Source organism: Bos indicus x Bos taurus, chromosome 23, assembly GCF_003369695.1.
Source record: "Bos indicus x Bos taurus breed Angus x Brahman F1 hybrid chromosome 23, Bos_hybrid_MaternalHap_v2.0, whole genome shotgun sequence".
Taxonomy (NCBI): Eukaryota; Metazoa; Chordata; class Mammalia; order Artiodactyla; family Bovidae; genus Bos; species Bos indicus x Bos taurus.
Window position 1 is genome coordinate 2,777,588 of NC_040098.1, and position 72,089 is coordinate 2,849,676.

General features: G+C 38.3%; 1 pseudogene; it reads right to left on the minus strand.

Annotated features, from left to right (window-relative positions):
• Positions 1–35,551: 35,551 nt before the first annotated feature.
• Positions 35,552–37,019, minus strand: LOC113882275 (annotated as a pseudogene).
• Between the last annotated feature and the right edge of the window lie 35,070 nt (positions 37,020–72,089).

A 72,089-nucleotide genomic window follows, 5' to 3' on the forward strand; every position in this document is an offset into this window, starting at 1 on the left:
TCCTCCTGCCTTCAATTAAAAGTAAATGAATTAGGAATAGTAGAAAATAACAACAACTGGACTATATGATGGTCTTTTACTTTTATCTAGTTTGTTTCACTTTTGCTTAGTAGAAAGACTTTTGTGTACATATATACATAGTATGCATAATTTAGCATATATTTTAGAAAATTTATGAATTTTTGCCTAGAAAAAAAATTTTTTTAATTATGAGTTAGTATGAAAAGAATGCTAGATTTCTAATTTACAGTCATTCAATAGTCTCATAAATTTCCATGTATTTTGACATCTAGTATTACTGCTAAACGTCTAGAAAATTTATCTCAGTGATTTAAAAAAATTGAATAAGGCCTGAAACTTCTAATCCAATTCTGAGAATATAAAGAAATATTGTGTTGTAAAGAAATATTGTGTTGTAAAAAAACAGGAAATTAATATGGCAGAAATTGAAGAGGAACTAAAAAGCCTCTTGATGAAAGTGAAAGAGGAGAGTGAGAAAGTTGGCTTAAAACTCAACATTCAGAAAACGAAGATCATGGCATCTGGTCCCATCACTTCATGGGAAATAGATGGGGAAACAGTGGAAACAGTGTCAGATTTTATTTTGGGGGGGCTCCAAAATCACTGCAGATGGTGACTGCAGCCATGAAATTAAAAGACACTCCTTTGAAGGAAAGTTATGACCAACCTAGACAGCATATTAAAAAGCAGAGACATTACTTTGCCAACAAAGGTCCATCTAGTCAAGGCTATGGTTTTTCCAGTGGTCATGTATGGATGTGAGAGTTGGACTGTGAAGAAAGCTGAGCGCCAAAGAATTGATGGTTTTGAACTGTGGTGTTGGAGAAGACTCTTGAGAGTCCCTTGGATTGCAAGGAGATCCAACCAGTCCATCCTGAAGGAGACCAGTCCTGGGTGTTCATTGGAAGGACTGATGCTGAGGCTGAAACTCCAATACTTTGGCCACCTCATACAAAGAGTTGACTCATTGGAAAAGACCCTGATGATGGGGGGCATTGGGGGCAGGAGGAAAAGGGGATGACAGAGGTTGAGATGGATGGATGGCATCGCCGACTCAATGCACATGAGTTTGGGTGAACTCTGGGAGTTGGTGATGGACAGAGAGGCTTGGCGTGCTGTGAATCATGGGGTCGCAGAGTCAGACACGACTGAGCAACTGAACTGAACTGAACTACATATTCTATAATGATGACTCATCATTTCAGAGAGGTTTACTCATGTTTGGATATATATCTAGTTCATGAATCTTTCAAAGCTGCATAGCATCATATTAGTGTTCTACAATTTATTTACTCTCTTCTTTGAATGTTAGGTTGTATATCAGGGGCTTCCCTTTTGGTGTTTGATCCCTGGATAGGGAAGATCCCCTAGAGGAGGGCATGGCAACCCACTCCATTATTCTTGCCTGAAAAATTCCATGGACAAAGGAACCTGGTATGCTATATACAGTCCTTTGGACTCTACTAAGTGACTAAGCACACACACACAAATTGTATATCAGTTAGGAGATGTTAAGTTTATGCAATGATAGAAAACAATCTGAAAATATTAGGGAAAAATGTATTTCTTGCTCAGTCTACTGTAGTGGAAGAAAATATTTAATTTCACAGAATACTCGGGTCTCCAGGTGTAAAGACTTCCCAACTATATAACCACAGTCCTAATGGTATGTGTGTGCAGGTATTGGGAAATAGGGACAGAATGACTGCACAGTTCACTCTTCCAAGTTTGCTGGCCAGAACAAGCCCCCATGGTTCAGCCCAGAGCAGTAGTTTCCAAAGCTGGATGTTGGTGACCTGGGATAATGCTGACCACCACCTGCTTCTAGTTTTCATTAGTGCAAAACTTACTGATATCTCCTTGTATTCCTGTTAGAGAAAACCTAGGAGTGAAATTACTGGACTTGAAGAACACTACCTCTTCATCATTCTTAAGCAATAACCAAGTTGCATGTTCAGAGAATTCTACTGTACTCTCATCACAAGGGAACAAGTGTTCCTATTTCTTACGGTACTTGCCAGTAATAGATGCCCCCTTATATAAAAGTCTACCCCTTCCCCCATGATCTGACTGATAGTTATATCATTTTATTGTGATTTTAACTCATATGTGACTTGGTACTGTAAGGTCAAATATCTTCTTTTTTTTTTTTTTTTTAGCAACTTCATTTAACTTAATGAATTTCCTATTCACATCCTTTGCTCATTTTCAATTGAGCTGTTTGTCTTATTAATTGGTTGCAGCTCTTTATACATAATGGCAAATATAGGCTCCAAATCTATGGATTATATTTCTAATTTTTAACATGTTTCAAAGATGCATAAAAATTTATTCTTATAGGTGCAAATAATTTTTTATAGATGAAAATATCTAATGGTTATCAGGCTTTTATTTTTTACAATTGATACATTTTATAAATAATCCTTACACCAGAACAACAAAAAATTCTCTTCAAAAATTACAATATTTTGCTTTTCAAGTTTATTTCATTTTTGTTCTTCCCTAAAGAGTAAATAAATATTTAAATATGGATAATAAATTTTTCCAAATTACTGAAAAATACACCTTTATCTTCTAATCTAAATATCACTCGATTTATATTATATATATATATATCAATATGTATATCACTCTCTATATATATATATACATATATGTGTGTGTGTCTGTGTGTGTGTGCATGATCAGTCAATTCAGTCATGTCTTACTCTTTACAACCCTATGAACTAGAGCATGCCAGGGTCCTCTGTCCATGGGATTCTCTGGGCAAGTATACTGGAATGGGTTACCATGCCTTCCTCAAGGGGATCTTCGTAACCCAGAAATCAAACCTCAGTGCAGTACAGTTCAGTCACTCAGTTGTGTCCGACTCTTTGTGATCCCATGACTGCAGCACGCCAGGCCTCCCTGTCCATCACTAACTCCTGGAGTTCACCGGAACTCATGCCCACTGAGTCGGTGATGCCATCCAACCATCTCATCCTCTGTTGTCCCCTTCTCCTCCTGCCCTCAATCCTTCCCAGCATCAGAAGCTTTTCCAGTGAGTCAGCTCTTTGCATCAGGTGGCCAAAGTTTTGGAGTTTCAGTTTCAGCATCAGTCCTTCCAATGAACAGTCAGGAATGATTTTCTTTAGAATGGACGGGTTGGACCTCCTTGCAGTCCAAGGGACTCTCAAGAGTCCTCTCCAACACCGCAGTTCAAAAGCATCAATTCTTCAGTGCTCAGCTTTCTTAAAAGTTCAACTCTCACATCCATACATGTGAAAAACAGTAGCCTTGACTAGACCTACCTTTGTTGAAAAGTAATGTCTCTGCTTTTGAATATGCTGCTAGGTTGGTCATAACTTTCCTTCCAAGGAGTAAGCATCTTTTAATTTCATGGCTGCAGTCACCATCTGCACTGATTTTGGAGCCCAGAAAAATAAAGTCAGCCACTGTTTCCACTGTTTCCCCATCTATACGCCATGAAGTGATGGGACCGGATGCCATGATCTTCGTTTCCTGAATGTTGAGTTTTAAGCCAACTTTTTCACTCTCCTCTTTCACTTTCATCAAGAGGCTTTTTAGTTCTTCTTCACTTTATGCCATTAGGGTAGTGTTTTCTGCATATCTGAGGTTATTGATATTTCTCTTGGCAATCTTTATTCCAGCTTGTGCTTCCTCCAACCCAGCGTTTCTCATGATGTATTCTGCATATAAGTTAAATAAGTAGGGTGACAATATACAGTCTTGGTGTACTCCTTTTCCTATTTGGAACCAGTCTGTTGTTCCATGTCCAGTTCTAACTGTTGCTTCCTGACCTGCATACAGGTTTCCCAAGAGGCAGGTCAGGTGGTCTGGTATTCCCATCTCTTTCAGAATTTTCCACAGTTTATTGTGATGCACACAGTCAAAGGCTTTGGGATAGTTGATAAAGCTGAAATATATGTTTTTCTGGAACTCTCTTGCTTTTTCGATGATCCAGCAGTTGCTGGCAATTTGATCTCTGATTCCTCTGCCTTTTCTAAAACCAGCTTGAACATCTGGAAGTTCACGGTTCATGTATTGCTGAAACCTGGCTTGGAGAATTTTGAGCATTACTTTACTAGCATGTGAGATGAGTGAAATTGTGTGAAAAGTTGAGCATTCTTTGGCATTGTCTTTCTTTGTGATTGGAATGAATAACTGACCTTTTCCAGTCCTGTGGCCACTGCTGAGTGTTCCAAATTTGCTGGGATATTGAGTGCAGCACTTTCACAGCATCATCTTTTAGGATTTGAAATTACTCAACTGGAATTGCATCACCTCTACTAGCTTTGATCGTAGTGGTGCTTCCTAAGCCCACTTGACTTCACATTCCAGGATGTCTGGCTCTAGGTCAGTGATCACACCATCGTGATTATCTGGGTTGTGAAGATCTTTTTTGTATAGTTCTTCTGTGTATTCTTGCCACCTCTTCTTAATATCTTCTGCTTCTGTTAGGTCCATACTATTTCTGACCTTTATTGAGCCCATCTTTGCATGAAATGTTCCCTTGGTATCTCTAATTTTCTTGAAGAGATCTCTATTCTTTCTCATTCTATTGTTTTCCTCTATTTTTTTCTATTGATCGCTGAGGAAGGCTTTCTTATCTCTGCTTGCTATTCTTTGGAACACTGCATTCAGATGCTTATATCTTTCCTTTTCTCCTTTACCTTTCACTTCTCTTCTTTTCATAGCTATTTGTAAGGCCTCCTCAGACAGCCTTTTGCCTTTCTGCATTTCTTTTTCTTGGGGGTGGTCTGGATTCATGTTTCCTGTACAGTGTCAAGAACCTCCGTCCATAGTTCATCAGGCACTCTGTCTATCAGATCTAGGCCCTTAAATCTATTTCTCACGTCCACTATATAATCATAAGGGATTTGATTTAGGTCATACCTGAATGGTCTAGTGGTTTCCCCTACTTTCTTCAATTTAAGTCTGAATTTGGCAATAAGGAGTTCCTGATCTGAGCCACAGTGAGCTCCCAGTCTTGTTTTTGCTGACTGTATAGAGCTTCTCCATCTTTGGCTGCAAAGAATATAATCAATATGATTTCAGGGTTAGCCATCTGGTGATGTCCATGTGTAGAGTCTCCTCTTGTGTTGTTGGAAGAGGGTATTTGCTATGACCAGTGCGTTCTCTTGGCAAAACTCTATTAGCCTTTGCCCTGCTTCATTTTGTACTCCAAGGCCAAATTTACCTGTTACTCCAGGTGTTTCTTGACTTCCTACTTTTGCTTCCAGACCCTATAATTAAAAGGACATCTTTTTTGGGTGTTATTTCTAAAATAATGCTTCTTCGGTGTTACTGGTCAGGGCATAGAGTTGGATTACTGTGATATTGAATGGTTTGCCTTGGAAATTAATACAGATCATTCTGTCATTTTTGAGATTGCATTCAAATACTGCATTTCAGACTCTTTTCTTGACTATGATGACTGCTCCATTTCTTCTAAGGGATTCCTGCCCACAATAGTAGATAGAATGGTCATCTGAGTTAAATTCACCCATTCCAGTCCATTTTAGTTCACTGATTCCTAGAATATCAACGTTCACTCTTGCCATCTCCTCTTTGACCACTTCCAATTTGCCTTGATTCATGGACCTAACATTCCAGGTTCCTATGCAGTATTCCTCTTTATAGCATTCGATTTTGCTCCTATTACCAGTCACATTTACAACTGGGTGTTGGTTTTGCTTTGGCTCCACCCTTTCCTTCTTTCTGGAGTTATTTGTCCACTGATCTCCAGTAGCATATTGGGCACCTACTGACATGGGGAGTTCATTTTTCACTGTCCTATCTTTTTGCCTTTTCATACTGCTCATGGGGTTCTCAAGGCAAGAAATACTGAAGTGGTTTGCCATTCCCTTCTCCAGTGGACCACATTCTGTCAGACCTCTCTACCATGACCCGTCCATCTTGGGTGGCCACTCATGGCATGGCTAAGTTGGTATTTGGTAAACACAAGTCATGAATGAGAAATAAACATTTCTTCTTAAGTTCCTGAGCTTTTAGAGTGGGTTGTTAATACACTACGAACAAGTAGATCTTGACTACAGACTATCTGTTTTGCAGTGCTAACCTTCAAGACTGCATCTTGGTTTTAGACACATAGATGGACGTATAAGTCATCTAGGCCAGTACCAGTCCATGGCCTCTTAATAACAGGGCCACGCACAAGAGGTGAGTGGTGGAAAGGTAAGCAAAACTTCATCTGTATTTACAGCCACTCTCTATCACTTGAATCACTGCCTGAGCTCCACCTCCTGTTAGATCATTCATAGCACTGGATTCTCGTAGGATCCAGAACTGAGTAGTATGAGCTGAGTATGGGAGGGGTCTAGGTTGCATGCTCCTTATATTAATTTTCTACCTGATGATCTGAAGAGGAGCTGAGGCAGTGATGGCAGTACTGGGGAGTTACTGCAAGTACAGATTATCTTTAGCAGAAAGGTTTGCCTGCACAGAGATCATAATAAATTACTTGCTTGCAGACTAATATCAAAATCCCATCAGTGAGTGGCAAATGACAATTCTACAATAATTTCATAATATATTACACAATAATAATAATAGGAATAAGGTGCAAAATAAATGTAATGTGCTTCAATCACCCAAAACTATCCCTCTGTCCAAGTCTATGCAAAAATTGTCTCCCACAAAACTGTTCCCTGGTACCAAACAGGTTGGAGACTTCTGGTCTAGACATACTTCACAAAATAAATACCCTAGAAAAACAAAAGATATATCATGAAGCATCTGTTTGATTTATTTTAACAACCATTTGGTCTCTGATTCAGCCTTGCCACTTCAGTCTGCCATATAGAGCTTATTCAAACCAATCTTCCTTGAAGATCTCTGAAATCTGAGATTTCTCTAGAAATCATCCCTATTCCTGACCACACAGTCTAGCTCAGTATTGTAGATACATACTCTTCCATATTTCAAGCTAGGCAATAATAACTGATGTCAGTAAGTTTTCTTGAAGAGGTAAGATACACTCTTAAAATCATTTATTTTAAATTTTTTAAATTGAAGATTAATTGCTTTACAGAATTGTATGGTTTTCTGTCATACATCAACAAGAATCAGCCATAGATATGTTCACCCATGTCCCTTCCCTCTAGAACCGCCCTCCCATCTCCCTCCCCATCCCACCCTTCAGCCTGTCACAGAGCCTCTGTTCGAGTTCCCTGAGCCATACAGCAAATTTCCACTGCCTATCTAGTTTGCATATGGTATTGTAAATTTCCATGTTACTCAAATTTTGAAAACCTCAATAATCCATCAGAGTAAACAAAGAAGATGTAATAAATTTGCTATCATTGGTCTAAATTCTTCACCCTGATGTCCTAAACACTCCCTAAAATCTGGTCCCATTATTTTAATTTTAATTTTCACTTCCTACAACTCCTGAAAAAAGTAAGCTTTTTTCAAAACAGAACAGCCTCCACATTTTTTTTTTCCAAAAAGTAAAATACAGTCATGTGAGGTCTGATTGAGAACTTTAATTTCCCTAGCATTTATGCAATGGCACCCCACTCCAGTACTCTTGCCGGTAGAATCCCATGGATGGAGGAGCCTGGTGGGCTGCAGTCCATGGGGTCGCTAAGAGTCGGACACGACTGAGCGACTTCACTTTCAGTTTTCACTTTCATGCATTGGAGAAGGAAATGGCAACCCACTCCAGTGTTCTTGCCTGGAGAATCCCAGGGACGGGGGAGCCTGGTGGGCTGCCGTCTCTGGGGTCGCACAGAGTCGGGCACGACTGAAGTGACTTAGCAGTAGCAGCATTTATTAGGTAGATTACAATGCAGGTAATAACCTGTTGAAAACAAATTTGAAAAACTGTCCAGCTCTTTCCATGAGACCGGAGAAGGCAATGATAACCCACTCTAGTACTCCTGCCTGGAAAATCCCATGGATGGAGGAGCCTGGTAGGCTGCGGTCCATGGGATCGCGAAGAGTCGGACACGACTGAGCAACTTCACTTTCAATTTCATGCATTGGAGAAGCAAATGGCAACCCACTCCAGTGTTCTTGCCTGGAGAAGCCCAGGGACGGCAGAGCCTGGTGGGCTGCCGTCTATGGGGTTGCACAGAGTCGGACACGACTGAAGTGACTTAACAGCAGCAGCAGTTTGTCATGAGACACTTGTGTTTCAGGTATAAAAAGACTAGCTGGTCTATCCATCCTGATTAGTGAGAACTTTAAGAAAGGTTGTGAAACTGAAAGTCACTCAGTCATGTCCGACTCTTTGTGACCCCATGGACTCCATGGAATTCTCTAGGCCAGAATACTGGAGTGGGTAGCCTTTCCCTTCTCCAGGGGATCTTCCTAACCCAGGAATTGAACCCAGGTCTTCCGTATTGCAGGCTGATTCTTTACCAGCTGAACCACAAGGGAAGCCCAAGAATACTGGAGTGGGTATCCTATCCTTTCCCCAGCGAATCGAACCATGGTCTCTTGCATTGCAGGCGGATTCTTTACCAACTGAGGTATCAGGGAAGCCCTTCAGAAAGGTTAAGGATGTACAAATCAGCTCAGTTTCTCATAGATAAATACACTCATCAGAGAACACAAAATTCAAGGTCAACATGACTCTGAGGATATGAGACTGTGGCTGTACACTTGTTACATTAAAGGGCTAAAAGAAACAGAAATAACATCAACAACAATAGTAGTAATAGTAACTGTTACATACTGAGTACTTACTATGTGACAAATGCTGTAAGAAAGTCTTTTCTTGTATTTAGTTTTCCCACATCCCTTTAAGATAGGTTTTATTATTATTTCAACTTGATGGATGGGGAAACTGAAACTCAGACTTTTTAATAAATTCACCCAAGGTCACATAGATTAAAGGTTTTGAAAATAGGACTTTCTACCTCCAGAACATGCATGCCTAACACTTTTCTGCAGAATGCTCTAGGCAGTGAGACAGTTGTGGTCACCCTTCTTAGAATAATGGGGATTAAAATCAATAACTGAGGAAGAGTTACATCTCAGCTCTGGTTCCAATTCAGTTTCAAGTGTCCATTGACCTTGGGTAAGATCACTAATGCACTTTTGCAACAAAGGTCTGATGACTGTTACATAGTTCAACATCTTTTACGCAGATACTCCACTCTAGAGCAACTTATGAACTAATTTTCTGTTTCTATAATTATTGTATATGTTTAATGTATATGTCATTGACTGATTCTCTGCATAAATATACATATATATAAATTAATGAATGATCCTATTTTTCACGCAAGCAATACGTTGTGATTAACCTGGCTTTTTATTTGTGATTTTATTCATTGATATTTCTCACCAGCCAATTGTTAGAAAAACTGGATTTCTCATTTGTCTCAACTGATTATATGTTTTGAATCTCGTAAAAACTTTCAAGTAGTTCATCAATTATTCAACATTATGTTCCAATTAATTAAAAAGTTTCCCAAGGTCCAATTTTCAGTATCTAGCGTCTGTGAAGTTGAGAACCTGAGAAGTCACTGAAGATGTATTGTTTTTGTTCAGTCACCAGTCGTGTCTAACTCTGCAATCCCATGAACTGCAGCACTCCAGGCTTGTTCAAATTCATCCCTTTAGTCCGTGATGCCTTCCTTGTCACATACTCTGCCACCCCCTCCTCCTCCTGCTCTCAGTCTTTCCCAGAATCAGGGTCTGTTCCAATGAGTTGGCTCTTTGCATCAGGTAGCCAAAGCATTGTGTTTCAGCTTCAGCATCGTCCTTCCAATGAATTGGTTTGATCTCCTTGCTGTCCAAGGGACTCTCAAGAGTCTTCTCCAACACCACTGTGGTGGATTCATTTTGATATTTGGCAAAACTAATACAATTATGTAAATTTTAAAAATAAAATAAAATTAAATTTAAAAAAAAAAAAAGAAAGTACCAATTCTTCAGCACTCAGCCTTCTTTATGATCCAACTCTCACATCCATACATGACTACTGGGAAAACCATAGCTTTGACTATATGGAAGTTTGTCATCAAAGTAATGCCTCTGCTTTTTAACATGCTGTCTAGGTTTGTCATAGCTTTTTTTTTTTTTTAATATAAATTTATTTATTTTACTTGAAGGCTAATTACCTTGCATTATTGTATTGGTTTTGCTATACATCAACATGAATCCACAATGGGTGTACACATGTTCCCCATCCTGAACCCTCCTCCCTCCTCCCTCCCCGTACCATACCTCTGGGTCATCCCAGTGCACCAACCCCAAGCATCCTGTATCATGCATGCAACCTGGACTGGCGATTTGTTTCACATATGATATTATACAAGTTTCAATGCCATTCTCTGAAATCATCCCAGCCTAGCCCTCTCCCACAGAGTCCAGAAGACTGTTCTATACATGTGTGTCTCTTTTGCTGTCTCACATACAAGGTTATCATTACCATCTTTCTAAATTTCATATATATGTGTTAGTATACTGTATTGGTGTTTTTCTTTCTGGCTTACTTCACTCTGTATAATAGGCTCCAGTTTCATCCACCTCATTAGAACTTACTCAAATGTATTTTTTTTAATGGCTGAGTAATACTTCATTGTGTATATGTACCACAGCTTTTTTATCCATTCATCTGCTGATGGACATCTGGGTTACTTCCATGTCCTGGCTATTATAAACAGTGCTGCGATGAACATTTGGGGTACACGTGTCTCTTTCAATTCTGGTTTCCTCTGTGTGTATGACCAGCAGTGGGATTACTGGGTCATAAGGCAGTTCTATTTCCAGTTTTTTTAAGGAATCTCCACACTGTTCTCCATAGTGGCTGTACTAGTTTTCATTCCCACCAACAGTGTAAGAGGGTTCCCTTTTCTCTACACCCTCTCCAGCACTTGTTGCTTGCAGAATTTTGGATAGCACCCATTCTGACTGGCATGAAATGGTACCTCATTGTGGTTTTGATTTGCACTTCTCTGATAATGAGTGATGTTGAACATCTTTTCATGTGTTTGTTAGCCATCTGTATGTCTTCTTTGCAGAAATGTCTGTTTAGTTCTATGGCCTATTTTTTGATTGGGTCATTTATTTTTCTGGAATTGAGCTGCAGGAGTTGCTTGTGTATTTTTGAGATTAATTCTTTGTCCATTGCTTCATTTGCTATTATTTTCTCCCATTCTGAAGGCTGTCTTTTCGCCTTGCTTATAGTTTCCTTTTTTGTGCAGTGCCATAGCTTTTCTACCAAGGAGCAAGTGTCTTTTCTTTCATGGCTGCAGTCCCCATCCACAGTGATTTTGGAGCCCAAGAAAATAAAATCTGTCACTGTTTGCTTTGTTTCCCCCTCTATTTGCCATGAACTAAAAGGAACAGATGCTATGATCTTTTTTTTGAATGTTGAGTTTTGCATTAACTTTGTTACTCTGTTCTTTCACACTCATTAAGAGGCACTTTAGTTCCTCTTCACTTTCTGCCATAAGGGTGGTGTCATCTGCATATATGAGGTTATTGATATGTCTCCTAGCAATCTTGATTTCAGCTTGTGATTCATCCAGGCTGGTATTTCACATGATGAATTCTGCATACAAGTTAAATAAGCAGGGTGACAATATACAGACTTGATGTACTCCTTTCCCAATTTTGAACCAGTTCTTTGTTCCACTTCTGGTTCTGACTGTTACTTCTTGACCTGTATACAGGTTTCTCAGGAGGCATCTAAGGTGGTCTGGTATTCCCATCTCTTTATGAATTTTCCACAATATTTTGTGATCCACACAGTCAAAGTCTCTAGCATAGTCAATGAAGTAGATGTTTTTTCTGGAATTCCCTTTCTTTCACTATGATACAATGAGCATTGGCAATTTGATCTCTGGTTCACTGCCCTCTCAAAGCCCAGCTTGTATATCTGGAAGTTCTCAGTTCAAGTTCTGCAGAAGCCTAGCTTGAAAGATTTTGAGCAAAACTTTACTAGTATGTGAAATGAGTGCAAGTGTATGATAGTTTGAACATTCTTTGACATTACCCTTCATAGAGATTGTAATGAAAACTGACCTTTTCCAGTCCTGTGGCCATTGCTCAGCTTTCCATTCCTGGTAACATACTAACTGCAGCACTCTAACAGCATTATATTTTAGTATTTTAGATAGCTCAGCTAGAATTTTGTCACCTCTACTAGCTTTCTTCGCAGTCAGTTCAGTCAGTTCGGTCGCTCAGTCATGTCTGACTCTTTGTGATCCCATGAATTGCAGCACGCCAGGCCTCCCTGTCCATAACCAACTCCAGGAGTCCACCCAAACTCATGTCCATTGAGTCAGTGATGCCATCCGCCACTCATCCTCTGTCATCCCCTTCACCTCCTGCCCCCAATCCCTCCCAGAATCAGAGTCTTTTCCAATGAGTCAACTCTTCGCATGAGGTGGCCAAAGTACTGGAGTTTAAGCTTTAGCATCGGTCCTTCCAAAGAACACCCAGGGCTGATCTCCTTCAGAATGGACTGGTTGGATCTCCTTGCAGTCCAAGGGGCTCTAAAGAGTCTTCTCCAATGCTGCAGTTCAAAAGCATCAATTCTTCGGGACTCAGCTTTCTTCACAGTCCAACTCTAACATCCATACATGACCACAGGAAAAACCATTGCCTTGACTAGATGGCCCTTTGTTGGCAAAGTAATGTCTCTGCTTTTGAATATGCTATCTAGGTTGGTCATAACTTTTCTTCCAAGGAGTAAGCGTCTTTTAATTTCATGGCTGCAGTCACCATCTCCAGTGATTTTGGAGCCCCCCCCCCAAAAAAAATAAAGTCTGACACTGTTTTCACTGTTTCCCCATCTATTTCGTGACATTGTGCAGCAAGAATACTGGAGTGGTTTGCTATTCAGTCCTCCGGTGGGCCACATTTTGTCAGAATTCTCTACTACGACAGATAGGGTAGCAATATTTTAAAATATTGTCAGTAAATTCATATGATTCTTCAGCATCCAAACATGGGATAGGGTGCAAAACAGAGAAGTATTATCACTATCTCATCTACAAAAGTAACTTCAATAATTTCATTTTCTTTTTTGTCTATATCAAACAAACCTAACCTCGGAACAATTGTAGAAAGTCATTATTTAAAATGAATTTACATTAATATGTATTTCATTGCTGAAATTATATGGAAATTAATAGATAAGAGAAAGACTTTTTAAGGTAACTGCATAGTTATAAATATCAATATTCAAAACTAAGGTCAACTAATTTTGAAAAGTGACAGATATTCATTCTACTTTATTAAAGCACACTCAGTCTGATTTCCAAACCAAAATCAACCCTAGAAGTCCATTACTGTAATAATATATATAGTTTTAATTACAAATTTAATTCCAGACTAACAGAAGATATTAAGAGGATATCTTCTAACAGAAGCAGAAGATATTAAGAAGAGGTGGCAAGAATACACAGAAGAACTGTACAAAAAAGAGCTTCATGACCCAGAAATCACGATGGTATGATCAATCACCATTGCCAGATATCCTGCAATGCAAAGTCAAGTGGGCCTTAGGTATCATCACTACCAACAAAGCTAGTGCAGGTGATGGAATTCCAGTTGTGTTATTTCAAATTCTAAAAGATGATGCTGTGGAAGTGCTGCACTCAATATGCCAGCAAATTTGGAAAACTCAGTAGGCCACAGTACTGGAAAAACTCAGTTTTCATTCCATTCCCCAAAATGACAATGCCAAAGAATGCTCAAACTACCACCCAATTGCAGTCATCTCACACTCTAGTAAAGTAATGCTCAAAATTCTCCAAGCCAGGCCTCAGCATTACATGAACCATGAACTTTCAGATGTTCAAGTTGATTTTAGAAAAGGCAGAGGAACCAGAGATAAAATTGCCAACATGTGCTGGATCATCAGAAAAGCAAGAGAGTTCCAGAAAAACATCTATTTCTGCTTTATTGACTATGCCAAAGCCTTTGACTGTGTGGATCACAATAAACGGTGGAAAATTCTTTAAAAGATGGGAATACCAGACCACCTGACCTGCTTCTTAAGAAACCTGTATGCAGATCAGGAAGCAATAGTTAGAACTGGACATGGAACAACACACTGGTTCCAAACTGGGAAAGGACTACGTCAAGGTTGTATATTGTCACCCTGCTTATTTAACTTATATACAAAGTACATCATGAGAAACACTGGGCTGGAAGAAGCACAAGCTGGAATCAAGATTGCGGAAGAAATATCAATAACCTCAGATATGCAGATGACACCATCCTTATGGCAGAAAGTGAAGAAGAACTAAAAAGCCTCTTGATGAAAGTGAAAGCGGAGAGTGAAAACATTGGTTTAAAGCTCAACATTCAGAAAACTAAGATCCTGGCATCTGGTCCCGTCACTTCATGGCAAATAGATGGGGCAACAGTGGAAGCAGCATCAGACTTTTTTTTTTTTTTTTTTGGTCTTCAAAATCACTGCAGATGGTGACTGCAGCCATGAAATTAAAAGATGCTTGCTCCTTGGAAGAAAAGTTATGACCAACCTAGACAGTATATTAAAAAGCAGAGACATTACTTTGCCAACAAAGTCTGATTTCGTCAAGGCTATGGTTTTTCCAGTAGTCATGTACGGATGTGAGAGTTGGACCATAAAGAAAGCTGAGTGCAGAAGAATTGATGCTTTTGAACTGTGGTGTTGGAGAAGACTCTTGAGAGTCTCTTGAACAACAAGCAAGTCCAACCAGTGAATCCTTAAGGAAATCAGTCCTGAATATTCTTTGGAAGGACTGAAGCTGAAATTCCAATACTTTGGCCACCTGATGCGAAGAACTGACTCATTGGAAAATACCCTGATGCTGGGAATGATTGAAGGCAGGAGGAGAAGGGGACGACAGAGGTCGAGATGGTTGGATGGCATCACTGACTCAATGGACATGAGTTTGAGTAAACTCTGGGAGTTGGTGATGGACAGGGAGGCCTGGAGTGCTGCAGTCCGTGGGGTCACAAAGTTGGACACAACTGAGCCACTGAACTGAACTGAAGTGAACAGCAAAGCAAATTCCCAGAATGTTGATTTCTTATTTCTTTTCTCAATTCACTATGTAGTCTCAGATTGTATTATTATATTTGAATAACTTAAGTGATGCTTTAGTATTTGAAATTTATTTATAAATTTTCATTGAATTATAACATATTTACAGAACAGTAAAGAAAACAGTTCATTCAGCCCCTGATCAAGGAAATGCACAGATCAGTGAAATCAGGTCTGAATCACGGTGCCAGCTTTAGTGTTCCTTCTCAATTCTAATCTAACCCCAAACTCCAAACACCTTAGAAAGGTTTACTGTTTTTCATTTTTTTAATACTTATCCAATTAGCATGCTTTTTTTTGTGAGATTTCTCTGTGTGGTTTACTTGTACCAATACATTCTTTCTCATTTTGTAACATATGAATAGTCTCTACTCTATCCATCTATCTAATTTATATTGGAGGTTTTTTTTTTCTAATTTTATTTTATTTTTAAACTTTACATAATTGTATTAGTTTTGCCAAATATCAAAATGAATCCGCCACAGGTATACATGTGTTCCCCATCCTGAACCCTCCTCCCTCCTCCCTCCCCATACCATCCCTCTGGGTCGTCCCAGTGCACTAGCCCCAAGCATCCAGTATTGTGCATTGAACCTGGACTGGCAACTCGTTTCTTACATGATATTTTACATGTTTCAATGCCATTCTCCCAAATCTTCCCACCCTCTCCCTTTCCCACAGAGTCCATAAGACTGTTCTATACATCAGTGTCTCTTTTGCTGTCTCGTACACCGGGTTATTGTTACCATCTTTCTAAATTCCATATATATGCGTTAGTATACTGTACTGATGTCTTTCCTTCTGGCTTACTTCACTCTGTATAATAGGCTCCAGTTTCATCCACCTCATTAGAACTGATTCAAATGTATTCTTTTTTTTTTTTTTAATGGCTGAGTAATACTCCATTGTGTATATGTACCACAGCTTTCTTATCCATTCATCTGCTGATGGACATCTAGGTTGCTTCCATGTCATGGCTATTATAAACAGTGCTGCGATGAACATTGGGGTACACGTGTCTCTTTCCCTTCTGGTTTCCTCAGTGTGTATGCCCAGCAGTGGGATTGCTGGATCATAAGGCAGTTCTATTTCCATATATTGGAGTTTTTATAAACAAAATTGCTCTTAGAATTTTATTTTATGTCACGAGTTGTGTTTACCTAGGAGCTGAATTGCACAAATATATTACATTATACAAGATGCGGCCAGAAGCTTCCAGAAGAGATCTAACATAATTTACACTCCCAAGAGCACCTAATAAATTCTTCATTACTATAATATTGCTAGTACATGGTATTAACAGTACAGTCTTGGTAATCTTACCTTTGGTGGTCAGTTTATAAACTCCATTCAATTTTCATGAAAAATATTGACCTGTATTTCTTTTCTGCTGTTAATGTTTGTTATCAAGATCTCTGCTAGATCATAAAATGAGTTAGGAAGTGTGCACTGACTTTTTCTAATACTATCCAAAAAAATATGTGTGTGCAGTGTGTGTGTGTCTCTATTGTTTTTTTTTTTTTTTTTTTGTACATTGCTTGGAAGAATTCAGCAGTGAATAAAACTGAAACAAGCATGTTCTTCATGAAGGCTTTAAATTATAAATTCATTTCTTTACTGGAAAAGGTCAGTTTTCATTCCAATCCCAAAGAAAGGCAATGCCAAAGAATGCTCAAACTACCGCACAATTGCACTCATCTCACATGCTAGTAAAGTAATGCTCAAAATTCTCCAAGCCAGGCTTCAGCAATATGTGAACCGTGAACTTCCTGATCTTCAAGCTGGTTTTAGAAAAGACAGAGGAACCAGAGATCAAATTGCCAACATCTGCTGGATCATGGAAAAAGCAAAAGAGTTCCATAAAAACATCTATTTCTGCTTTATTGACTATGCCAAAGCCTTTGACTGTGTGGATCACAATAAACTGTGGAAAATTCTTCAAGAGATGGGAATACCAGACCACCTGACCTGCCTCTTGAGAAACCTATATGCAGTCCAGGAAGCAACAGTTAGAACTGGACATGGAACAACAGACTGGTTCCAAATAGGAAAAGGAGTATGTCAAAGCTGTATACGGTGACCCTGCTTAGTTAACTTATATGCAGAGTACATCATGAGAAACGCTGGACTGGAAGAAACACAAGCTGGAATCAAGATTGCCAGGAGAAATACCAATAACCTCATATATGCAGATGACACCACCCTTATGGCAGAAAGTGAAGAGAAACCAAAGCCCCTTGATGAAAGTGAAAGAGGAGAGTGAAAAAGTTGGCTTAAAGCTCAACATTCAGAAAACAAAGATCATGGCATCCGGTCCCATCACTTCATGGGAAATAGATGGAGAAATAGTGGAAACAGTTTCAGACTTTATTTTTGGGGGGCTCCAAAATCACTGGAGATGGTGACTGCAGCCATGAAATTAAAAGACGTTTACTCCTTGGAAGGAAAGTTATGATCAACCTAGATAGCATATTCAAAAGCAGAGACATTACTTTGCCAACAAAGGGCCATCTAGTCAAGGCTATGGATTTTCCTGTGGTCCTGTATGGATGTGAGAGTTGGACTGTGAAGAAGGCTTAGGGCCAAAGAATTGATGCTTTTGAACTATGGTGTTGGAGAAGACTCTTGAGAGTCCCTTGGACTGCAAGGAGATCCAACCAGTCCATTCTGAAGGAGATCAGCCCTGGGATTTCTTTGGAAAGGATGATGCCAAAGCTGAAACTCTAGTACTTTGGCCACCTCATGCAAAGAGTTGACTCATTGGGAAAGACTCTGAGGCTGGGGGGGACTGGGGACAAGAGGAGAAGGGGACGACAGAGGATGAGATGGCTGGATGGCATCACTGACTCGATGGACGTGAGTGTGAGTGAGCTCTGGGTGTTGGTGATGGACAGGGAGGCCTGGTGTGCTGCGATTCATGGGGTTGCAAAGAGTTGGACACGACTGAGCGACTGAACTGAACTGAACTGCATATAAAAATCATCTAAACTCTACCAGCTTGATTGATTCTTTAAAAAAAAAAAAACAAATTTTCTCTTTTAATTGATTTACTATATTTTGATCAATTACTTAGTTTAGCTGTAATTTTTATCACGTCTTTCTTTCATTCTTCCTTTCTAATCTGTGCCTTTCAATGCAGTTAATTTTCTTCTAAATTTAGAGTTAACTTTATCCTGTAAGTTTTGATGTGATTTTTACCCACTGTTATTAAAATTATTGTTTTATTTTCATTGTGATTTCTTTTTGACACACTGTATTTTCAGAAGTATATTGCTTAATTACTATATTTATGAATATTGTCTAGTTTCCTACTCACTAAAAGTTATTTGTAATGCCAAACTCAATATCCTTGCCACTTTCCTGGTCATCAACAGACTTGCACAGAGTGCACAAAAATGTGCCACCTGTTGCAAAGCAGAACAAGTGAGCACACTGCTTCTTCTATCAGCTTCCACATAGAAATGAACAGTGGGATTGGCAGTAGGAGAATGGTGAAATAAGCAGCAGAAGCTCTGGTTCTGGGGCCAGTTAGACCAGTTTTAAATCCCAATTCTGGCCCCTGTTAGTGGGGCAGCACCAGGAAATTCACCGAACAGATTTAAACCTCCTTTTCGGTTTGCAAAAAATAGACTCTACCAGGAAAAAACCTTGTTAGTATATGAGTATAATTTATGTGAGATATGTATAAATAAGAATATATTTCCCTAGAAGAAACAGTTCCATGTTCACATATTCAGTTTTCACTCTAAGGAACTGAAGTACTGGAAATAAGGAGAATTGATCTGTTTCCTTTTCTTAAAGAAATTTCTGACTTAACTGACTTCTGCTTCCAGTTGTTTTAATTTGTGGAGGATAATTATGACCCTTCTCTGTCAATCTTGGTGAACAATCCCAGTGGACAGGTGGGTTGGTGGTGTGTTGGGGCTGAATGATATACCCTCCAACCTTATGTGTCAAAGCCCCACATATCTTCACTCCTTGGGTGCCCACCTGGTACCTTCATGTTGACTTTTTAATGTTCGACTTTTCTAGTTGTTCTCAGTAATATGGCTGGTCTTTAGTGCCCTTTGCTGGAAGTGGAATTCTTTTTTGTTGTTTTTGTATTTCAAGAATTATATCTACTCCCTCTGCATGTAACCAAATCTAAGCTCATACCATGAAGTTGGCCACTGGACTAACATTAAGGTCAGAACACTGGGATTTTGTCTCTTTTTATGTCAGTCAGTGTATCAGTCAGGGTAGCAAGGTTGGCTTCACTTTGAAAGTTAACAAATCCCAAACTGAGTGATGGCAAACAAATAAGACTTTTTCCTTATCAAATACTCATACTTCATGTGTCTCTCCTCAGTGGGGGCCTGTGCTTTTTCTTGATGTCATCAGTGATTCAGGCAAATCTGGAACATCTCTAGTCACAGTGAAAGTAGAAAAAGACATAGCAAACAAAGTTCTGGCTACAATATGTCTCTTCTCACATGCTATCAATAAAGTGGCATGGCTGAGTTGACTTCAAGGAGGTGGAGACATTAACTCTTATTAGGTGACTAAAACAAGAAACAATATCTCTGAACAGCAATAATGCTGCAAATGGTGATTGAAGCCATGAAATTAAAAGATGCTTACTCCTTGGAAGGAAAGTTATGACCAACCTAGATAGCATATTGAAAAGCAGACACATTACTTTGCCAACAAAGGTCCGTCTAGTCAAGGCTATGGTTTTTCCAGTGGTCATGTATGGATGTGAGAGTTGGACTGTGAAGAAAGCTGAGGGCCGAAGAATTGATGCTTTTGAACTGTGGTGTTGGAGAAGACTCTTGAGAGTCCCTTGGACTGCAAGGAGATCCAACCAGTCCATTCTAAAGGAGATCAGTTCTGGGTGTTCTTTGGAAGGACTGATGCTGAGGCTGAAACTCCAATACTTTGGCCACCTCATGCAAAGAGCTGACTCATTGGAAAAGACTCTGATGCTGAGAGGGATTGAGGGCAGGAGGAGAAGGGGACAACAGAGGATGAGATGGCTGGATAGCATCACCGACTCAATGCACATGAGTTTGGGTGAACTCTGGGAGTTGGTGATGGACAGGGAGGTCTGGCGTACTCCAATTCATGGAGTCGCAAAGAGTCGGACACGACTGAGCGACTGAACCGAACTGGCCACAATGTCCTAACAACTGAAAGACAGATTCTCAAGTGTGCAGAATCTATTCTGTTCTTGATACATAGTCTCTAACATGGTTGTATTAGTTTTGTATTGCTGACATGACAAATTTCCACCAACTCAATTGCTTAAGACAACACAAACTGATGATTTGACAGCTCTTGAGGGGGAAATGCGGCATTGGATTCACTGAGCTAAGCTCAGGGTGTCAGCAGGCTGTTCTCCTCTCTGGAAACACTGAGGAGCACTCATGTCTTCTCATTTGAGTTGTTGACAAAAGTAAGTTCTCTGTGTTTATAAGACTGAGGCCTGTGGTTCACGGCTGGCTGTGAGTTTTTGAAGACCACGGCTAGCTGCTAGAGGCTGCATAGTCCTGGTCATGGTCCCTGTCTTCATCTTCAAGAGGCAGCAGCAGAGGTAGAAGAGTTTCTCTCTGTGTAGGTCTCATATTTAGTATGTATACAAAACTTTACTTTAAAATACTGAAGTAGACTTTAAAAAATGTTATTTGTGCTTGATCTCTCTCAGCTCAGTGAGGACCATTTGGTTCCATATACGGAGAAGTGTAATCATAATGGACTTCATCCTTTTTCTTTGTAACTTAATCCTGATCCTTTAAAGGATAAATTAATATTTTATGAAGCATAAAACAGAATAATCTAGGTTAATGAATGAAAAAAAGAGTTCCAACAATCTGCTTCATAATTCAAGGATTTTTGCTGAATAATCAACTCAAATATTTAGGAGTAACTTCTTTTTTTAATATAAATTTATTTATTTTAATTGGAGGCTAATTACTTTAGAATATTGTATTGGTTTTGCCATACATCAACATGAATCCGCCATACATACATTTTTTAATATAAATTTATTTATTTTAATTGGAGGCTAATTACTTTAGAATATTGTATTGGTTTTGCCATACATCAACATGAATGGGGTGTACATGTGTTCCCCATTCTGAAGCCCCCTCCCTTCTATACATGGTGAATATGGTGGATATGCTTCTAAGACATAAACTGGTTTACAAATCCATATCACTCATATTATCCCTTTCATTTTCGTGATTGCTCTATGAAACAGATGGGATAGGAATAATTAACCCAATTTAACAAATGAGGAAGTTGAAACTCAGGAATGATGTGACACACCACAGTTTTAGAGCCAATAGTGGAAAGGCAAGAAATTCCTTAATATAGATCTTTTTTCACTTACTTTATTTTTCTTGGATCTTTTTAGAAGACATCTTCCTAGGCATGAAGGGCTGACACTGTTCATGAAGATTCTATGGGTTCCATCTCAGAGAATCATCTGTCAGCACGTGCATGACAGAAGATTCTTACTCACCTCATAGGAAGGGTGGGGGGTGGAGGTGGCTGGTGTGCTGGCTGATTGGCACGTGGTCAGTTCCTATGGAGTAAAAGGTCTCAGGGCCCACTCTGGAGATCTGGGTTCTGCCTTGTCAATTACTACACATATGACCGTTAGCAAAAAATAATCACTCTGAAAAATAAATGTATTGCTATCTTATCTGATTTATAGTTTTATGACTATCAAAATATCTATTTGGAAGTGAGCTTATATAACCAGAGATAAGATGCAACATGAAAGCCCTAGAACTGAAACTGAAAACTGTTTCTGCGTTCTCTATTAATAAAGTTAATCCTTCATCTGAGGATAAATCAGTTCACAGACTATATGGTATCACCATGGTGGATGAATCTACTGACATTCTACCAGTTCTAAGTAGTTCACATATCCTCCTTTGATTAGAGGGAAGACTGCATTGTGATGATGCATTACATCTCAGGGATTGTCAAAACATGTTATCATTTCTAAAAACCTTGTCACTAGGGAAAGAGGACAAATCTTTGCTTCCTTTCTGTGGACTGTAGTGGGTATGTGTAAATCCAGCCTCATCATTCCTCATAGCAGATGTGTATCAGACCCCTTGTACTTAGTTTAGGCTTTCAGCATATATTATCACCCCTTAATCTAACTGCCTGTTATGTGGTGTTCAGAGTTTAATTCACATATCATAGATCAGACTACATGAAACCACCATCAGTCACATTGTGTTAGAACTCAAGACATAGGTAACCATTTTCTTCGACTCTTTTCATTTTAATTCATTTCATTTCCTTTCAGAGTAACTGTAAAATTTAGAGTCATTCTTATCAAGATCAGGTCATTTCTTTAAACTAGAATATTCACATCCAACTATAACTTTTATTTATTTATATATTTTTGTTGTTCAATTTATTCCAAAATTAGCTCATGCTTATTGATACTATTGTAAACTGTATTTCACAAATTTGAATTTCCAACTTTTCATTGTTAGTAATCTATGACTACAAATCCTTTTTGTATCTTGAACATGAATCCTGCGACCTTGATAAATTCACTCAGTTCTAGTAGGTTGAAGTGTTGTTTGTTTTCCAATGCAAAGAATCATGTTGTCCTTTTCAATCTGCATACATTTTCTTTCTTTTTCTAGCCTATTACACAGCTATAGAAACAATGTTGAAGTAAACAGTGATGAAATGAAGTGGTAAGAGCAGACACTTATTTTGTTTCCTATCTTAGGGAATGGTATTCAGTCTTTGAGCATTAACTATGATGTTGATGGTAAGTTTTCCAAAAATGCCTTCTATTGGGATGAGGAAATCCCTTTCTACTTCTAGTTTGCTGAGATGTTTTATCATGAATGGATGTGGAATTCTATCAAATGTCTTCAATGGGATAGGTAAATGATTTTCTGTTTTTATGTTATTAATGTGGTGAAATACAGTGATTACTTAATCCAATGCTATATAAACCTTGTATTGTAAAGTAATTAGCCTCCAATTAAAATAAATGTATATTAAAAAGAAAAAAAAATCCTTAACAAAATATTAGCAAATTAAATCAAACTGTAACTTTAAAAAAAAATTATCCTTTAAGATGAAACCTTGTCTCTTCTCCCTGAATTTTACTACTTTCTCAATCTCTGTTGTCTACCCTTCTGTAAGAATTCTATTCCCTTTCATCCTCTTTGAAGCAGGGAACTTTGAGATATTAACCAAATATTTCAAGTGCTATTAGAATCCACAAAATTGTGCTGATAAACATACCAAACAACATTTGGGCATCTGATTTAATATTAATTTATTATTCAATATATTCAAACTCATGCATTGAGTGTTTACTTAGACTTGAGCTCTCAAGGAAGTAGTTTATGACAAACAAACAGAGGTACAAAATCAACTCCAATATGACTTGATTAGTATCAACAAAGATACGAAGAAAAAACTCTGAAAGGACAAGAGCAGGTATAATTAATCTACAGTAGTAAATAAGAAAAGGACTCATGGAAGAGGTGCCATTTAGGTTGACTTTTAAAAGATTACTTTAGTGGGCTATAGAATTGAGTAGAGAGTAGGGTGTAAACATATTCAGGCAAAGACAATAGTAGGATTTATTAGGCACCTACTTCTGTGTTACAAAGTACTACCTCCTTAGTGGTTAAAACAGCACACATTTATTATCCCGTAGCTTTCATGTCTGGGCTTGCTTAGCTGAGTTGTCTGCCTGGGGTCCTCTGTGGCTGCAGTCAAGGGGTTGTCCTGGTCTATACTCTCCTCTAGAGGCTCAATTAGAGAATAATTAACTTGAAGCTCATTTGGTTTGTTGGCAGGATTAATATTCCTGTGGCTGGATGGCTGATGTTCTGAGGCATTGCTAGCTGGAGGCATCAGTATGATTCTTGAGGTCACACCCGACTCCCTTCCACAGGGCTCTCCATGGGCCTTTCAAATATGGATGTTTCCCTCTACAATGCCTGCAAGGAAGTCCCTCACTTTTAAGGGCTTTCAGCTCATTAGGTTAGGCCCACCTATGACAGTTTCCCTTTTTGCTAACTCAAAATCAACTGACATAAAACTTCAGCCACATCTGCAGAATCCTTTCACCTTTACTATATAATCCTTTCTCTTATGAGAAAGTTACATTATACAAATTACACCTTGATGTCATCTTCTACTGACTATATGCAAATCACAGTTTCCAACCACACTCCAGGGACAAGAATTATGCAAAGGTGTAACTGCCAGAAGTTGGGAATTATTGGGGGTTACTCTAGGGTCTGACTGCTATATGGGCAAAGATAAGTCCTCATGGAATAATACAGTATTGCAAAACTGCAAGCACTAGGTAGTTCCATGTGGTAGAAAATGGGAGAATGGCATTGGAATATGTATAATATCATATATGAAACAAGTCTCCAGTCCAGATTCGATGCAGGATACAGGATGCTTGGGGCTGGTGCACTGGGACAACCCAGAGGGATGGTATGGGGAGGGAGGAGGGAGGAGGGTTCAGGATGGGGAACACATGTATGCCTGTGGCAGATTCATTTCGATATATGGCAGAACAAATACAATATTGTAAAGTTTAAAAATAAAATAAAATTTAAAAAATAGAATGCAAAAGACAGGGGAAGGTAAAATTTAGAACCCATGAGCTCTGAGTATCTTGTGAAAGAGTTTGGATTTTGTGCTATAGGTGGTACAATATCCACAGAGTAGAACTTGGGTGCTGTCAGTCCAGAAGCAGTGAGCAAAGTGAAATATAGGAAGCTGATCTGAAAGAACGGAGACCAGTTGGAAGACTGTGGCAATTATCCAGATAAAGGAGAATAGAGACTTTTATAATACTAAGGAGATAAAGAGAAACCATGTATAGAAATATATTTAAGAAAAAATGATTACCATGAGCATTGAAGATGGGAGAGAGGAAGGTATGTGTGGTGACTTATTTTTGTCTAAACTGGTTGTAATCACTAACACAAGGCCTCCCAACCTATGTTTGAACATTGACAGGTGGTCTTAACCATTATGTCAAAAAATACTGATTGAGTATATATTTTACACAAAGCGCTATCTTAGGTATTTCACACACATTATGTATTGCATGGATTTCAAATATTTACTCAGTGTATTATCCAACTCAAGGAATGCATAAGACACATAATACAAAGGGTTAGAAACACAAGGCAGTGTGTAGCATCATATGTGATAGAATGTAATGACAAGGTATGTAAATAAGTTTGTATCAGCTGTAATGCCATTTATGTTGTTGTTCAGTCGTTTAGGCATATCCAACTCTTTGTGATCCCAAGGACTGCAACACACCAGGCTTCCCTGTCCTTTGCTGTCTCCCAGAGTTTGCTCAAACTCATGTCCATTGAGTCAATAATGCCATCCAACCATCTCATCCACTGTCTCCCCCTTCTCATGCCCTCAATATTTCCCAGCTTCAGGATCTTATCAAGGGAGTTGGCTCTTCACATCAGGTGGCCAAAGTATTGGAGCTTCAGCTTCAGCATCAGTTCTTCCAATGAATATTTAGGACTGATTTCCTTTAAGATTGATTGGCTTGATCTCCTTTTTGTCCAAGGGACTCTCAAGAGTCTTCTTCAGTATCACAGTTCAAAAGCATCAATTCTTCCATGCTCAGCCCTCTGTATGGGACAACTCTCATATCCATAAATGACTGCTGGATAAACCATAGCTTTGACTATACAGACAAGAGATAGTAAATAAAGGCAAGATTTAGACATGAAAATTGGGGCTGATGTAAGGCTTTTTTGAGTGAGGCTAACTGGGTGGAATCAGGGAGTTGGTGATGGACAGGGAGGCCTGGCATGCTGTGATTCATGGGGTCACAAAGAGTCGGACACAACTGAGCAACTGAACTGGACTGAAAGAACCTTAGTTTAGTCCGTAGGCAATGAAGAAATCAATGGTGATTTTGGAGCCCAAAAGTGAAACTACCAAAACATTGCTTTCTGAAAATTAATTTGCAAATTTATGAGCCAATAATTAAATAATTAAAAGACGCTTACTCCTTGGAAGAAAAGTTATGACCAACCTACATAGCATATTGAAAAGCAGAGACATTACTTTGCCAACAAAGGTCCGTCTAGTCAAGGCTATGGTTTTTCCAGTGGTCATGTATGGATGTGAGAGTTGGACTGTGAAGAAAGCTGAGGGCCGAAGAATTCATGCTTTTGAACTGTGGTGTTGGATAAAACTCTTGAGAGTCCCTTGGACTGCAAGGAGATCCAACCAGTCCATTCTGAAGGAGATCAGCCCTGTGTGTTCTTTGGAAGGACTGATGCTAAAGCTGAAACTCCAGTACTTTGGCCACCTCATGCGAAGAGTTGACTCACTGGAAAAGACTCTGATGCTGGGAGGGATTGGGGGCAGGAGGAGAAGGGGACGACAGAGGATGAGATGGCTGGATGGCATCACTGACTCGATGGACATGAGTCTGAGTGAACTCCAGGAGTTGGTGATGGACAGGGAGGCCTGGCGTGCTGCGATTTATGGGGTCACAAAGAGTCGGACACTACTGAGTGACTGAACTGAACTGAACTGAGCCAATAATAGATTTAATGGACCAGGTCTGGAGGTAGGAGACCACTTTAAAGAATATATTTATTACCTACAGTTGAAGATGTATGAATTTGGGCCATGGGATTGGAAAATCCTGCAAAATGGAGATGATTGTCAAGCATCCTTAGCAAAACTGCAGTAAGTTTGTGGTCTCAGGAAATTGCTGCAGTCTTTCTCACTTGATGCTTTCATTTTCTAACAAGCATTTTAATGCAACCTCATCCTCCAGATCAAAGTCACCTTCGTGCACATTCCAGGGTTCATGTGCCTTTGGCATTAACCTGGGTCATGGCACAACAATTGATTGTTGCTGTTTTATTAGAAATGAGTAGTCTTCTCCACCCCAAACCTAGAGATTCATACTCTAGTGGATAATCATTACTTTATTAATACTACTAAAATTTCTATCACCTTTGTATTACAGACAGCTATTGCAACCATGAAATTAAAAGATGCTCACTCTTTGAAAGAAAACCTATGACACACCTAGACAGAGTATTTAAAAGCAGAGACATCACTTTGTCGACAAAGTTATGTATAGTCAAAGCTGTGGTTTATCCAGTAGTCATATCTGGTTGTGAGAGTTGAGCCATGAGTGCCCAAGAATTGATGCTTTTGAACTGTGGTGCTGCAGAAGACTCTTGAGAGTCCCTTGGACAACAAGGAGATCCAACAAGTCAATCCTAAAGGAAATCAGTCCTGAATATTCATTGGAAGGACGAACGTTGAAGCTGAAGCTCCAATATTTTGGCCACCTGATGCAAAGAGCTAGCTAATCAGAAAAGATCCTGAAGCTGGGAAAGATTAAAGGTAAAAGGAGAAGAGGGAAGTGGAGGATGAGATGATTAGATAGCATCACCGACTCTATGGACACAAATCTGAGCAAACTCCAGGGGATAGTGAAGGACACTGGTGATAGTGAAGCCTGGTGTGCTACAGTCCATGGGAATGGAAATAATTGGATGTGACTGAACAACAACAAAAATTGCTGTCACTTTTGCATTACATGTATATAATATTCTGAATAGTCAATTAGAATTATCTTTTAGAATAAACTGTTTGTTTATAAACTCAATGATAGGAAAAGAAGCTGAGGATAGATATCTTCCTCAAATTCAAAGAATTCGAGAGTGGAATATGGACAGATGTCTGTTGCAGGGCTTATGGCCCTGACCACTATGTGATGCTCCTAAATTTAGCACTGTAAACAAAACACACTCAGAAACAGAAACCTTGACTACTTTGCAATACTTCAGTTGGTTTTTTATATGGTCTTCCTTTTGGATTCTTATCCCATTAACTCTTTCTGTAGATTAACTACATGGCTTTCCACCTTCCATTACTTTCCCCAAGTGGGAAAAAATTAAATGTTAATAATGATTGCTTAATATTTTTACATGGTAAATTGGAAAAGGAAAGAAGAAGTCTGTCATCTGAAAAGAAATCTTTCAAAAATATATTTGTGTGTTGACACGGTTTGATACATGATAACCTAGTTTTGAAACATAATAATAATCTAGTTGTGAATAGTAGAGTTGTCATGGGTAAAGCTAGCATACAGCTTAATCAGTGAAATGTTCCCCAGAGTATAAACTAACATCACTAAGAAATCATATATTCAATAAAATAAAATTATTTACAAACTGGCGTGCTGCGATTCATTGGGTCGCAAGGAGTTGGACACGACTGAGCGACTGATCTGATCTGATCTGATAGCAGACATTTTACACTTAAGAGTTTTTCTCTAAACACATGTGAGTATAACATCAAGCCACATCATGCAATTCAATAATCAAAGCTGCAGAATGAATCACTTAGTTACCCACGTATTGAATAACTTTTTCTTTCAATGTAGGTATATTAAGTAATAGATATGATAAGTATATTGATAACACAGAAATGAAAAATAGGATAGTCACTTTTTTTGTCTTTTTAAGGGCAGACTTTGAATTACTTTTGTGATTGGAAGAGAAGTATATATAGAGAGAAGTGATTCCAATCTTTGGGTGGATTTCTTCTCTCTTTGATTAAGGGAACTGTCAAGAGAGATGGCCAGTGTCAGGGACTGTGGCAGAAAATAAATTTCATGGTGAGGACTCACCCAACAAGGACTCACCTAACACAAAGACTCATTAGGGAGCATATGGTACATGATGAGAAGAAAGTGTGAAATCTCCTCTAAAGGCAGAGAGATGCTGAGCACATTGATAATCTTCCACTGATTGATTTCCTGTTTGTTCAGTGAAAAATGTTCCCTTACCCCAGTTATCAAGCTAGAACAGATTTAATATAATGCTTGTTATAAAAAACAAAGAAAAGATTTAAACAGTAGAATGATGAAGATGAAAGAGACATCTGCTGCTATACTAACTCAATGACTTCCCCACTACAGAAAAAGTAAACTAATGCAGTTAGCCAGGATATTTTGACAAGACTATGCCAAAAAAGCTTCATTAAAAGGAACTGCAGAAACCAATGTAATATTATAAAGCAATATTCCTCCAATTAAAAAAAAAAAAAAAGCCCTTAGAAGAAGGTCTGGCCTTCACAAGCACTGCATAATGGTTCGCAGTCATTCTTCTCTTAAAAGTAATGTTCAGTTTAGTTCAGTCACTCAGTCATGTCCGACTCTTTGTGACCCCATGAATCACAGCACACCAGGCCTCCCTGTCCATCACCAACTCCCGGAGTTTACTCAAACTCACATCCATCGACTCAGCGATGCCATCCAGCCATCTCATCCTCTGTCATCCCCTTCTACTCCTGCCCTCAACCCTCCCAGCATCAGGGTCTTTTCCAATGAGTCAACTCTTCGCATGAAGTGGCCAAACTACTGGAGTTTCAGCTTTAGCATCATTCCTTCCAAAGAAATCACAGGGCTGATTTTCAGAATGGACTGGTTGGGTTTCCTTGCAATCCAAGGGACTCTCAAAAGTCTTCTCCAACACCACAGTTCAAAAGCATCAATTCTTTGGCCCTCAGCTTTCTTCACAGTCCAACTCTCACATCCATACGTGACCACTGGAAAAACCATAGCCTTGACTAGATGGACCTTTGTTGACAAAGTAATGTCTCTGCTTTTCAATATGTTATATAGATTAGTCATAACTTTCCTTCCAAGGAGTAAGCGTCTTTTAATTTCATGGCTGTAATCACCATCTGCAGTGATTTTGGAGACCAAAAAATAAAGTCTGAAACTGTTTCCCCATCTATTTCCCATGAAGTGATGGGACCACATGCCATGATCTTCGTTTTCTGAATGTTGAGCTTTAAGCCAAATTTACACTCTCCTCTTTCATTTTCATCAAGAGGCTTTTTAGTTCCTCTTCACTTTCTACCAAAAGGGTCATGTAATCTGTATATCTGAAGTTATTGATATTTCTCCCAGCAATCTGGATTCCAGCTTGTGCTTTTTCCAGCCCAGCATTTCTCATGATGTACTCTGCATATAAGTTAAATAAGCAGGGTGACAATATACAGCCTTGACGTACTCCTTTTCCCATTTGGAACCAGTCTGTTGTTTCCATGCCCGGTTCTAACTGTTGCTTCCTGACCTGCATACAGGTTTCTCAGGTGGTCTGGTATTCCCATCACTTTCAGAATTTTCCACAGTTTACTGTGATCCACACAGTCAAAGGCTTTGGCATAGTCAATAGAGCAGAAATAGATGTTTTTTTTCTGGAACTCTCTTGCTTTTTCAATGATCCAGCGGATGTTGGCAATTTGATCTCTGGTTCCTCTGCCTTTTCTAAAACCAGCTTGAACATCTGGAAGTTCACGGTTCACATACTACTGAAGCCTGGCTTGGAGAATTTTAAGCATTACTTTACTAGCATGTGAGATAAGTGCAATTGTGCGGTAGTTTGAGCATTCTTTGGCATTGCCTTTCTTTGGGATTGGAATGAAAACTGACCTTTTCCAGTCCTGTGGCCATTGTTGAGTTTTCCAAATTTGGTGGCATATTGAGGGCAGCACTTTCACAGCATCACCTTTCAGGATTTGAAATAGCTTAACTGGAATTCCACCACCTCCACTAGCTTTGTTTATAGTGATGCTTTCCAAGGCCCACTTGACTTCACATTCCAGGATGTCTGGCTCTAGGTGAGTGATCATACCATTGTTATTATCTTGGTCATAAAGATCTATTTTGTACAGTTCTTCTTCTTGCCACCTCTTCTTAATATCTTTTACTTCTGTTAGATCCATACCATTTCTATCCTTTCTTTGAATGAAATGTTCCCTTGGTATCTCTAATTTTATTGAAGAGATATCTAGTCCTTCCCATTCTGTTGTTTTCCTTTATTTCTTTGCATTGATCACTGAAGAAGGCTTTCTTATCTCTTCTTGCTATTCTTTGGAACTCTGCATTCAGATACTTATATCTTTCCTTTTTTCCTTTGCTTTTTACTTCTCTTCATTACACAGTTATTTGTAAAGCCTCTCCAGACAGCCATTTTGCTTTTTTGCATTTCTTTTCCATAGGGATGGTCTTGAACCCTGTCTCCTGTACAATGTCAAGAACCTCCATCCATAGTTCATCAGGCACTGTATCTATCAGATCTAGTCCCTTAAATCTATTTCTCACTTTCACGGTATAATCATAAGGGATTTGATTTAGGTCATACCTTAATGGTCTAGTGGTTTTCCCTACTTTCTTCAATTTAAGTCTGAATTTGACAATAAGGAGCTCATGATCTGAGCCACAGTCACCTCCCAGTCTTGTTTTTGCTGACTGTATAGAGCTTCTCCATCTTTGGCTGCAAAGAATATAATCAATCTGATTTCAGTGTTGACCATCTGGTGATGTCCATGTGTAGAGTCTTCTCTTGTGTTGTTGGAAGAGGGTGTTATGACCAATGCATTTTCTTGGCAAAACTCTGTTAGTCTTTGCCCTGCTTCACTCCATAGTCCAAGGCCAAATTTTCCTGTTACTCCAGGTGTTTCTTGACTTCTTACTTTTGCATTCCAGTCCCCTATAATGAAAAGGACATCTTTTTGGGGTGTTAGTTCTGTAAGGTCTTGTAAGTCTTCATAGAACCATTCAACTTCAGCTTCTTCAGCGTTACTGGTTGGGGCATAGACTTGGATTACTGTGATATTGAATGGTTTGCCTTGGAAACAAACAGAGATCATTCTGTCGTTTTTGAGATTGCATCCAAGTACTACATTTCAGACTCTTGTTGACCATGATGGCTACTCCATTTCTTCTAAGGGATTCCTACCCACAGTAGTAGATATAATGGTCATCTGAGATAAATTCACCCATTCCAGTCCATTTTAGTTCACTGATTCCTAGAATGTCAATGTTCACTCTTGCCATCTCCTGTTTGACCACTTCCAATTTGCCTTGATTCATGGACCTAACATTCCAGGTTCCTATGCAATATTGCTCTTTATAGCATTGGACCTTGCTTCTATCACCAGTCACATCCACAGCTGGGTATTGTTTTTGCTTTGGCTCTATCCCTTCATTCTTTCTGGAGTTATTTCTTCCCTGATCTCCAGTAGCATATTGGGGACCTACCAACCTGGGGAGCTCCTCTTTCAGTATCCTATCATTTTGCCTTTTCATATGTTCATGGGGTTCTCAAGGCAAGAATACTGAAGTGGTTTGCCATTCCCTTCTCTAGTGGACCACATTCTGTCAGACCTCTCCACCATGACCTGTCTGTCTTGGGTAGCCCCACGGGCATGGCTTAGTTTCATTGAGTTAGACAAGGCTGTGGTACTTGTGTGATTAGATTGACTAGTTTTCTGTGATTATGGTTTCAGTGTGTCTGCCCTCTGATGCCCTCTTGCAACATCTGCCATATTACTTGGGTTTCTCTTACCTTGGATGTGGGGTATCTCTTCACAGCTGCTCCAGCAAAGCTCAGCCACTGCTCCTTACCTTGGATGAGGAGTATCTCCTTTCTGCCGCCCCTCCTGACCTTGAACGTGGAATAGCTCCTCGAGGCCCTCCTGCGCCCTTGCAGCCACTGCTCCTTGGATATGGGGTTGCTCCTCCTGGCCATTGCCCATGGCTTCGGGCGAAGGGTAGCTCCTCTTGGCCACCGCCCCTGGCCTCGGGTGTGGAGTAGCTCCTCCAGGTTGCTCCTGCGCTGTCGCAGCCTAGCATTCCCAGCCACTACCCCTGACCTCAGACGAGGGGTAGCTCCTCCTGGCCGCCACCCTTGACCTTGGACATGGCGTACCTCCTCTCACCAGATGTTTGATTAAAAAAATAAAATAAAATGAACTGTTTCAAGACTGACTGGGCATAGAGAACAGACTTGTGCTTACCAAGTTGAGGGAGGAATGGAATGGGAGTTTGGGGTTAGAACATGCAAACTATTATATATAGGATGGACTAACAATAAGGCCCTACTGCATAGTATAGTGGAGAAGGCAATGGCAGCCCACTCCAGTACTCTTGCCTGGAAAATCCTGTGGACGGGGCAGCCTGGTAGGCTGCAGTCCATGGGGTCGCTAAGAGTTGGACATGACTAAATGACTTCACTTTCACTTTTCACTTTCATGCATTGGAGATGGAAATGGCAACCCATTCTTGCCTGGAGAATCCCAGGGACAGAGGAGCCTGGTGGGCTGCCGTCTATGGGGTCACACAGAGTCAGACACGACTGAAGCGACTTAGCAGCAGCAGCAGCAGCAGCATAGTATAGGGAACTATAGGGAACTCTATTCAATATCCTGTGATAAACCATAATGGAAAAGAATGTAAAAAAGGTATAAAGGACTCATGCTGCTATACAGTAGAAATTAACCCAATGTTGTAAAACGAATAGACTTCAATTAAAAAAAATTAAATCATCTACTTGAAAGACTCAATAAAGGGGACAATTTATTTGCTCAAAAAAATAAAAAAGAAAGAACTGTTTCATATGTTTGTAATTACAAAATGCCTTGTTGAGATAGATCAAAGTATACCACCCTCCTCTTCATGTTACAGACAGGGAATGTGAGTTTATTACTATCTTTTTGTGGATGGATAGCAATGCCTAAAGTTTTAGTTACTGGTTCATTTAACTTCTTTTCTGTTTTAAGGACTAGATGGCTTTATCACTGATCTAAATAGCAAAACTTTATTATTTTATATTATATGTAGTCTGAAAAAAAGTGGAGATACAAAAAAAAAAAAAGCAAAGAGATTGGCAAATTAACTTTTCAGCTAGAACTAGTAGACTGGGCAGTTTCTGACTACTGAGGAGTTGATTTTCTTAAAAGCGTGAAAATGCCTACTTCACCCTCCCAAAAACTATCATGGGACAATTTTAATTCACTCTCTAGGGAAAGAAACATTTCCCCATTATGTGGAGAAATTTATTTTTTGGTTCATGTATAGTTGATTTACAATGTTATGTTCATTTCTTCTGTACAACAAAGTGATTCAGATATATATATCTTTTTCATATTCTTTTCCATTATGGTTTGTCATAGGATATTGACTATAGTTCCTTGTGCCATACAGTAGGACCTTCTTGTTTATCCATTCTATATATTCTAGTTCTTCTTGTTCCATCCACTAATTTCAAACTTTCAATCCACCCCTCCCCTATTCTTCTCCCCCTTGGCAACTGTAAGTCTGTCCTCTAGATCTGTGAGTCTGTTTCTGCTTGGTAGATGAGTTCATTTGTATCATAGTTTAGATTCCACAATATAATAAGTGAAATCATATGATATTTTTCATTCTCTTTTTGACTTATTCCACTTAGTATGATAATCCCTAGGTCCATCCATGTTGCTGCAAATGGCATTCTTTCTTTCTTTTTTTATGGCTGAATAGTATTCAGTATATATGTACTATATTTTCTTTTATCCATTCACCTATCAATGGGCATTTACTTTGCTTCCATGTCTTGGTTGTTGTAAATAATGCTACAATGAACTCTGAAATACATGTATCATTTTAAATTAGTTTTGTCCAGATATATGCCCAGGAGTGGGATTGCTGGATCATATGGTAGTTCTTTTGCAGCGTTTTGAGGGACCTCCATACTGTTCTCCGTAGTGGCTTCATCAATTTACATTCCGACCAATAGTGTAGGAGGGTTCCCTTTTCTTAATGTGGAGAAGTTTAAAGGGCATTTAGTCGCCATCAGCAACATGAACACTAAGAAACAGCCATTGAAATTCACTCATTCATTAAAACACGTTTTTGTGCTGTCCCTATGAACCAGAGAGTTCTAGGTTCAGGGAATATGACTATGAAGTCACTCAGTCGTGTCCGACTCTTTGTGACCCCATGGACTACACAGCCCACCAGGCTCCTCTGTCCATGGAATTTTCTAGGCAAGAATACTGAAGTGGGTTGTCATTCCCTTCTCCAGGGGATTTTCCTGATCCAGGGATCAAACCCGTGTCCTGCATTGTTTATTGTCTGTCTTTCCTTCTAGAATATAAGCTCAACAAGGGCATCAACTTTATATTTTTCTTGTTCACTGTTCACCTCCCAGAACTTAAAATAGTGACTGGTATATTGTATAGTTCAGTAAGTTTTTATTGGATGAAAACCCCTACCTTAATGTATGGGTACTATCCAACTGACTAAAATTTTACTAAGTACCTATGATGTGTCAAGCCCTGTGCTAGTAAAGTGCAGTGACAGAGTGGTTATCATCTGTGATTTTACAGAGCTAACAATCACAGATAAAATTTCAGACAATTTTCTACTGAACAGGAATATTTTATTATTGATAAAATGTTATGTGATTACTTCATTAAGATTCTACATAATTTAGTTCATTTAGCGACACTTTATAACAAAAGTTTATCTTCAAAATGCTGTACTCTTACCTTAAGGTCCCAAATATTTCACAAACTACTTCAGTTACTTTTAAAAACCATCCCTGTTCCTCCATCATGGATTAAGTGATGTCAGTAATAGTAGTAGACTGAATATATCCTAACTAGTCTCTATTTTCAAATTTCTCCCAGGCACTCTCCTTTGATACTTTTCCACACATTTTCTCTTTAATTAAAAAATATAGGTAATTTAATATCACTTTTTAAAAAAACGTTGAGCACTTCTTCCCTATATATAATATGTTCATAGAGATAATCAGACCTTTTGAAGAATTACACACCAGTTCCCCTGATCATAGTAACTTTGTAGTATGCTAATATTACTCAAAGTCTGGCAGGCAGCTTCCAATTCTCCCTCACAAAACACATGGTAATAACGATGAAACACAGGACCTGGGTCACGGGATCCTAATGGACCTAATGGCTCAACATGCTTGTCCTTACCAGGATTTCCCTTAAAGTGCCAGGGAACCAGTAAGTCTTGAGAATGAAAAGAAGTCCTGTTAGTATGAATAGGCAACTTGGAATTAGCAACATTCCTTGAATTACATCCTCCATCTTGAAAGTCATTTATGGAGGAGACAGAATGTGCTGAGTCTTGATTGCCTACATTAGGCAACTGCTTCACAAGCAACTCTTGCACTGATGTATCATTGCTGATTTCCTCTTTCATGCTTTGGCTAGTTCTGTTTTCTCTAAGATACTTGGACTTCTTCTTATTATATTCTTGCTCCATAGCCCAAACATAGATGAGTGCCTTCCCATCAGGTCTTAGGAGTCAAACAAGTTCTTGGAGAGCTGCCACTCTATGCTCTGCTGTAGCAAAATGGTGAATAACAGCAATGGAAATGCAAGCATCACAAGATCCACTGTGAATTGGTACAGCCAAAGCATCACAGACAAAGGCCTGATACTGCCTATCTCTACAAATGTCCACAAGGTTTTGGCTATGATCACAGCTAATCATATGTAACTCCTTATTGATGCCAAGATACTTTCCATTCCACATCCAATATCAGCAACTAATGAACCACTTGGCAAAGCTTTCAAAAACTCTACCATATGTGGCCAAGGGGTGTGTCTCATGCTGCTGAAGTTCCTAGCAATTTCTTCATAAACCCGATGGACATAATCTAGCTCCAGTTGTAATAAAGAAGCTCTAGGCTTCTTTATTACTCTCTGGAAATGATGCAGGAGTATCCTTCATCTGGCTATCACAGGCCAAAGGGTAACTACAATTACAAGGTGTTTGTTTCACTTTTCTAAACATAAATGATGTCCGTATTCCCCTCTTGTTTAAAGTCAAGTCTTCAACATCACTGGTGATAATTCCACTTTTGTGACCTTTGGATGCTTGAACAGTATCACATTTTCTGGGTGTGATTCCATGGGTCCAAAGGTATCTAGATTCTCCTGTCATAACCAGCAAACTCCGACAAGGCAGCATAACTGGCACTGTCATACCATCTGGGTGCTTAAAATCCATGACAATCTCTGATCCCAAACTGAGAGAAACGATCTCTTCCTCAAAATAGTGGTAAACATATTTTAGAGAGAAATGAGCAGACTTTGAATACATAAACAAATATATGTAATTGTTAGGGGAGACATTAGGAAGTGATTGGTAGAATATAAAAGACAACTCAAGCAGAATGAGGGGATGAGTGGGCCCTTTGTTATGCTGCTGGTGAGTAATTGTGTGTAAACCCCTTGGGTGAAACAGTGTCCTAGGCAGAAAGAACAATGTGGGCAGAGAAACAGGCTTGGCAGATTCAAGGAATTGTCAGAAGAATAAAGTGCCTGGAATAAGCAGCTGTAGGACATAGAATCAATTTAAAATATTGAAGTACAAAACTAATTGGTTGGGACTGGTCATCCATGATAAACAGACACGAGAAAGTATCTGCATTTACAAATGTTATTAAGAGTCTTAAATTATGTGTAGGCTACATGTACTTTTTATCACTAACTGAGGCATTTGCTGTTAAACCATTCAGTGTATCCTATTTCAGTCATTTGAGTGGATTCTACAAGAGACTCTGCAGGTTATGGACCCATAACCTAAAATTTGTGAAACATCAATTCTAATTTGTACTTCAGAGGATTTCTATGAGGAAAATGGGGAAAATCAAACCAAATATGCAAGTGTAGGGTACTTGGTAATCTACCTTTCTTTGGCAAACAATTTATAGTACTAGTTTTCTACCTACGATGATTTCATTATAAACAATCTTTGTTTGAGTACTTCTCACATCAATCTACTATCTAGCATTATTGGAAGATATATTGATATTTAAATCCATTTTATTCAAAACCAGTTTTGTAGTAAAAATGCTCTTTATAAAATGAAAGCTATTATTAAAGGAATTCTCATGTACATTATTTGAGTTTATTTAATGATGTATTGAAACAGTTTTTTAATTTATAATAGACAATCAATTTCTCATCAGTAAATCACATCTTCATATAAAAGCTCTTGTCTGAGATATGGTCCTGGGTTGTGGACTTGACATCAGCACATTAAGACTTGGCATCCTTTCCTACTTATATTATTGGAGCATTCATTAGGATATACTGCAAACAAATGAAAGATTGTCTACCAGTTTTGTGAAAAATATTAAAAAAAAAAAAAAAAAAACCCCGATACATTTACAACAGAGTAGTCACCTTAGCTCTTCTTCAATCTAGTTGACAGGAACATTAAATATTTACACATCTGGTCTTTAGGTGTACATAATATGTTCATTTAAAATCTAAAGAAACTGTTTAGTCCTACTGATATTTAAAGCAATGTGTGTTTTATTTCCATCTGAGAAATTTTGCAAGTCAGTTTCATGCAAGCATCCCACAGTGAACACAATGTGCTAAGTTTCAGTGACTCTGGTTCTGAGGAAAGATTGTGACTTTATATTATTTCAGGCCATTTTTTTTCTAATTAGTTTATGCTTCCAACTCAGCACTAGAGCTTGGTTATGGAACAAAGGGCAGTGTGTGTTTAAAACTTAAAAACTATCTCCAGTTTTTAAGACCTTTTTGGTGGGTAGCATTTCATATATATCCACTACGCAGCTTATTTCTTGCCTGCAAAACTTATGTAAAGATGATTCTAACTTTTTCTTTAAATTTGATAGTTGCCTTGATAGCACTGCTATGTCTCTTAGGAAGAAGCTTGGAGAAATAAACCTTTGTAATTTTTAAAGATCCACTGACAATTATTTACCATCTGTAAATGTGCTGTAAAACTTAACAAAAACTGAAAAGTTTCTTAATGGCTAGGAGCATTCTTGTAGGGAGGGATTCAGAGTAAATTTTAAGTTTGGAATGAAGCCTCTTTTCTGAGATGCTCCATACAGACCTGGACATAATTTTCCAAGGTATTAGAATATTATGTCCTATTTGTTTGTCTCTACTTTTCCACCAATAATTTCCTCTGTGATGCATGATATATATTGGAGGATACACACACCATAACAGAGGATGGCAACAAAAGGCACTTTGGAAACTAATACAGCATCACACATTGCTCCACATATCCTAAATGCCAAGAGTAAAAGACCTTTATTTTCCAACTTTTTCTAATTTTCATGCACTTTCTTCTTCCCTAAATGCCTCACAAGCTTTATCATAGGTGGGCTTTGTTTACCTACAAATTTGTGTTTTTTGTTAAATAAGGTGACTTTTCAAAGTGACAAAAGACCTGCATTGCTATTGTGCTACTTTGAAGCCTGTTGCTTAAAGTGTTCTTTTTTAAAACCGAAACACAGATAAATTGTGTGGTATAAGAGTAAAATCTTCCTGAGCCCTGTCTCCCTGTGGTATTCTATGAGCTCTCCGTGGTTTGGATTAGATCCAGATTCCTGTTTCTGACATCATGATTGATTCTCTGCTCCCTGGCACACAGCACGTGCCCCTGACCCAAACATCAAATGTTTATCTGACCTTCTGCATCTGTGCTGTGACAGGCTTCACTTTGGGAATGTCTTCCAGCTAATTTGTATGCTAGGTGTTAACCAGATGTCTGATATTAGGAGAGAGGATGGCTCAAAATTTACCTAGAGATTGGATGCCTGTGATGACTATTTTTCTAAACTAAAAATTGAGACAAATTGGTTGACAAATATGAATAAACTTGTGGGCATAAAGGGAGGTAATATTTTAAAATAGAACCATCCTGGAAAAATGCAAAATAGGAAATTTAGACACACAAACATACCCAAGAACACACACACACACACACATACATCCTTGGTTAAATGCATAGCCACTCTGTTCTTCCCAAGAGAAATTAGCAATGATCAATCAATCTCTGATCAAGAATTATTGCTGATCATAAATTACCACTCATCAATGACAATTTTCAAAGTTTATTCTGTATAGAACTATCTACACATTGTGTGAGACTTCCATTTCAGACTATTTAATTTGCACAGGTTTTTCTTTATTCATCTTTAAAATGTATAGATATTTTCCTATTAATCCAGTGAATCTAATTATTTTAATTTTATATTTATATAAAACAGTTTACTAATTTTATAGTAAAGAAAAATCTGAAGCCTTTTACCACTGAGATCTCACATTTATTTTTTGAGTTCCAAGCACTCAAACTATATATAGTATTGTATTTGGTTCATTAGGAGAATATTAAAAATATTATTTTGATCATGTAGGTATATAATAATTTTATGATATATTAAACATTAAAGAAATTATAAATTCCTGGCATCATCCTGAAATATTTTCTGTAAACACACACACACACAACATATATACATATTTGTTTATATCTACTTAAAAGCATAGATCAATTTTTTAAGAGTTATTATACTGGTCTTAAGGAGTAACTATATCCAACTAGCTTAAAAAGCAATTGCTTCAGTCAAGGCAAGGATTTCACAGTATCAGATCAGATCAGATCAGTCGCTCAGTCGTGTCCGACTCTTTGCGACCCCATGAATCGCAGGACGCCAGGCCTCCCTGTCCATCACCACCTCCCGGAGTTCACTCATACTCACGTCCATCGAGTCAGTGATGCCATCCAGCCATCTCATCCTCTGTCGTCCCCTTCTCCTCCTGCCCCCAATCCCTCCCAGCAGCAGAGTCTTTTCCAATGAGTCAACTCTTTGCATGAGGTTGCCAAAGTACTGGAGTTTCAGCTTTAGCATCATTCCTTCCAAAGAAATCCCAGGGCTAATCTCCTTCAGAATGGACTGGTTGGATCTCCTAAAGTATTTCAAATAATTTATGTTCAGTTTGAAGATTTCTTAAGAGTCCACACAGACAGCTGCAAGTTGTCTTGGAGAAACTATAATGAAGATAATTCTTATGAGACTTTCTTCTATATGGAAAAAATAATACAGGCTTGACATTCATGCATGCAATGTATTTTTAAGATGACATTTACACAATTATGTTCTTGCTAATAAAAAGTTACAACCCAAAAACAAAAGTTCTTCTATGGTACAATATAACTGAAAAGGCCTAATGCTCCAATTTATATACTTCAACTCATTCTTTAAACAAATTAGTATTATCCTAATGGAAATATTTTTAAATAATCCAATATGTACAGCACCAAAATATATATTTATCTAAGAAAATTTAGAAGATGGTCAAATGTGATTTCACAAAAGAAACAAAAAGATAAATATACATTGCTTCAGGTTTTATTAATGGTAAGAAATGAGCACACTGTATGCACGTTTGTATCCTGGGTCTGAACACAGACCAAAAGCTGTGCTTATATAACCGTGTTGTCAACAACACACCTTGTGTAGCAGCATGGACTCTGGATTGCAAGATCAAATGGAAGCAACTTGAAAAGCCAATGAGGGGAAAAGGAAAAGGAATAAGTTCAAGAAAAGGCTTATTCTCAAGGTCAAAACTTAATTCCATCAGTTCACAAATTCAAGTATTTAAAAAATATTTTATTTTGGTACTTAAGTTTAGAGTTTGAGCACCTATTCTGTCAGGCAGATAAAAAATAAATTAACATCTATTGTTCATGACCATCTCTTCTACCTGCCATTGGCTTCTGTGATGTAACTCAGGTCTACCCCACACAGTGCCTAGGCTGGGTTTCCTGGTACCTTCATATCACCCTGTACAGAGACTCCAGCAGCCAACATAGAGAGTGCAGATGCAGACAATTCTTGCTGCTCTTGAAACACTGGCTCTTTGTTTCCATGAGGTTAGATTCTTCTTTTTTTTTTTTATTTTTATTGGAGAATATTCATTTTGGAATGTTGTGTTAGTGTCTGCTGTACAGCAAAATGAATCAGCCATATGTAAACATATAGCTCCTCTTTTTTGGACTTCCTTCCCATTTTAGATCACCACAGAGCATTAAGTAGAATTTACTATACATCAAATTCTGCTTTATTGACTAGCCTTTGACTCTGTGGATCACAACAAACTGGAAAATTCTTAAAGAGATGGGAATACCAGACCACTTTACCTGCCTTCTGAGAAATCTGTATGCAGGTCAAGAAGCAACAGTTAGAACCAAACATGGAACAGACTGGTTCCAAATTGGGAAAGGAGTATGTCAAGGCTGTATATGGTCACCCTACTTATTAAGCTTAAATGCAGAGTACATCATGGGAAATGCCAGGCTGGATAGAGCACAAGCTGGAATCAGGATTGCTGGGAGAAATATCAATAACCTCAGATATGCAGATGACACCACCCTTATGGCAGAAAGTGAAGAGAAACTAAAGAGCCTCTTGATGAAAGTGAAATAGGAGAGTGAAAAAACTGGCTTAACCACTATTGCAATGAAAAGAATAAAATACTTAGGAATAAGCTAAGCTGAGTCACTTCAGTCGTGTCCGACTCTGTGTGACCCCATAGATGGCAGCCCAACCAGGCTCCCTGTCCCTGGGATTCTGCAGGCAAGAACACTGGAGTGGGTTGCCATTTCCTTCTCCAATGCATGAAAGTGAAAAGTGAAAGTGAAATCGCTCAGTTGTGTCCGACTCTTAGTGACTCCATGGACTGCAGCCTACCAGGCTCCTCTTCCCATGGGATTTTCCAGGCAAGAGTACTGGAGTGTGTCACCAGTGCCTTCTCCATACAGATGGCTAACAAACACATGAAAAGATGTTCAACATCACTCATTATTAGAGAAATGCAAATCAAAACCACAATGAGGTACCATTTCATGCCAGTCAGAATGGCTGCTATCCAAAAGTCTACAAGCAATAAATGCTGGAGAGGGTGTAGAGAAAAGGGAACCCTCTTACACTGTTGGTGGGAATGTAAACTAGTACAGCCACTATGGAGAACAGTGTGGAGATTCCTTAAAAAACTGGAAATAGAACTGCCATATGAACCAGCAATCCCACTGCTGGTCATACACACCGAGGAAACCAGAATAGAAAGGGACACGTGTACCTCAATGTTCATTGCAGCAGTGTTTATAATAGCCAGGACATGGAAGCAACCCAGATGTCCATCAGCAGACGAATGGATAAGAAATCTGTGGTACATAAACACAATCGAGTATTATTCAGCCATTAAAAGAATACATTTGAGTCAGTTCTAATGAGGTGGATGAAACTGGAGCCTATTATACAGAGTGAAGTAAGCCAGAAAGAAAAACACACCAATACAGTATACTAATGCATATATATTGAATTTAGAAAGATAGTAACAATAACCCTGTATGCGAGACAGCAAAAGAGACACAGATGTATAGAACAGTCTTTTGGACTCTGTGGGAAAGGTCGAGGGTGGGATGGTTTGGGAGAATGGCATTGAAACATGTATATTATCATATGTGAAACAGATTGCCAGTCCAGGTTTGATGCATGATACAGGGTGCTTGGGGTTGGTGCACTGGGATGACCCAGAGGGATGGGATAGGGAGGAAGGTGGGAGGGGGATTCAGGATGGGGAACACATGTACACCCGTGGTGGATTCATGTCAATGTATGACAAAACCAATACAATATTGTAAAGTAATCAGCCTTCAAAAATAAATAAATAAAGTGAAGAAAAAAAAAACTTAAAAAAAAATCTCAACATTCAGAAAACTAAGATCATGACCTCTGGTCCCATCACTTCATGGCAAATAGATGGGGGAAACAATGGAAACAGTGACAGACTTTATTTTCTTGGTCTCCAAAATCACTGCAGCTGATGACTGCAGCCATGAAATTAAAAGACGCTTGCTCCTTGGAAGAAAAGCTATGACCAAACTAGACAGTATATTAAAATGCAGAGACATTATTTTGTCAACAAAGGTCTATCTTGTCAAAGCTATGTTTTTTCCAGTAGTCATGTATGGATGTGAGAGTTGGACTATAAAGAAAGCTGAGCGCTGAAGAATTGATGCTTTTGAATTGTGGTGTTGGAGAAGACTCTTGAGAGTCCCTTGGACTGCAAACAGTTTCAACCAGTCCATCCTGAATGAAATCTGTCCTGAATTATTTATTATGTTGAAGCTGAAACTCCAACACTTTGGTCAAATGTTGCGAAGAACTGACTCATTGGAAAAGACCCTGATGCTGGGAAAGATTGAAGGCAGGAGGGGAAGGGGACAACTGAGGTTGAGATGGTTGGATGCCATCACTGACTGAACGGATGTGAGTTTGAGTGAACTCTAGGAGTTGGTGATGGTCAGGCAAGCCTGGTGTGCTGCAGTCCATGCGATCACAAAGAGTCAGAGATGACTGAGTGACAGAAGTGAACTGAACTGTGCTATACAGTATGTTCTCATCAGTTTCTATTTTATACACAAAATCAATAGTGTATATGTGTCAATCCTAATCTCCCAAATCGTCCCACCCTCCTTTCCCCTCTTGCTATCCATACATTACTTCTCTACATGTGTCTCTATTTCTGCTTTTCAAAAACTCATCTTTACCATTTTTTTTTTTAGATTCCACATACAAGTATTAATACATGATATTTGTTTTTCTTATCAGCTTAGATCCTTGACACAGTTTTTTCTGGGTCATGTTACCTTCTTGGTGAGCTGCCCTGAATGTAAACCCACCAGCTTCTCCCTTATCCCACTTTCTCTCTCCCTCATCTCTTCTCCCTGAGAAAAATATCTTTTTAGACTGATGTGGTGAAGACTACTGAATGACAACTTCAGGTAGGCTTGGTGATGCAGTGAAAAAAGAACTTGGACATTTGTGACTGTGGCCAAGCCAGAATTCCCTTGCCTGGCAGTATCCTGAGGAGACTGAAGACAGGCAGGGCCACCAGCCTCCCGCCATCGAGTCCCAGAATACAGGGAGGGACCCACAGTCCTGGCTTCCTCTCATCTGGTAGATTCTTCATTTCACACAGGCTCCTAAGACTTCTCAAGTTAGAAGCATCTTTTTGTGAAGCATGCCTCCTCTTAATGTGTTTGTTCCATGCACCAAATTTTTATTCCACTTGGTAATAAACCAAATTGAAAGGAACCAGACAAATCTGAGTCATCTTCCTCCACAGACTTGGTACTGTGCCAGGTTTGGGGGTCTAATCCAGCTCACTTTATTATTCCAGATCCATCCTCTTCCCACTCTCAGCTATGAGTTTTAGAAACAGAATGTAGACTGTATGCTGCCTTGAGTAGAAAATAAAATATGATGAGTGAAATTAAGAAAAATGAAAGTTTAAGATATTAATCTTAAACTTTTATCCCACTAGTTCAAGTAAAAAAAAAAAAAACACCTCTATGCCATAGAAAATGAGAATAAGGTACTCAGGTGCTTTTATTCATTAAATTTACAAGAGATAGAAACATATATATATATATATATATATATATATATACACACACACACACACATATATATATATAATTATACATATATATATTTATATAATTATAAAAGAATTCTTATATTATTTCTCATATTCAGCAAGAACAAAGATGCAAGAAGTTACTTTTTAAGAAAACAACAATTCACCAGTAAGCCTGTCTTGTTTCTGAATGATCTTAATTGATAATTCAATTGATACCAAAGATTTGGAACCTGTCTAGTTTAGATCTGGTAGAAACTGTAGAACATATGTATTTCTTTTATAAACCTATGACATTCCTCTATATCTATTTTTTTCATGTTCTCTGTTTATGCCTATTTTTTCATGTTCTCTTCCATTTTTTTTCTTCCCGAAACCTGCCATGGAAAGGACATTAACACATTTATGTCACACTTAGAAAACAACTCAGTGAGCAGGGAAGTTATGTTTAATGATGAGCAAATATTTCTGCAGTCTCAAGCCTCCTGTCAGGGTCCACCTCTATGCCTCTTTTCTAAGGAACACAGCATATTTCCAATTTCAGACCAGCAATTTTTCCAGTAACAAATTCTCTGATAAGGTTTTCTCTCTCCACAAATTTAAGAACCTTAATTTAGTTCCTCACTAATATATTTTGCTTAACATTAAATGGGGAATTCTACAAGATTAATTTAGTACTTTGCTTTGAGGGAAAATTCCAAGCAAGTAGAAGGAACTTACAGCTTACAAAGCCAGAAACATGTGCTACAGATATTGGGGACTCCGGACCTCAGTACATAGTTAGAATCTCTTCTCTCTCCCAACCTCCACTGTCCTGCCTATAAATAGAACTTGATAAATTCATTTTCATGCCCAAACCACAAAGATACAAGGAAATATGTTTAAATTAAGTTTTCAATTTTTAAAAAGAACACAAATCCATGAAATCTGGGGACTGGAGGGAACAGAAGCTCTTTACCAAAAATATAAGATAGATAATGAGAGTAGTCTTTAACTTAAAGGTTATTTTCAACATTTTAGTTAATTAAATGCTGCATTCACATATGCTAAGTCACTCAGTCATGTCTGGCTCTTTGTGACTCTATGGACTGTAGCCAGCCAGGCTCCTCTGTCCGTGGGATTTTCAAAAAATAAATAAATAAATAAAATAAGAATACTGGAGTTGGTTGCCATACTGTCTTACAGGGGATCCTTCTGACCCAGGAACTGAACCTGCATCTCTTAGTCTTCTGTATTAGCAGGTGGGTTCTTTACCAGTAGTGCCACCTAGGAAACCCAACTCAATGGTAATAACCTCATATATGGATAGGAAGAGAGTGTGGTAAAAAACACAGTGACTTAGGTTTGATCCTCTCAATTTTCTGTGGTGATGTGGCTCGATTTGTCCAAGTATGCTTGGAGATGGTGCCAAGCCACATGCAAAGTAAATCACAGGTGTGTTAGCCATGAATATTCAGATAAAGGAATGAGTTTCAACAGCTGGGTTACATAATCTAATCGGGTTATCGTTATCTTAAAAATGGATATTTTCATTAAGTTTTCATGAAATTTTTGTATCAATCATGTTTTTGGAAATCATCTAATGTTTGTAATGGTATCCTAAAGGGGTTTGTTTTGAGGTATGCTCTTGAGAGTCCCTTGGACTGCAAGGAGATCCAAGCAGTCCATTCTGAAGGAGATCAGCCCTGTGTGTTCTTTGGAAGGACTGATGCTAAAGCTGAAACTCCAGTACTTTAGCCACCTCATGTGAAGAGTTGACTCATTGGAAAAGACTCTGATGCTGGGAGGGATTGGGAGCAGGAGGAGAAGGGGACGACAGAGGATGAGATGGCTGGATGGCATCACTGACTCGATGAACGTGAGTCTGAGTGAACTCCGGGAGTTGGTGATGGACAGGGAGGCCTGGCGTGCTGCGATTCACGGGGTCGCAAAGAGTCGGACACGACTGAGCGACTGAACTGAGCTGAACAGAACATGGTTCACATTAGCCTGAATTAGGACAGAAATGTTATTATGGTTACAGTAATTGGCATATTTTTATGAATTCATTTTCTAATTTAGTCCCTGTTCAATTTCCCTACTCACACTACAGTAGTGGCATGATTTATTACTGTAAGTTATTTTCATTATTATTAAATTTAATTGATTTTGCTCCTATACCCAGATGTGAATAGCATCAGGCTTCTAATCTAATAACACAGATTGTTTGGGAAACATGTTCTGTCAATTAGAGACATTTTGTAATAGAAACAATAAAAAGAATCATTAGTGAAAAGTAGTTTGCCTGTCAGTTTACTTGACACTAGTTAATCAAAGGTGTTTTGAAACTGTAGTCATTAATAAACTTTTCTTGCCTTTATATCAGTGAAGAACTCTGAGATTCATTTTTGAAATTAGAAATGTACACCCAAAAAATGGATACATGCATTTTGCATATTTCCAAATATGGTTTTCTTCACCATCTACATAAAGCAAAACAATAGAAAAAATAATATTTTGAATTTTCAACCAAAAAAGGGGGGAATGCCTGTAAATGTAATCAGTCCTTTTATAGAAGTGGATATGATGAAGCATTTTACTTTTTCTGCTGGTTATTCTGCATTTTCTCCCATATCCATTGTTTCTAAATCATAGGAGGTATTACCTGGACACCCTTGCCCTCTGACTTTGAATGATTTTGGCCAATAAGAAGTAACAGCTGGAGATTAAAGGGTGGAAACTCTCTCTCAGTTGGGATATTTCTGTCTCCTTTCCTTCTTCATCAGAACTGCTCTTGTGGTGGCAACTGCATCTCTCTTTTCAGCTCTTCCACTGGTTCCAGTAAACTGTCCACCTCTCTCCTGGGTGATGATGCTTTCCTACTGGTGACAGTCTCTGGATGTTTCCCTTACCTAGTCCTGTCCATACATATACCTTAACTAAGCCATCTCAATGGATTCAGGAACACTGCTCATATATGATAGATAATAAAATTACTGTTTTTGGAATCACAGACTAAGAGTTTCATATATCACAGTATGAAAAATATAAAATTCAGCATACTATAAATAAAAGGATAAAAATAAGCATATCAAGAATTTTACATGCTATGAACTTTTTCTGAAGGAAAAATCTCCTACTATGTGTTTCTTGTGTCCTGAAACAATATTGCATACGAATTTAAAAGCATGTTAGTCATTGTTTCATTGGGATGATGTGACATTGGGCTTCTCAGGTGGCGCAAGTAGTAAAGAACCTGCCTGCCAATGCAGGATGTATAAGAGACACAGATTCAATCCCTGGGTCAGGAAGATTTCCCTGGAGGAGGGCATGGAGACCCACTCCAGGATTCTTGCCTGGAGAATTCCATGGACAGGACAGCTTGGCAGGCTATGGTCCATAGGGTCGCAAAGAATCAGACATGACTGAAGCAAATCATGCAGGCAATTAAGAAATGATTTTGAGAGTATTATTATTAAAGAAATCTTTCTTTGTAATATTTATCATAAAAGAAATAAGACGTCTTAAGAAATGATGTCACACCTCAATTTTTCAATAACTAAGGTCAATCTTATTTCTCAGGTATGTTACAATCACGAAACTCTTAGTAATTTGCATCAAAGTTTTGAATTGATTACAATTTCAGGATTTGCTACCTAAAATCCTGCAAGGGTTCATTGAACTTATCCCTGTGTCTCTATTTTAATATACTCCCAAAAGTATATTAATTATAGTGATTTTAATGTTAATAGAATATTCCATGTTGACTTTGAAATTAACTAAAAATAAAATTTAGAGAAAATCTTTATGATCTTCCTTTGAGGGTATTATTAAAGAAATCTTCTTTGCAATATTTATCATAAAAGAAATGAGTCAGTCAATATACCACTAAATACAGTAATATTTTCTGATAGATTCAGGGGCACCTATTAACACATTGCTTCCAATGTTACTATTTCATTAACATTGAAATTTTAATTAGATCCCAATAATGTATGATGTTTCTAGTATGAAAAGCTATAAGCAATTATTTTAACTAGTATATTTTACATGTGAGTTCAAGAAGTGCAGGGATTATTGTTGTCAGATTTCTGCAATATTTATCACTGATTTGTAGTGTAAATCCTTGAAACATTGTAGCTGCTAACCAAATGCTTAAATGAGTTTCCAATTTGAAATATCTTCAAAGCAATGGTTAATCTAGGAAAGATTAAAAATTAAATATTTTTTAAAAATATTTTTTACTGAAATGATTTAATCTTCATTTAATATATTCTCTTTGTGGCTTTAGCATCCATTAATTTCTCAAAATCTACATTTAACTGATAAGCAGTTGCATTACTGAAATTTATCTACCTGGTTTTCTATGGTCATGGAAAAAGTTTGACTTAATTTGGAATGTGTTTTCTATGAAATGGATTGTTTTGAATGATAAACTTATTTAATCTCTTTAAATGTTACAATATCTTCTTACATAATTACACAGAACAGCTTCAGTATCTGGAGCAACAGTGATGACTAGAAGGCAATGTTTTGTTTTTACTTTATTACGTTAATTAATTTATTTGTTAGTTGAAGGATAATTGCTTTACAGAATTGTGTTGGTTTCTGCCAAACATGTTTATACCTTCATGTTTCCTTTCACCTTTCTCTCTGAGTTACTATGCTGCTGCTGCTGCTAAGTCGCTTCAGTCATGTCTGACTCTGCGCGACCCCATAGACGGCAGCCCACCAGGCTCCCCCGTCCCTGGGATTCTCCAGGCAAGAACACTGGAGTGGGTTGCCATTTCCTTCTCCAATGCATGAAAGTGGAAAGTGAAAGTGAAGTCGCTCAGTCGTGTCCGACTCTTAGTGACCCCATGGACTGCAGCCTACCAGGCTCCGTCTATGGGATTTTCCAGGCAAGAGTACTATACTGTGCCTCTGACCTCCCAGAAACTCTCTTACACCTTTCTCAGGTGCCCCACACTGAATTTGATGGCAGCCCCACGGAGAAGGCACTGGCACCCCACTCCAGTACTCTTGCCTGTAAAATCCCATGGATGAAGGAGCCTGGTAGGCTGCAGTCCATGGGGTAGCTAGGAGTTGGACACAACTGAGCAGCTTCACTTTCTTTTCTTTTTTTTTTTTTAATTTTATTTTATTTTTAAACTTTACAATATTGTATTAGTTTTGCCAAATATCGAAATGAATCCGCCACAGGTATACCTGTGTTCCCCATCCTGAACCCTCCTCCCTCCTCCCTCCCCATACCCTCCCTCTGGGTCGTCCCAGTGCACCAGCCCCAAGCTTCCAGTACCGTGCATCGAACCTGGACTGGTGACTCGTTTCATACATGATATTATACATGTTTCACTGCTATTCTCCCAAATCTCCCCACCCTCTCCCTCTCCCACAGAGTCCATAAGACTGATCTATACATCAGTGTTTCTTTTGCTGTCTCGTACACAGGGTTATTGTTACCATCTTTCTAAATTCCATATATATGTGTTAGTGTACTGTATTGGTGTTTTTCTTTCTGGCTTACTTCACTCTGTATAATAGGTTCCAGTTTCATCCATCTCATTAGAACTGATTCAAATGTATTCTTTTTAGTGGCTGAGTAATACTCCATTGTGTATATGTACCACAGCTTTCTTATCCATTCATCTGCTGATGGGCATCTAGGTTGCTTCCATGTCCTGGCTATTACAAACAGTGCTGCGATGAACATTGGGGTACACGTGTCTCTTTCCCTTCTGGTTTCCTCAGTGTGTATGCCGAGCAGTGGGATTGCTGTATCATAAGGCAGTTCTATTTCCAGTTTTTTAAGGAATCTCCACACTGTTCTCCATAGTGGCTGTACTAGTTTGCATTCCCACCAACAGTGTAAGAGAGTTCCCGTTTCTCCACACCCTCTCCAGCATTTATTGCTTGTAGAACTTTGGATCGCAGCCATTCTGACTGGTGTGAAATGGTACCTCATAGTGGTTTTGATTTGCATTTCTCTGATAATGAGTGATGTTGAGCATCTTTTCATGTGTTTGTTAGCCATCTGTATTTCTTCTTTGGAGAAATGTCTATTTAGTTCTTTGGCCCGTTTTTTGATTGGGTCATTTATTTTTCTGGAGTTGAGCTGTAGGAGTTGCTTGTATATTTTTGAGATTAGCTATTTGTCGATTGCTTCATTTACTATTATTTTCTCCCATTCTGAAGGCTGTCTTTTCACCTTGCTAATAGTTTCCTTTGTTGTGCAGAAGCTTTTAAGTTTAATTAGGTCCCATTTGTTTATTTTTGCTTTTGTTTCCGGGATTCTGGGAGGTGGGTCACAGAAGATCCTGCTGTGATGTATGTCGGAAAGTGTTTTGCCTATGTTCTCCTCTAGGAGTTTTATAGTTTCTGGTCTTATGTTTAGATCTTTAATCCATTTTGAGTTTATTTTTGTGTATGGTGTTAGAAAGTGTTCTAGTTTCATTCTTTTACAAGTGGTTGACCAGTTTTCCCAGCACCACTTGTTAAAGAGATTGTCTTTAATCCATTGTATATTCTTGCCTCCTTTGTCAAAGATAAGGTGTCCATATGTGCGTGGATTTATCTCTGGGCTTTCTATTTTGTTCCATTGATCTATATTTCTGTCTTTGTGCCAGTAACATACTGTCTTGATAACTGTGGGTTTGTAATAGAGCCCGAAGTCAGGTAGGTTGATTCCTCCAGTTCCATTCTTCTTTTTCAAGATAGCTTTGACTATTCGAGGTTTTTTGTATTTCCATACAAATTGTGAAATAATTTGTTCTAGCTCTGTGAAGAATACCATTGGTAGCTTGATAGGGATTGCATTGAATCTATAGATTGCTTTGGGTAGTATACTCATTTTCACTATATTGATTCTTCCAGTCCATGAACATGGTATATTTTTCCATCTATTAGTGTCCTCTTTGATTTCTTTCACCAGTGTTTTATAGTTTTCTATATATAGGTCTTTAGTTTCTTTAGGTAGATATATTCCTAAGTATTTTATTCTTTCTGTTGCAATGGTGAATGGAATTGTTTCCTTAATTTTCTTTCAGTTTTCTCATTATTAATGTATAGGAATGCAAGGGATTTCTGTGAGTTGATTTTATATCCTGCAACTTTACTATAATCATTGATTATTTCTAGTAATTTTCTGATGGAGTCTTTAGGGTTTTCTATGTAGATGATCATGTCATCTGCAAACAGTGAGAGTTTTACTTCTTCTTTTCCAATTTGGATTCCTTTTATTTCTTTTTCTGCTCTGATTGCTGTGGCCAAAACTTCCAAAACTATGTTGAATAGTAATGGTGAAAGTGGGCACCCTTGTCTTGTTCCTGACTTTAGAGGAAATGCTTTCAATTTTTCACCATTGAGGATAATGTTTGCTGTGGGTTTGTCATATATAGCTTTTATTATGTTGAGGTATGTTCCTTCTATTCCTGCTTTCTGGAGAGTTCTTATCATAAATGGATGTTGAATTTTGTCAAAGGCTTTCTCTGCATCTATTGAGATAATCATATGGTTTTCATTTTTCAATTTGTTAATGTGGTGTATAACATTGATTGATTTACGGATTTTGAAGAATCCTTGCATCTCTGGGATAAAGCCCACTTGATCGTGGTGTATGATCTTTTTAATGTGTTGTTGGATTCTGATTGCTAGAATTTTGTTAAGGATTTTTGCATCTATGTTCATCAGTGATATTGGCCTGTAGTTTTCTTTTTTTGTGGGATCTTTGTCAGGTTTTGCTATTAGGGTGATGGTGGCCTCATAGAATGAGTTTGGGAGTTTACCTTCCTCTGCGATTTTCTGGAAGAGTTTGAGCAGTACAGGTGTTAGCTCTTCTCTAAATTTTTGGTAGAATTCAGCTGTGAAGCTGTCTGGACATGGGCTTTTGTTTGCTGGAAGATTTTTGATTACAGTTTCAATTTCCGTGCTTGTAATGTGTCTGTTAAGATTTTCTATTTCTTCCTGGTCCAGTTTTGGAAAGTTGTACTTTTCTAAGAATTTGTCCATTTCTTCCATGTTGTCTATTGTATTTCTGTGTTGTCTGTTGTGATCTCTCCATTTTCATTTCTAATTTTATTGATTTGATTTTTCTCCCTTTGTTTCTTGATGAGTCTGGCTAATGGTTTGTAAATTTTATTTATCCTTTCAAAAAACCAGCTTTTGGCTTTGTTGATTTTTGCTATGGTCTCTTTTATTTCTTTTGCATTTATTTCTGCCCTAATTTTTAAGATTTCTTTCCTTCTACTAACCCTGTGGTTCTTCATTTCTTCCTTTGCTAGTTGCTTTAGAGAAGGAAATGGCAACCCACTCCAGTGTTCTTGCCTGGAGAATCCCAGGGACAGGGCAGCCTGGTGGGCTGCCATCTCTAGGGTCGCACAGAGTCAGACAGGGCTGCAGCGACTTAGCATCAGCAGCAGCCATGTTCTTCTACGGTCTGGCTTCTGAGAGGTGTTTGGACTACAGAGGACCCAAGAGGAGGCAGTCTGAGGTAGAAGGAGAAGAGGTAGGACATCGACTCCAGCTCCCTGCCTGATGGACTGCGTGCTTTTTTGGAAGGTGTAGGGCAGCTCTCTCCCTGGACCAGAGCCTACCCTCCCCCACCTTGCCACAGAGCCTCTGCTCCTGCTTCTTCAGCCCAGGATAGATGCAGCCCCAGCTATTCTAGCTCTGAGAACACCAGCATCACTTACCAGAATGCCATACCCTGTACAACAATTCAGTTCAGTCGCTCATTCGTGTCCGACTCTTTGCGACCCCATGAATCTCAGCACGCCAGGCCTCCCTGTCCATCACCAACTCCCGGAGTTCACTCAGACTCATGTCCATCGAGTCAGTGATGCCATCCAGCCATCTCATCCTCTGTTGTCCCCTTCTCCTCTTGCCCCCAATCCCTCCCAGCAGCAGAGTCTTTTCCAGTGAGTCAACTCTTCGCATGAGGTGGCCAAAGTACTGGAGTTTCAGCTTTAGTATCATTCCTTCCAAACTAATCCCAGGGCTGATCTCCTTCAGAATGGACTGGTTGGATCTCCTTGCAGTCCAAGGGACTCTCAAGAGTCTTCTGCAACACCACAGTTCAAAAGCATGAATTCTTCAGCCCTCAGCCTTCTTCACAGTCCAACTCTCACATCCATACATGACCACAGGAAAAACCATAGCCTTGACTAGACGAAACTTTGTTGGCAAAGTAATGTCTCTGCTTTTGAATATGCTATCTAGGTTGATCATAACTTTCCTTCCAAGGAGTAAATGTCTTTTAATTTCATGGCTGCAGTCACCATCTGCAGTGATTTTGGAACCCAGAAAAATAAGGTCTGACACTGTTTCTACTGTTTCCCCATCTATTTCCCATGAAGTGGTGGGACCGGATGCCATGATCTTCGTTTTCTGAATGTTGAGCTTTAAGCCAACTTTTTCACTCTCTACTTTCACCTTCATCAAGAGGCTTTTTAATTCCTCTTCACTTTCTGCTATAAGGGTGGTGTCATCTGCATATCTGAGTTTATTGATATTTCTCCTGGCAATCTTGATTCCAGCTTGTGTTTCTTCCAGTCCAGCGTTTCTCATGATGTACTCTGCATATAAGTTAAATAAGCAGGGTGACAATATACAGCCTTGACGAACTCCTTCTCCTATTTGGAACCAGTCTGTTGTTCCATGTTTAGTTCTAACTGTTGCTTCCTGACCTGCATACAAATTTCTCAAGAGGCAGATCAGATGGTCTGGTATTCCCATGTCTTTCAGAATTTTCCACAGTTTCTTGTGATCCACACAGTCAAAGGCTATAGGTATACATATATCCCCTCCCTTTTGAAACTCCCTTCCATCTCCCTTCCCATCCCACCCCTCTAGATTGATACATAGCCCCTGTTTGAGTTTCCAGAGCCATACAGCAAATTCCTGTTGGCTACCTATTTCATATGTTAATATAAGTTTAAATTTATACAGCTACTATGGAAGATGGTATAGAGATTCCTTTAAAAACTAGAAATAAAACCACCATATGACCCAGCAATCCCACTTGTAGGCATTTACTTTCTTTTTTAAAAAATATAAATTTGTTTATTTTAATTGGAGGTTAATTATTTTACAATATTGTATTGGTTTATTGAAAGATACATAGTTGACATGGAGAGCTTAATATTATCAAATATCTTAATTCAATAAACTTTTCTTGGTCACATTTTTAAGTAGTTGTGGAGGGAAAAGTTCTAAATATATTTAAGGAGTTTGTATCATTTTTTCAAAATACAAATAAAGAATTTTCATACATAAAGATGATGATATCATAAGTCTTCTTCTACAGTTAGGTTAACCTGCTCCTACAGCAAAAATACCATTAGAGCACATGAATACCTGTGATGGATTCATTTTGATATTTGGCAAAACTAATACAATTATGTAAAGTTCAAAAATAAAATAAAATTAAAAAAAAAAGTATGAAGGTAATCGTTAATCACATTTTCCATAATACTATAGTCCAATTTTGCCATCATTTCTTCAGGCATTACCTATTATTAAAATGTCATGTTCACTTGGACTATGTCAGTATATAATACTATCAAATCTACCTGATTTTGATAGAAAGTGAAAGTGAAGTCGCTCAGTCATGTCTGACTCTCTGCAACCCCATGGGCTGTAGCCTACCAGGCTCCTTCCTCCATGAGATTCTCCAGGCAAGAGTACTGGAGTGGGTTGCCAGTTCCTTCTCCAGAGCATCTTCCCGACCCAGGGATATAACCCGGGTCTCCCACATTCCAGGCAGACGCTTTAACCTCTGAGCCACCAGGGAAGCAGATTTTGATAAGTCAAAGCTAAAAAGTAGGTTAAGATAGGACTGTTTTTTCCAACTAACTCCTTTAGGATTTATTATTTTTAACAGTACTTCTTACATATGAACAATTATTTGTTTATCACTGCATTTTAAGAAGAGTAGATTTGCAAATATTTGCACAAATATTTCAGGGATTCAGCAAATATGTACGGGGCACATGCCATTATAATTACTGGTGTCAGGTGTTACCAACAGGATAAATAAAATAGTCCATCCCTTCAGAGCTTATATTCAAGAAGACATAGAGAAGCAATAAATATGATTAATGATACACATAAACCTCAATACACATAGACAGTTGGATGCCAATAAAACTATGCAGAAAAATAGAGGTGGGAAAGAGGTGGGAAAGCTGTTAGGATGTGGTGAGGCTAGCTGGTATATTTACCCTGTTATCTGACTATGCAACGTGCTAAAGCAATTTAACGCTTTGGGGATACTGTCAACAGGTCTTTCATTCTACATTTATTTTAAACCCTAGAAATGGATGTTATTGCTCTTCTATGAAGATAATTACACTTCTTCAGGAAATTATAATTTTACTGTTTTCTTATTCCTTTCTGTACCATTGACCTTCCATTTGGTATTTGTTTCTTTTCATCAAAAAGCAATTCATTATTTTCTTTATTTAGTTTTCAGTGATAAATTCTGGATATTTTGTTGTTCAAAAATTGTCTTCATCTTCAATGCTAAAGAAAAATCTCTTGAGTTTAGAGTTCTTATCCACAGTTCTTTTATTTTGACATCTTAAATTTACCATTCCCTCCAGCCTTCACTGATACAGTAGCAAAGCCATATTTCCATTAATTAATTCTCATTTCAACTATGTCCAATCTGTTGTTAAATCCAATCATGGATTCTTCAGCTTTAAATGTTATATATTTTTTCCATTCTAGAACTGTTATTTGATTTTTATACCTTTCAATATTCATCTAAAAATCTCCGGTCCCACGTTTTATCCTCTTCAGAGTCTTAACCATGGCTATAAATTCTCTGTCTAATCAATCTTCTGTTGGGACACCATGAGTATAAAGCTGAGCTTCAGCCTGTACAAGGCAGCCCTGTTGTGACTGCATCCTTACTCCTAGAGTCCTTCAAGATCTCAATGAAATATAAATGTAAGTACCCCCTTCTGGACAGTTAGATCTGGATTTTCCTCTCTCTGAGTGATGACATTTGCAAAAGTCCCCTTCAGTTTCTCAGGCACTCAGTCACTTCACCTGAAATCCACAAAAGCCCTTGAAGCTCAAGCAGTCCTAAGTACTGGGTGAACCTTCCTATTCTTCACTGCCTTGTTGGTTTTTCATGGCTTAAAGTAAATATCCCTCAGCTTCTTTCATTTTTCTCAGCAGGAGAGTTGTCCAAAATTCCCCAATCTGCCATGACTGAAAACATAAGTCTACCCATAAGTTTATTATGGCAGCCATAGGAAAACAAGTTCTAATCAACAGTTCCATAAGGATCAGGGAAACAACACTAGACAGATGTTTCCTAGTTTATAAAACTCAGCCTTAAAATTTGATCTCCCATCTTCAATAACTGAACCAAAATTTAATTATGGAAGAAAGAGAAAGGAAAAGAAGCACGAGGAAATGCACAACTAGAAGAATTTTCCCAAGAGGACAGGTTTCTAGGAATGTCACTGTTGAGGCTACTTTAACAAATGCTCACAAACACCTGGAATTTATTTCTTACAAATCTGGAGGCTGGCAGTCCTGAATCAGGTGCCAGCATGATCAAGTTCTGGTAAAACTCCTCTTCCAGGCTGAAGACTGCAGACTTCTCATGGTGTCCTCACCTGGCAGAAGGGGCTAAGCATTCCCTTGCAGCCTAAGGGCACTAATCTCATTCATTAACCCCCACACCCCGCATCTTGACCTAATCACTTCCCAGGGGGCCCACAACCTGATACCCGAACTTTGGGAGTTATGTTCATTCAGAGAACAGTGAAAAAGAAAAACAAAATATACATGAATATGTGTACATGGGGTTAAAATATATCCTGACTCTAACAAAAATACTTATTTTTATTCATCTAATTCACTTATTCAAATTTAATTCAGTCTTTAATAAAACTTGTATTCAAGAAAATCCTGATACATTACAACAACAGTCAAAATGACCAAAATAAAATTTAACAGAGATTCAGAAAATATTCTACAGTTAGAGTCAAAATACCATTCAAAATTATGAGTAATGGACAACTGTTTATAAAAGAAAACATAGAATTTTTTGGATCTATAAGATTAATCTGAATGTCAGAAACATAAGCATCACAATATTATGTTAAATTAGGAGAAAGAGCTATGATTTCCTCTGCAAGCTACATGAGTCAGGCCACATCAGCATATTCATATCAATATCAGATAACTAAAGCACATTCTAATACGGCCCTTCACAATACTGAAATACACTGTAGCTTAAACCCACTGTATGATAAAAATCACAAAGCCACAGAGCTATGTAGCCTCCTTGTGTGAATCAGGAAGACTTAGTTTGCTCACTGCCACACAGCAAACCAAGACATAGGATCAAGTTAAGGATAGTGCAGTTTTGTTCAAAGATAAATGTTCTTAACAATTGGAGCTATCAGAAAAGAATAAAAAGCCAAAGCTTTCTTTAAGAGTTTGTGGACTGGTGATGGCTGAACCTTTTCACGAAGTTGTGAATGAGGACCTATCATCCTTTCACTGCTTCAGGTGCACTTTGACTATACTCAGTACAAGCCCCACTCTCCCGAGGTCTCCTCTTGGCTCATGCTGCATTAGATGGCAGCTCTGAAGTTCAGGCTGGGTATAGAAAGAGGGGGAAGCCCGATGGGTTAGTCTCTAATGATAGCATGGAGTTTTGCTTGTGCTCTCATTATAGGTGGCTGAGGTCATTGGCAGCCCCTTCCAACTGCTATTGGATGATCTAAAGGTCCTCTGGAGAATTCCTGCTCTGCAACATATGCGTTCCAGGCATATTATCTTGATTAAGCATCTTCCTACTCAAAATTCCTACAGTGGCCTGAGTTTATCCCAGCCCATGACTGAACAAGAGCTGCATCACCTGAGTTCCACAAAGCACGAGGTGAGATACACCAGTTCAGTTCATTCTCTCAGTCGTGTCTGACTCTTTGCTACCCCATGAACTGCAGCACACCAGGCTTCCCTGTCCATCACCAACTCCCAGAGCCTAGTCAAACATGTATCCATTAAGTCAGTGATACCATCCAACCATCCCATCCTCTATCGTCCCCTTCTCCTCCTGCCTTCAATCTTTCCCAGATTCAGGGACTTTTCTAATGAGCTCGTTCTTTGCATCAAGTGGCCAAAGCATTGGAGTTTCAGCCTTAGCATCAGTCCTACCAATGTATATTCAGGACTGATTTCCTTTAGGATTGACTGGTTGGATCTCCTTGCTGTCCAAGGAACTCTCAAGAGTCTTCTCCAACACCACAGTTCAAAAGCATCAGTTCTTCAGCACTCAGCTTTCTTTATAGTCCAGCTTTCTCATCCATACATGACTACTGGAAAAACCATAGTTTTGACTAGACAGACCTTTGTTGGTAAAATAAAGTGAGATATATATATATCTGTAAATAAAATAATTGGTGGAATAAAAAGTTAGTTTCTTTTTCATATATTTATTTATTTGACTCAAGGTCGAATGTCTCAACATACACTGTTTCCAAAAATTTACCCTTTTAAATCACAAGCAGTTGATGCACTGGCTTGAGAGATACATTTTTTATATAATTGCTAGTTACTCTTAAGAAGTGAAACACTGGTTACTTTTGAACCATTCCATTAGTGAAACTCGAGCATAAGGAAAATTATCCGTCACTAGTTTTCTACTCTCATCTTTAACTCTCTGAAAAATTAAACCTGTATGATTATATTCAACTGCTTCCCTGGTGACTCAGATGGTAAAGAACCCACCTGTGATGCAGGAGACCTGGATTTGATCCCTGGGTTAGGAAGATCCCCTGGAGGAGGGCATTACAGCCCACTCCAGTATTCTTGCCTGGAGAATCCTCATAGAGAGAGGTGCCTGGTGGGCTCTAGTCCATAGGGTCACTGTTTTCCATATGGAGTTTTATTTCACTTGGGAGTTTTGCTTTTAGTCTGAATTTAGGGAGAAATGTAAAGCCAAGTGTATAATTGAAATGGTCTTCAAGTTTAATAATTGTGGGAATGGCCTGTTCAAATGTGCAATCAATATGAGGAAGCCACTTGGTTGGACTAATTATGGAAGGTAACTTGTAGGTATTGAACTCAGAATTATTCCTACACTTAAGGGAAAACTTGTCAGTCAGAGATCAGAGCTTTGAGAAGACCCAAAGGCTTGAGTGAGGAGAAAAAGTAACACACTGGTGTTGTACCTCAGACTTATAGAGCAATGAAAAATTATTGAAGTTTTTCGTAAAAGATGGAAAGACAAGGAACAAAGTAAAAGGTGAAAAGACAACATTGGGCAAAGCAAAAATCAGTGAGAAAAATAAAGTTGCAGGTTGAGGCTGGGAATAAATATCAGAATTTTCCGACCACAAACATGCTCACACACACACTCCACACAATAAAAATGATGTGCTTCTGTGTGGAATAGTATAATGTCAAATATAATGTCAATTGATAATAGCGTACTGCTGATCCTATTGGTGATGTCAATTGTCTTGTTGTATCTCACTCTGCACACTGTTTGCTGAACAAAACAGGCAAGGCTTGAGCAAAGAGGCTGGAAGGATAGTTGAGAAGCCATCAGAACTGCAGACACATTTATTCTCTCCTAGCTGGCATGGCAGCCATAACACAGCCTCTCTCCTGGCTGATGCAGCAGTCATAATAGACATAACGTAACCATAACATAGCCATAGCGTAACCTCGTATAACATAACCATGCTGTTGCTCCAGTTTAGCCCCAGTGCAGCAGCAGCCAGGGCTTTCATGGTAAAGCTCATGCAGGTAGACTGTACAAAGTAGTCCATAACCAAGTGAGTACCTCATGCTGCATATGCACAGTGCTATAAGTGATCTCAGCTGTTACATAACCATGCAGAGTCACTGTTTACAGAACATGGGGTGAGAGGGCATGAGAGCATGGAGTGAGAGAGCCTGACTGGCACCATCTTGTTAATTCCCCACAAAGGTCAAATAAACATACAGGCTCCTTTTTCAGGACCCAGTCCAAAATTTTAATAATGTTTAATAATTTTCTTAATAATTGTTTCCTTTGGAAAATTCTAATTAATGTCATCTTTTAATATATGTCTTAGCTTCTTTACTTTTTGAGGACGGGATACACTTTTGTGCAAAATTGGGAAATTAGTGATAAACTACAGTCCTTCATTTGTCTCTACACCCTGCTCAGATGGTAAACAATCTGCCTGTAGGGCAGGAGACCCAGGTTCGATCTCTGGGCCTGGAAATCCCCTGGAGAAGGGAATGGCAACCCACTGCAGTATTCTTGCCTGGAAAATTCCATGGACAGAGGAGACTGGCAAGCTACTGTCGATGGGGCCCCAAAGAGTTGAACACAACTGAGTAATTAATAGATGCAATCTCAAAAACGACAGAATGAGCTCTGCTCTTTTCAAAGGCAAACAATTAAATATTACAGTAATTCAAGTCTATGCCCCAACCAGTAATGCTGAAGAAGCTGAAGTTGAATGGTTCTATGAAGACCTAAAAAACCTTTTAAAACTAACACCTAAAAAAGATGTCCTTTTCATTATAGGGGACTGGAATGCAAAAGTAGGAAGTAAACAAACACCTGGAGTAACAGGCAAATTTGGCCTTGGAATACAGAATGAAACAGGGCAAAGACTAATAGAGTTTTGCCAATAAAATGCACTGGTCATAACAAACACCCTCTTCCAACAACACAAGAGAAGACTCTAAACATGGACATCACAAGATGGTCAACACCGAAATCAGATTGATTATATTCTTTGCAGCCAAAGATGGAGAAGCTCTATACAGTCAACAAAAACAAGACCAGGAGCTACTGAGGCTTAGATCATGAGCTCCTTATTGCCAAATTCAGACTTAAATTGAAGAAAGGGAAAACCACTAGACCATTCAGGTATGACCTAAATCAAATCCCTTATGATTATAAAGTGGAAATGAGAAATAGATTTAAGGGACTAGATCTGATAGATAGAGTGCCTGATGAACTATGTACTGAGGTTCATACAGGAGACAGGGATCAAGACCATCCCCATGGAAAACAAATGCAAAAAAGCAAAATGGCTGTCTGGGGAGGCCTTACAAATAGCTGTGAAAAGACGAGAAGTGAAAAGCAAAGGAGAAAAGGAAAGATATAAGCATCTGAATGCAGAGTTCCAAAGCATAGCAAGAGGAGATAAGAAAGCCTTCCTCAGTGATCAATGCAAAGAAATAGAGAAAATCAACAGAATGTGAAAGACTAGAGATCTCTTCAAGAAAATTAGAGATACCAAGAGAACATTTCATGCAAAGATGGGCTCGATAAAGGACAGAAATGGTATGGACCTAACAGAAGCAGAAGACCTTAAGAAGAGGTGGCAAGAATATACAGAAGAACTGTACGAAAAAGATATTCACAACCCAGATATTCACGATGGTGTGATCACTCACCTAGAGCCAAATATCATGGAATGTGAAGTCAAGTAAGCCTAAGAAAGCATCACTACGAACAAAGCTAGTGGAGGTGATGAAATTCCAATTGAGCTATTTCAAATCTTGGAAGATGATGCTGTGAAAGTGCTGCACTCAATATGCCAGAAAATTTGGAAAACTCGGCAGTGGTCACAGGAATGGAAAAGGTCCGTTTTCATTCCAATCCCAAAGAAAGGCAATGCCAAAGAAAGCTCAAACTACCGCACAATTGCACTCATCTTACACGCTAGTAAAGTAATGCTCAAAATTCTCCAAGCCAGGCTTCAGCAATACATGAACCGTGAACTTCCAGATGTTCAAGCTGGTTTTAGAAAAGGCAGAGGAACCAGAGATCAAATTGCCAACATCCTCTGGATCATGGAAAAAGCAAGAAAGTTCCAGAAAAACATCTATTTCTGCATTATTGACTATGCCAAAGCCTTTGACTGTGTGGATCACAATAGACTGTGGAAAATTCTGAAAGAGATGTGAGTACCACATCACCTGACCTGCCTCTTGAGAAACCTATATGCAGGTAAGGAGGCAACAGTTAGAACTGGACATGGAACAACAGACTGGTTCCAAATAGGAAAAGGAGTATGTCAAGGCTGTATATTGTCACCCTGCTTATTTAACTTCTATTCAGAGTACATCATGAGAAACGCTGGACTGGAAGAAACACAAGCTGGAATCAAGATTGCCGGAAGAAATATCAATAACCTCAGGTATGCAGATGACACCACCCTTATGGCAGAAAGTGAAGAGGAACTAAAAAGCCTCTTGATGAAAGTGAAAGTGGAGAGTGAAAAATTTGGCTTAAAGTTCAACATTCAGAAAACGAAGATCATGGCATCTGGTCCCATCACTTCATGGGAAATAGATGGGAAACTGTAGAAACAGTGCCAGACTTTATTTTGGGGGGCTCCAAAGTCACTGCAGATGTTGACTGCAACCATGAAATTAAAAGACACTTACTCCTTGGAAGAAAAGTTATGACCAATCTAGATAGCATATTCAAAAGCAGAGACATTACTTTGCCAATAAAGGTCCGTGTAGTCAAGGCTATGGTTTTTCCAGTGGTCATGTATGGATGTGAGAGTTGGACTGTGAAGAAAGCTGAGCACCGAAAAATTGATGCTTTTGAACTGTGGTGTTGGAGAAGACTCTTGAGAGGCCCTTGGACTGCAAGGAGATCCAACCAGTCCATTCCATTCTAAAGGAGACCAGCCCTGGGTGTTCTTTAGAGGGAATGATGCTAAAGCTGAAACTCCAGTACTTTGGCTACCTCATGTGTATAGTTGACTCATTGGAAAAGACTCTGATACTGGGAGGGATTTGGGGCAGGAGGAGAAGGGGACGACAGAGGATGAGATAGCTGGATGGCATCACCGACTCGACGGACATGATCTTGAGTGAACTCCCGGAGTTGGTGATAGACAGGGAGGCCTGGCGTGCTGCCATTCATGGAGTCGCAGAGAGTCAGACTCGACTGAGCAACTGAACTGAACTGACTGAATTCTTTATCTTACTATTTCTTTGGATTTAATTCATGATATTGCTAGAAAGTGTTTCCTATAAAAGTTCTTTTTTCCTTGCCCATCACACTGAACATTCCCAGATTTATTTCATAGTATTTGATTGGCAAAAAAAAAAAAAAAAAAAAATCACTCAGGTAACAGAAAAACCCAAATAAACTTTTTGCCAACCCAATATTGTTGAAGCTTGTTTTTGTTTGTTTTATTTCGCTTCATGACATGTAGGATCATTCCTAATCAGGGGTGAGCCCAGCCCCCTGGCAGTGGAAGCATGGAGTTTTAACCACTGAACCTCCAGAGAAGTCCTGCTGTGAGGTTTTTTAAAGTATAATATGTTTATGAATTATAGTGAAAAGCAGGATCTTATTAAGCGTTGATGCTATCTATGAAAATAATCAGTAATATATACTAAGAATAGAAAAGTGTTTTATTTGAGCCAGACAGAACTATAGCTCAGAAGAGAGTCTCTCAGATTACTCTGAGAAGCTGCTCCAAAGAAGCAAGGTTTTCAGCACAGTTTTATGTCTTGTCAGAACAAAGAACATTAAACAAGTCAGGGTTACATTTCCTCAACATATAAAAAAGAGAGAAAGAATAAAGTCAGCATGGCCTTGGCACCGGGGAAGAGAGTCTAATCAGCAATGAAGACTAGGAAGGGAGACATTTAATCTTCGCTTTTAAAATGGACATTCTTGATTTCTGGTTAGTGCATCCTTTCTTAAGTCATTTAAGCACATGTACAATGTATGTTTAATAGGCCACAAATAGGCCATTTAGTTAGCAAAAAATTCAAGTTAACTCATGTATAAACCAGAATGACTTCCCTATATCTCAGTATGTGAACATTTCTCTAATCAATGCTAAAAAAGAAAAGAAAAAACACTTAATTTCCAGCTTCACTACTTAATAAATTATGATTTCATAATTGTAATGACAGTGTCCAGACCTTGATAGGCTTTGGAAAGATTGAGACATCACAGGTTAACTTCCTAGCACATGGACTTAGCCCCTGCTTGATTAAAATTCTCCTTTCCTCATACCCTTGAGACAAGTTTCTAAGTTTCTCAAAAATTTATTGTTTATTGTTGTTTTAGTCACTAAGTCATGTCTGACTTTTTTGCAACCCCAAAGATTATAGCCCTCCAGGGTCTTGGTCCAAGGGATCTCTCAGGCAAGAATACTAGAGTAAATCACTATTTCCTTCTCCAGGTGATCTTCTCCATGTCTCAATTAGGGATCAAACTCATGTCTCCTGCTTTGAAGGTGGATTTTTTTTTTTTTTTTCACCACTGAGCCACTATGGACAGCAAATTCCAAATTCCTCTCACCAGTATTCACACATATCCAGTCCAGAGTTTCTCAGTGTATCCAGAGATTACCTGCTTCAAAATGACTGTGCTAGTAAAAAGACAAAAACAAACAAACAAAAAACAGATTCACCAGTTCCAGTTCTGGAATGTATCTTTGGAACTCGGGGACAAAAATCTGTATTTTTACAACTCCCACATGCAACTGATGCTTCTGATGTTTGGGAGCAATTAAACTAGACTTTCCACAACAGGTGACTGCTGTAATTATCTACTTCAATTCTTTCTAGAAGAAAAGCATGAAAAATAATTTTTTGTTTTTTAAAAATGGACATGGGGATTGATTGTATAAAATAACACTGGGTCAACAAACAGGGCTGATGAGGAGATGAAATGTGGGGCCTGATTGATTTTAGAATTTAAGTAAGGGGCTAAAATACATTCTTGAATGTGCATATTAAGTGAGGGAGTTTCATGGTTTCTGCATAGGTTAAGCAGTACAGTAACTGCATGGTGTGCAGTAAGGGTCAATTTCTTTTCTATCATCTTAACAGCCTGAGACTCTTGCTATCAAAGTGCACTTAGTTTCCAACCATGTTCTTCAGTGTTCTTCATCCTCATGTATCCACCTTGAAATGCAGCAAACCACAGGGCTGCAGGAGAAGAGAACCTTGATTTTTTAATCCAAAGTTTTAAAATTGTATTGTCTCTCCAAAAAGATTCAAAGCTTTCCAAGCTCATTCCATGATAAGTGAGACCAAAATCAGATTTACCAAAATCAGTTATATTTTAAACCCTCCAGCACATAGATGGAGAGAAATTGTAGTCTTCTTGGAAGTTAATAGGCATATTTTTTTATTTTTCAATATGTGGATAGAATGCATCAGTGCACATGCATTAACTTATTTTTCTCAATCCTATTAGGTTGCATCTGCCTTCCTACAAGTTTGTTAACTGGTTTTCCTACTTTATCTTCCAAATTGTTTATTTACTGTTTCATTATAATATTTGTAAAAATTTAATTGAATAACAGCTATGTGACGAAGTCAGGTTTTTTTTTTTTTTTTTTAATGTTTTGTTTTGTATTGTAGTATAGCCAGTTAACAATGTTGTGCTAATTTCAGGTGAACAGTGCAGGGACCCAATCATACATATACATGCACAATGAGTCAGTATTCTCTTCTCAAATAATCCCCAAAATGATAATCATACCCTTTATTCCTCTAGGCTACAGACACGTGTGGTATTTTCCTAATAGCAAAGTATTATTTGGTTCTTTGAAAGCTATGCTTTCTGTATGATGTGGTATTTGGTAAGTTCCAGCTTGAAAGTCTAAATTCAATTAAAATGGACTATAAGCCCAATAATAAAACACACTGTTTAATAATAAGCCTTTCCATTTAAAAGCATGTTATAAAATACATTATTCTATTTATTTTTGCAGTGTTGAGAGGCAGACAAAGTCATTGTCTCCATTTTTGCATACAAACAAAAATTGAAAGGTTAAGAATGAATTAACCCAAGATCATATGGCTACTGAGTGGTAGATGGAGTATCTAAGATGGAGGCCTTCTTGTTCTTTTCCACTGCTACTGCTACTGCTAAGTCACTTCAGTCGTGTCCAAGTCTGTGCGACCCCATAGACGCAGCCCACCAGGCTCCCCTGTCCCTGAGATTCTCCAGGCAAGAACACTGGAGTGGGTTGCCATCTGTTCCACTGGTCTCTACATTGTACCAGCTCCTGGTTGGTTCCACTAACTCTAGATGATAACTGGGGATAGTATCTGTTTAACTCTGTTACTAATCTGTATCACTCCTGGTTGTAAGTTCAGTGAACATACAACAGTATGAAGTAAATACTTATGGTAGACATAGTAGGACTATAGTCAGGGACAATCAGATACTTGACACAAGAATAGAGTTAATCTGAAATGTTTGCAGCTTTTGGAGGGAGCCCTTTTTGGAAATAGTCAGCTACTGAATTTGAACTCTATCTTTCCCCTAATCCAATGTTTTATTCGAAGGGAAACACAGAACAAAATTGTCATCTAAAGCAATTGAGCAGGCCATACTGTGATCTGACATGTCCTTAGGATCCTGCACAGAGCCTGTACAGTGTCCACACTGAGGGATTGATTTCTCTGAAGAAGTTGTGATGGTAGACCTTAACTAAATCCAGCTTATCCTGATTGTCCAATAGTTTGCTTAGAATGTAAATTTGATCATTAGTATTTCTTTCATCTCAGAGATTAAAAACAATATTCCATTGTAGGGATAGAAAGCAAACTTATGATTATCACAGGGGAGAAGGGGTAGGGGAGGGATAAATTAGAGATTTAGGATTACTGATAAAAACTACTATATAGAAAATAGATCAACATGGTTAAAAAAAAAAAACAAACAAAGAAAGAAACAAAAGACAATATTGTATTGCAAAGAGCACAGAAACAGGGTCCAAAATCCTGCAAAATCCCCTTTTATCAGGAGAATTGGAATAATGTAAATGTCACTAAAGCTCAGATTCCTTGACATTCATTAACACATATTCAATAACAAATCTATAGGCAGGCCAAACACATAATACACATATGATCTGTCATATTTACCATTTGTATTCTATGATAATTAAATATTTTATTATTTATGTGTGGAAAGAACATTGCTATAGAATGTAATGACAAAGCTTTCATCTTTGTTTTGCTGAGACTGGCCATTTAACCTTAAATAAATCACTTCTTTTTCTATGTTAAATTAAAATGGCAAATCAACACCACAATGAGTTGCCACCTCGCATGAGTCAGAATGGCTATCATCAAAAGAGAGCAAATAATGAATGTTGGTGAGGATGTGCTGAATACAGAACCATCCTTCACTGTTGGTGAGAATATAATCTGATAAACTCACTATGAAGAACAATATGGAAGTTCTTCAAAAAATTAAAAATAGAACTACCATGTGATCCACAAATTCCACTTCCTGGGGCATTGAATAAAACAAAACTACTGATTTGAAAAGATATATGCACTGCTATGTTCACTCCAGAATTATTACAATAGCCAAGATACAGAAGTAACCTAAATCCTCATCAACAAATACATAGATAAAGATGTGATGTATACATGAAAGGATGTTATTTGACCATAAAAAAAAAAATCTTGCCATTTAGAACAACATGGATGGACCAAGAGCTTGTCAATGAAATGTCAGAAAAATACCATATGATCTCATTTATATGTGGACTCTAAAAAACAAACAGTCCGAACAAAAAGAAAACAGATTCAACACCCATTTATGATTTAAAAAAAAAAAAAAAATCTCCAGAAAGTAAGCTTAGAAGGAATCTCTCTCAACATAATAAAGGCCATATACAACAAACCCACAGTAAACATTGTTCTCAATGGTGAAAAACTGAAAATATTTCCCCTAAAATCCAGAACAAGACAATGATATCCACTGTCACCACTATTATTGAACATAGTTTTGGATGTCCTAGCCACAGCAATCAGAAAAGAAAAAGAAAGAAAAGTAATTCAGATCAGAAAAGAAGTAAAACTCTCTCTATTTGAAAATAACGTGATACAATGCATTGTTGTTTTTCAGTCTCTAAGTCATATCCCACTCTTTGTGACCCCAGGAACTGAAGCATGGCAGGCTTCCATGTCCTTCACTATCTCTTTGTTCAAACTCATGTCCATTGATTAGGTGATGCCATCCAACCACCTCATTCTCTCTTTCCTCCTTCCCTTCTTCTAGTGCCCTCAATTTTTCTCAGCATCAGGGTCTTTTCCAATGAGTTTGCACTGTGTATCAGGTGGCCAAAGTATTGTAGCTTCAGCATCAGTCTATACATAAAAAACCCAAAGATTTCACCAAAAAACTACTAGAGCTAATCAATGAATATAGTAAACTTGCAGGATATAAAATTAACATATAGAAATACTTTGCATACCTGTGAACTAACAAGGAAATATCAGAAAGAGAAGTTAAAGAAAAAATCTCATTCACCACTGCAACAAAAAGTATTTTAAAACACTAGGGATAAACCTACCTAAAGAGACAAAAAAAACTGTATGCAGAAAACTATGTGACAGTAATGAAAGAAAGCAAAGACTACATAAAGAGATGGAGAAATAAACTGTGTCCTTGGATTGGAAGAATCAATATTGTGAAAATTACTATATGACCCAAAGTAATCTACAGATTCAGTATAATCCCTATCAAACTACCAATAATATTTTTCACAGAACTAAAATTAAAAGTTTCACAATTTGTATGGAAACACACACACAAAAAACAAATAACCAAAGCAATCTTGAATAAGACAAATGGAGCTGGGAGGAATCAACCTTCTTGACTTCAGACTATACCACAAACCTACAGTCATCAGGAGAGTTTTTTATTGTCACAAAAACAGAACTATAGATCAATGGAACAAGATAGAAATCCCAGAGATAAACCCACATACCTATGGAAGCAAGAATATACAAAGGAGAAAAGGCAGCCTCTGAGAGGTTCTGTGAAGTAAGTGGTTCTGGGAAAACTGGACAGCTACATCTAAAAGAATGCAACTAGAACACTAATACCATAGACAAAAATAAAATGGGTTAAAATTTTAAATATAAGGCCAAAAACTAGAAAGCTTTTATAGGAAAACATAGGTGGTACATTCTTTGACATACGTCATAGCAAGATCCTCTTTACCCACTTCCTACAGTAATGGGAATAAAAACAGAAGTAAACAAATGAGACTCAATTAAACTTAAAAGTTTTGCACAGCAAACAAAATGATGAATAAGATTAAAAGACAACATTCAGAATGGAAGAAACTCCAAATGAAACTGACAAAAGATTAATATTCAAAATATACAAGCAGCACATGCAGCTTAATACCAGAAAAATAACCAAACCAATCAAAAAATGAGTGGAAGAGTGAAACAGACATTTCTCCAAAGTAGACACACAGATGGCCAGCAAACACATGAGAAAATGCTCAATTCAATGTCACTCATTATTAGAGAGATGGAAATCAAAACTACGGTGATGTATCACCTCACACTGGTCAGAATGGTCCTTATTTAAAAATCTACAAATACATGCTGGAGAGGATGTATGCACTGCTGGTAGGAATGTAAATTGATAAACCACTATGGAGAACAGTAAGGAAATTCCTTATTAAACTAGGAATAAAACTACCATATGATCCAACAATCCCACTCCTAGGCTTATACCCTGAGAAAACCATAATAAACCAAATATTTGTTGCAGCACTTTTTACAATAGCTAGGACATGGGGCCTAGATGTCCATCAACAGATAGATGAATGGATACAGAAATTGTGGTACATAGATACAATGGAGTATTACTCAGCTATAAAAAGAATGCCTTCAAATCAGTCCTAATGAGGTGGATGAACTTAGAGCTTATTATCCAGAGTGAAGTAAGTTAGAAAGAGAAAGACAAATATTACATATTAAGGCATGTGTAGGAAATCTAGAAAGATGGTACTGATGAACCTATTTTCAGGGCAGCAAGGGAGAGGCAAGACATAGAGAAGAGACCTGTGAACACAGTGGGGGAAGAAGAGACTGGGATGAACTGAGAGAATAGCATGGAAAAATATACATTACCATATGTATAATAGATAGCAAGTGGGAATTTTCTGTGTGACAATGAGAGCTCAACCCAGAGCTCTGTAACAGAATTAGGGGGGTTAGATAGTGTGTGAGATGGGAGGGGGATTCAGGAAGGAGGGGACATATGTACACCTGTGGCTGATTCATGTTGATGTATGGCAGAGGCCAACACAATATTGTAAAGCAATTATCCTCCAATAAAATACAAAGAGGGAAAATAAAAGAAAACAGATTTATAGATACAGAGAATTCGGTTTTTCCTTGCCAAAGGAAAAGGGACTAGGGGCAAGATGAAATTGGTGAAGGGGAGCAAATCTCCAGTTATAAAATAAATAAGCTACAAATGATGCAACATATAGCATAAGGAATATGGTCAATAGTATTTTAGTAACTTGGTATGGGGACAGATGGTTACTAAACTTCTTTCATAATAGATTCAAATATCAAATCACTACATAATACCCATGAAACTAATATACTATTGTATAACAAGTATTTTCAGTTAAAAAAGGAAAAAATAAAATTACCTTTCAAGACTTTAGACTTAATAATAAAATAAAATGTCACTTTTTCCAACTATGCAACTACTACTCTTTAATGATTTACTTCTAGGTTGCTAGTATTTAGTTCTGCAATCTTTTATTCCTTTCACACAAAGTTTTCAAGCACTCACTCTTGGTGCATTCATAAATAAATGCTCTGTAAGATTCATTGTAATCCTAGCTACTAGCTCTATATAGATTTTACATCTGAATAGCATAGTCTCATATCAACTCAGCCTGTAACTGACCAAGCTATTTACAGCCTCATATACATGGAAAAATCATTTAATATGAGAATTAGTTTATGGAAGAATGCTTTATGCTCATTAGCATAGAGGTTTTAAAGATTCTGCCACATTATTTAGTTGAATATAACTCAAAACACTAAAATGGGGACATTTTAACAAAAGATATAGATGCTGTATTGTCTGATAAATGTATTCAGCAATGTTTTAGGGGAAATA